Below are 72089 nucleotides of genomic sequence, written 5' to 3'. Positions count from 1 at the left end.
GTGCCTGGAAAATTCCATGGATGGAGGAACCTGGCTAGGTATAGTCCATAGGGTCACAAATATTTGAACATAACTGAACAAGTGCACACACAGCCTTCATTTTAGAATGGGTTCACTTGGTATAAATCACTTTGATTCCTATATGTTGCTTAAGGACAGCACATTTAGTCAATGCTAAATCTCTATAGTTTTTAGAGTGAAGATATATTTTTTTATTTTTAAATATGTTCTAATGTTACTTGAGTGATATTGATAATCTCTTGAAAGCACCTGGGTTCTTGGGGAAGGTATACTTCATTAATGTTAGTATATGCTTACCGTGGAAATCAGTTTTTTGGTGATAAGATTAAGTATTTCAAGAATAATTTGTGCTACCCTGAGTCAGTGTAAGTAGAAAAGATCTCTATGAAGAGCCCACTTTAAAGTCAGTACATAATGTTCAGTAATATCACTCAGTGATAACTAAATTTTAAAGTATTCAGGGTATATGTTAAAGAATTTCATGAGAAAATGTTTTGAAAAATATGTTTATGGTTTAGTGACAAACCACACTGAAATATTTTTATTTGTGACAGAATGTTGCAAAACCTTCTAATTTCCAAGGAGTTCTTTGTTGGGCATTCTTCATATGATGCAAATCCTGGGCTTTATTATGATATGGGCAATCAAGATTCCCTGAGTAGGGTAATATGAATTGTTGCACTTATAACTGTTCCATGTGGTTATTGACCACACTCTCTTTAAAGATCCAAAGTGTTGGAGCCCTTTGCATAGTGTAACTGCACACTTGAAATTTCAATAAGAATGTTATAATATTCTAACTGGCTGAAGAGCCACTTTCATGAAGACATATGAAGGTATTCCATAGTCAAATTTTCTAATTTTTTTCTGATAATTTTGGCAAGGCTTTGCCTTACACTTTGCCTTATATGTTTATTCAAAGCTTTCTTTAAAGTTTCTGTAACTTGGAATAATTTATTTTCTCAAATAGGCTGTTAGCATTCCTTTTTTTCAGAGTCCTGTAGATAAAACAAGCTTGGGGACTGGGCTCTAAGAAAGGACAGAGTTGAAAACAAATGGAGATAACTTGAGATGATTGTGTAAATATTGAGAGTTTATTGGGATCATGTTGGTCATGACCTTGTGCTTAAAATATAGAATTATAACAGATATTATCCCTCCTTAATCTTCTTGATCTTAAGACTCTTCTGGTCTGTAGCCTTCCCATGGAATCAACATTGGTTGCCATTGAAATGTTGTGTTGATTGGGTAGACTAGTCAGTTGTTTAGGATTGTAGGATTGTAAAATTAGATGGGAGAAAATGATTTAAATGTATCAGTGAAGCTGAAAGTAATGATGGAAGCTGATTACTAATGATCTTGAATAGATTTAAGTATGTCTTCCATATTTTCAGCATAGATGCCTGGCAATAATATGCTTAGATAAGGTTCCCAAGAGGGAGACTTTTTCACATGACGAGGTCTGTCCACATGTCTTGTAGTGCTGTTTAATATGTTAGAGAATAACTTCAGATTCTTCTAATACAGAGCAGTGATGGGATTGCAGATGTATTCAAAGACTCAGTCAGTGAGAGGCCATAAAATAACTACATAAACTGTGTTTTTATATCTCAATAAGCCTGATGTTAAAAAAAAAAGCCAAGTCATTTACAGTTAAACATAAAAATCAATAAATTTTCAAAATTAAAAAGATTCTTTGTTTTTGGTGGTGGTGATAGAATATTTCATATTCTTCTTCCAGTTTTACTGCAGGAAGCAAATGAATGATTTCCCTCTGGTTGTATGTACCAGACAATCAGATAAACCAATGAAATGACTGTGGACAAATGCAATTGATTTATTCTATCCAGTCACTGAGAAGAAAATGTGATATACAATGATTACTCTGGAATCAACCAACATAACTTTGAATCTCTCTGTCACACAGCAGCTGAATCATCTTGGAAATGTCATTTTATCAATTTAGGCATCAAATTCCATGGACTGTGTAGTCCATGTGGTCTCAAAGAGTCGGACACAACTGAGTGACTTTCACTTTCACATGAGAAAATATGAATACTTAGCTTGTAGGCTTGTTGATGGGACTAATACATACAAATATCAATATTCAATATATTATTGCACATAAAGTAGTGCCTGAGAGACAGCAAGAACAAAGGAGTCCTCCACTATCATTATGCTGATGAGAAGAGGAATAAGAGAGCTTGTAGGTTTTGATCAGTGCCTCTTTTTTGTTGTTGCTGTTCAGTTGCTAAATCGTATCTGACTCTTTGCGACCCCATGAATGGCAGCATGCCAGGCTTCCCTGTCCTTCACTACCTCCCATAGTTTTCTCAAATTCATGTCCATTGAGTTGGTGATGCTACCTAACCACCTCATCCTTTGCCACCCTCTTCTCTTTTTGCCTTCAATCTTTCCCAGCATCAGTGTCTTTTCCAATGAGTCAGCTCTTTTGTATTCCTAACCATTTCATACGGGTTATGATTCAGACCCTATTTGGCTCCTGGTTCATTCCTCAGTTTGCTTTTATTATCTCAGTTCCTTGACATTGCTGTCATATGTCCCTCTGACACCTGTGACTTCCCTTTTGGGACCTCATCAGGGACTTTCCTTGGATTTATCCCACTTCTCAGTTTTTTCAGTGTCATATGTTCACTTCCACTGTGTGGGACACCCTGCTCTCAGCATATCCAACAGGAAGAGAATTAATGAGAACAGGTGAGGACAAGCAATTTTCTCCTTTGAGGCCATGGCAGCCATGTCAGAGCTTTCTTAACAAGAGCACAGGTTGTTGGTTCAATGAACTTGTACTGAAAGAGGACTTTGGGCTCCAATATTGTATATACTCTGTTAGTGGCAATCTGGACACTCAGTATATTAATTAAGCAGATGTAGTCCTGATGTGCAAGTAAAACCATAGTAAAGAAAAGCAAGCTCCATATCTATATTGGTTCCATCACAGCTCTGCTGAGTGGTCTCAGGCAGCCTCTCTTAGAAAATTTCAACTGATCTTAAACCTTAAGTTTCCTCATCTATAAAATGGGGAACAATATCACTTTTCCATCATAAAGTTATTCTAAGAATAAAATGAATTAGCTCATGAAAGTTAAAACAGGACCTGCTATTTGTGTTACTATTACTATTAAATATATGACCTAGAGGAGATCCAACCAGTCCATCCTAAAGGAAATCAATCCTGAATATTCATTTGAAGGACTGCTGCTAAAGCTGAAACTCCAATATTTAGGCCATCTGATACAAAGAGCTGACTCGTTTGAAAAGACCCTGATGCTGGGAGGGATTGGGGGCAGGAGGAGAAGGGGACAACAGAGGATGAGATGGTTGGATGGCATCACCGACTCGATGGACATGACTCTGAGTAACCTCCACGAACTGGTGATGGACAGGGAGGCCTGGAGTGCTGCAGTCCGTGGGATCACAAAGAGTCAGACAGGACTGAGTGACTGAACTGAACTGAAAGAGGTGGAATGGGCTTCCTATGTGGCTCTAGTGGCAAGGAACCTCCCTGCCAATGCAGAAGACATAAGAGATGAAGGTTCATTCCCTGGGTCAGGAAGATCCCCTTGAGGAAGGCATGGCATCTCACTCCAATATTCTTGCCTGGAGAGTTCCATGTACAGGGGAGCTTGGTGGGGTACAGTCCATAGGATCACAAAAGAGTTGGACACTACTATAAGCAAGGTGAAAAGACAGCCTTCTGAATGGGAGAAAATAATAGCAGATGAAGCAACTGACAAACAACTAATCTCAAAAATATACAAGCAACTTATGCAGCTCAATTCCAGAAAAATAAATGACCCAATCAAAAAATGGGCCAAAGAACTAAATAGACATTTCTCCGAAGGAGACATACAGATGGCTAAACACATGAAAAGATGCTCAATATCACTCATTATCAGAGAAATGCAAATCAAAACCACAATGAGGTACCATTTCACACCTGTCAGATGGCTGCAATCCAAAAGTCTACAAGCAATAAATGCTGAGAGGGTGTGGAGAAAAGGGAACCCTCCTACACTGTTGGTGGGAATGCAAACTAGTACAGCCACTATGGAGAACAGTGAGGAGATTCCTTAAAAAAACTACAAATAGAACTGCCTTATGACCCAGCAATCCCACTGCTGGGCATACACACCGAGGAAACCAGAATTGAAAGAGACACGTGTATTCCAATGTTCATCGCAGCACTGTTTATAATAGCCAGGACATGGAAGCAACCTAGATGTCCATCAGCAGATGAATGTATAAGAAAGCTATGGTATATATACACAATGGAGTATTACTCGGCCATTAAAAAGAATACATTTGAATTAGTTCTAATGAGGTGGATGAAATTGGAGCTGATTATACAGAGTGAAGTAAGCCAGAAAGAAAAACACCAATACAGTATACTAACACACATATATGGAATTTAGAAAGATGGTAATGATAACCCTGTATGCGAGACAGCAAAAGAGACACAGATGTTTAGAATGGACTTTTGGACTCTGTGGGAGAGGGGGAGGGTGGGATGATTTGGGAGAATGGCATTGAAACATGTATACTATCATGTAAAAAACGAATTGCCAGTCTATGTCCGATGCAGGATACAGGATATTTGGGGCTGGTGCATGGGGATGATCCAGAGAGATGATATGAAGGGAGGTGGGAGGGGGGTTCAGGATGGGGAACTCATGTACATCTGTGGCTGATTCATGTCAATGTATGGCAAAACCAATATAGTATTATAAAGCAAAATAAAATAAAAATTAAAATTAAAAAAAAAGAAAGTGAGCAGAGAGCATAGAGAGTGGTGGGATGGGGGGAAAGGGGGCAGTATGAAGAGGGAAATGTTGTTGCTGTTTAGCTGGTCAGTCGTGACAGACTCTGTGGCCCCATGGACTGTGGCCTGCCAGGCTCCTCTGTCCAGGGGATTTCCCAGGCCACACTACTGAAGTGTGTTTCCATTTCCTTCTCCAGGAGATCTTACTGACCAGGGATCAAACCCACATCTCCTGCACTGGCAGCAGATTCTCTACCACTGAGCCACCAGGGAAGCCCAAGAGGGAGGTGATTATGTTTACTGATGACTGATTTACATTGTTGTCCAGAAGAAACCATTAAAACATTGTAAAGCAATTTTCCTCCAATCAAAAAATAAAATAACCTTGAAAATAATATTAACTTGTTAACTACCTCTTCCTTTTTAGGGTTCATGTGGAAAGGGTCACAGCAACCCACAGGTAAACAGTGAAGACACTGACACTCCAGGCCTGAAGGATATGGCAGGATGATGGAGATTGATGGGCCCCTGATGAGGCCCCAGCCACAGGTACACACCTGCTATGCCCACTTCTAGCCTCTGAGCATCAGCTTCAGCTTTAGTGCAGATGATCCACTGCCTCAAAGCCAAGCCACAGAAGCTATCAAGCTATGAACTCCTACTTCATGATATGGGGGCAAGTGTTCATTCTCTTCCAATGGAAGTCAAAGCATGGAATTGGTGTTAAGTCAGTTCAGTTCAGCTGCTCAGTTGTGTGCGACTCTTTGTGACTCCATGAACTGCTGCACACCAGGCCTCCCTGTCCATCACCAACTTCATGTCCATTGAGTTGGTGATGCCATCCAACCATCTCAACCTTTATTGTCCCCTTCTCCCACTTTCAATTTTTCCTAGCATGAGGGTCTTTTCAAATGAGTCAGCTCTTTGCATCAGGTGGCCAAAGTATTGGAGTTTCAGCTTCGACATCAGTTCTTCCAATGAATATTCAGGACTTATCTCCTTTAGGGTGGACTGATTGGATCTCCTTGCACTCCAAGGGACTCTCAAGAATCTCCTCCAACACCACAGTTAAAAAGCATCAATTCTTCAGCACTCAGCTTCCTTTATAGTACAACTGTCACATCCATACATGAGGACTTCGTGAGCCAAGTTCAAATCTGGGCCTAAATTTCGTCTCAGCTAAGAGAAGTGTGACATTCCTCCCTGTTGGGGTTGACATTCCAGAGGTGCCCACACAGAGTGGCATGGCTTACTCTCAGCACCCAGCCTGGCACGATGCCTATTCCATACCCTTTCTGCCAGTAGGGTGTGAGCACTTTCACTCCAGGATGTGATTTTCAGCCTTTGAAATGTTTGTGAAAATTATATAATAACATGGGAACTTTATGTTATAAACTGAAATGGAAGAAAACATGAAATTCATCTTAAAATACTATTTCTTTTTGCCTCATTGAAACTTTTACCCTTCCTCCAAGTGCTTATTTTCATCATGAAGCAGATAAGTGTGTTTTAAGATATATCACCTTTTAATAGAGCAGTTGTTTACAATTGCATTTTGGATCAAATGTAAGCTCTTTCATGTAAAGTCTTCATTTTTCTACCTCAGCCCCTGATATTAATTCATTGCCTGGCACATAGCAATTATCCAAGTTCACTGAGTGAATGAACCAAGAAGAATCTTTGCCATGAGGCTAATTTAAAAATTAAGGTACTTTCATTGTTTGTGTATTTCAAATACCATTTTTAGAGGCATGGATCTAGCTTTAGTTTTATAAGCCCTCAGTGGTGAGCTGTCTTGTTTTTAAGAACCCATACAAATTATACTAAATAACATCTATTTTTCTTTGGAGAAGTGTATTATAGCTCAGAATCATGGGTCTCTTTGTCACTATATCACCAATCCAAACACATTTAAGCTCCTTAGCCTAACGTGGAGCTTAATGTTTCTGCTTCCCAATCATTTTGTTGTCTGTCTGTTGCTCTCCTCGTAGGGTTATATTACCTCAGACAGTATTATCAGACACTTTCTCCCCAGAGCTTTGCAGAAAAAGGCTATTATATTCCTAACGTAGGATCAAATGTCTCTTTATACACAGATTTTAAAAATCACTGACTGTTTGGGTACTATATTACATCATGTGTGCAAGTCCAATTTGCGTGCAGTTTTCAGCTGCTCATCTCCTTTGGTGATATTGATTTCCAGAGTGATTCTGCTCATTGATTTCAGACTATTTTCCTGAGGTTTATTTTTGTTTGTTCTCTTCAGCATTTAGGGTGTATGTCAGAACTTCACGTTATTCTATACACCCTTTAAGAAGGTCTTACAACCACTTTGAAGTAGGTTTTTTTTTTTTTTTTTTTGCCTTTTGCAAACAGGCATGAACAAGTCACTGGAAAGAAAACCAAACCTCTCTGGAAGGAGTGAATTTTTGGCAAAAGGAAGATTAGGAAAATGTATCAGGGAAGCCTGGGTGGGGACAGTGATTACAAAGAAAACATATTTCCTCAAAAGCCCTTGGATAAATCTCAAACCTCAGTTTACAAACTGTAAAGGAGAAGGATAAGAAAAAGTTTTTCCTTCCCTTATTCACTACCTACCTTACAAAGTTATGTTCAACTGAGATAATCAATGTAAATATTTCACAAAGATGAGTCTAGCTCAAAAAAAGAAGCAGGGAGTGAGTTTGATATGTTTCCACTCAAATCTTGCTAAGAAAGTGTTCAGTTCAGTTCATTTCAGTCGTTCAGTCATGTCTGACTCTTTGCCACCCCATGAATCACAGCACGCCAGGCCTCCCTGTCCATCACAATCTCCCAGAGTTCACTCAGACTCACGTCCATCGAGTCCGTGAAGCCATCCAGCCATCTCATCCTCGGGCGTCCCCTTCTCCTCCTGCCCCCAATCCCTCCCAGCATCAGAGACTTTTCCAATGAGTCAACTCTTCGCATGAGGTGGCCAAAGTACTGGAGTTTCAGCTTTAGCATCATTCCTTCCAAAGAAATCCCAAGGTTGATCTCCTTCAGAATGGACAGGCTGGATCTCCTTGCAGTGCAAGGGACTCTCAAGAGTCTTCTCCAACACCACAGTTCAAAAGCATCAATTCTTTGGCACTCAGTTTTCTTCACAGTCCAACTCTCACATCCATACATGACCACAGGAAAAACCATAGCCTTGACTAGACGGACCTTAGTCAGCAAAGTAATGTCTCTGCTTTTGAATATACTATCTAGGTTGGTCATAACTTTTCTTCCAAGGAGGAAGCGTCTTTTAATTTCATGGCTGCAGTCACCATCTGCAGAGATTTTGGAGCCCCAAAAAATAAAGTCTGACACTGTTTCTACTGTTTCCCCATCTATTTCCCATGAAGTGATGGGACCAGATGCCACAATCTTCGTTTTCTGAATGTTGAGCTTTAAGCCAACTTTTTCACTCTCCTCTTTCACTTTCATCAAGAGGCTTTTTAGCTCCTCTTCACTTTCTGCCATAAGGGTGGTGTCATCTGATTATCTGAGGTTATTGATATTTCTCCTGGCAATCTTGATTCCAGCTTGTATTTCTTCCAGTCCAGCATTTCTCATGAAGTACTCTGCATATAAGTTAAATAAGCAGGGTGACAATATACGGCCTTGACATACTCCTTTTCCTATTTGGAACCAGTCTGTTGTTCCATGTCCAGTTCTAACTGGTGCTTCCTGACCTGCATACAGATTTCTCAAGAGGCAGGTCAGGTGTTCTGGTATTCCCATCTCTTTCAGAATTTTCCACAGTTTCTTGTGATCCACAGAGTCAAAGGCTTTGGCATAGTCAATAAAGCAGAAATATATGTTTTTCTGAAACTCTCTTGCTTTTTCCATGATCCAGCGGATGTTGGCAATTTGATCTCTGGTTCCTCTGCCTTTTCTAAAACCAGCTTGAACATCAGGAAGTTCACGGTTCATGTATTGCTGAAGCCTGGCTTGGAGAATTTTGAGCATTACTTTACTAGCATGTGAGATGAGTGCAATTGTGTGGTATTTTGAGCATTCTTTGGCATTGCCTTTCTTTGGAATTGGAATGAAAACTGACCTTTTCCAGTCCTGTGGCCACTGCTGAGTTTTCCAAATTTGCTGGCATATTTAGTGCAGCACTTTCACAGCATCATCTTTCAGGATTGGAAATAGCTCAACTGGAATTCCATCACCTCCACTAGTTTTGTTTGTAGTGATGCTTTCTAAGGCCCACTTGACTTCACATTCCAAGATGTCTGGCTCTAGATTAGTTATCACATCATCATGATTATCTGGGTCGTGAAGATCTTTTTTGTACAGTTCTTCCGTGTATTCTTGCCACCTCTTCTTAATATCTTCTGCTTCTGTTAGGTCCATACTGTTTCTGTCTTTTATTGAGCCCATCTTTGCATGAAATGTTCCCTTAGTATCTCTAATTTTCTGGAAGAGATCTCTAGTCTTTCCTATTCTGTTGTTTTCCTCTATTTCTTTGCACTGATCGCTGAAGAAGCCTTTCTTATCTCTCCTTGCTATTCTTTGGAACTCTGCATTCAGATGCTTATATCTTTCCTTTTCTCCTTTGCTTTTTGCCTCTCTTCTTTTCACAGCTATTTGTAAGGCCTCCCCAGACAACCATTTTGCTTTCTTGCATTTATTTTCAATGGTGATGGTCCTGATCCCTGTCTCCTGTACAATGTCACGAACCTCATTCCATAGTTCGTCAGGTACTCTATCTATCAGATCTAGGCCCTTAAATCTATTTTTCACTTCTACTGTATAATCATAAGGGATTTGATTTAGGTCATACCTGAATGGTCTAGCGGTTTTCCCTACTTTCTTCAATTTGAGTCTGAATTTGGCAATAAGGAGTTCATGATCTGAGCCACAGTCAGCTCCTGGTCTTGTTTTGGTTGACTGTATAGAGCTTCTCCATCTTTGGCTGCAAAGAATATAATCGATCTGATTTTTGGTGTTGACCATCTGGTGATGTCCATGTGTAGAGTCTTCTCTTGTGTTGTTGGAAGAGGGTGTTTGCTATGACCAGTGCATTTTCTTGGCAAAACTCTATTAGTCTTTGCCCTGCTTCATTCAGGATTCCAAGGCCAAATTTGCCTGTTACTCCAGGTGTTTCTTGACTTCCTACTTTTGCATTCCAGTCCCCTATAATGAAAAGGACATATTTTTTGGGTGTTAGATCTAAAAGGTCTTGTAGGTCTTCATAGAACCGTTCAACTTCAGCCTCTTCAGCATCACTGTTTGGGGCATAGACATGGATTATTGTGATATTTAATGATTTGCCTTGGAAACGAACAGAGATCATTCTGTAGTTTTTGAGATATCATCCAAGTACTGCATTTTGGACTCTTTTGTTGACCATGATGGCTACTCCACTTCTTCTGAGGGATTCCTGCCTGCAGTAGTAGATATAATGGTCATCTGAGTTAAATTCACCCATTCCAGTCCATTTTAGTTCACTGATTCCTAGAATGTCGACGTTCACCCTTGCCATCTCTTGTTTGACCACTTCCAATTTGCCTAGATTCATGGACCTGACTTTCCAGGTTCCTATGCAATATTGCTCTTTACAGCATTGGATCTTGCTTCTATCACCAGTCACATCCACAACTGGGTATTGTTTTTGCTTTGGCTCCATCCCTTCAGTCTTTCTGGAGTTATTTCTCCACTGATCTCCAGTACCATATTGGGCATCTAATGACCTGGGGAGTTCCTCTTTTGGTATCTTATCATTTTGCCTTTTCATACTGTTCATGAGGTTCTCAAGGCAAGAATACTGAAGTGGTTTGCCATTCCCTTCTCCTGTGGACCACATTCTGTCAGACCTCTCCACCATGACCCACCCATCTTGGGTTGCCCCACAGGCATGGCTTGGTTTCATTGAGTCAGACAAGGCTGTGGTCCTAGTGTGATTAGATTGACTAGTTTTCTGTGAGTATGGTTTCAGTGTGTCTGCCCTCTGATGCCCTCTTGCAACACCTACCATCTTACTTAGGTTTCTGTTACCTTGCATGTGGGGTATCTCTTCACGTCTGCTCCAGCAAAGCACAGCCGCTGATCCTTACCTTGGACGAGGGATATGTGCAATAATCACTAATGCTGATGGCCAGTAGAACTTTTTTTTTTTTTTTTACAGTTTCTTTTAACCAAAAGAACCAAGAATTCAAGCATGAGAGTTTTCTGTGTAATCAGTAAAAATGCATGAGATTCACAGAGTTAAATAAAGCTCCTCTTTGGTGTGTCCTACCTCCTACAAATTAAAATGATCTGTGAGGATTTAAAAGTACCAGATCAGACACCAGTTTGAATCTCAGCATCACTGCTTATATTGTTGTTCAGTTGCTAAGTCGTGTCCCACTCTCTGCAACTCCAACTATCTCCCAGTTTGCTCAAACTCACATCCATTGAGTCAGTGATGCTACCTAGCCATTTCTTCCTCTACCTCCCCCTTCTCCTCTTGCCCTCAGTCTTTCCCAGCATCAGCGTCTTTTCAAATGACTCAGCTCTTTGCATCAAGTGGCTAATTTATAGTAACCTAAAAACTCTTGGAAGAATTACTTACCTATAGTTTCCTTATTATAATATAATACAGGGTGCAGTGTCAGCATCTGTTCAAAGATGAAATGAGAAATGCAGCCCAAGGACTGAAAGCAGTATCTGCTTTCAATCAATGCACGCTATTATTAGTTTTCCTTTTAGATCCATTTACTGTGAGTATTCCTTTTATAGTTAACTATCTATCACTTGAAAAAAATTCTTCTTCTCTTTTCCAGGTTTGTGTGTTAAATGCTAGACGTAAAAAGATAAGTGAAATTGAATCCTTGTAATCATTAGCTAGGATGTGAACCTGTTCATTTGTACATCTCCCTGAATAACACTATCTGGTACCCATAATATTTTAATTAAATGAGTTAATGTCTTGTAGTGCTTTTGGCTGAGCAGCGGAGATGATTATATAAAAAAAAAATTGCAAAGTGCACTGTAATAAGTGTCATAATTTAGGAGTCTACTGTCTCAATTTCATTTCATTTCATCATAATGTTCCACTGTTGCTTACTTGAATTTCTTTGTTTTTATTTTCCTTTTTATGGCTTTACTGCTATTGGCTCTCAGGCTTTTCCAACATTTGCAGTCTTTCCCAATTTTGTACCATGTAAACATTTCATTAATTTTATATTTATTCACTCTGCCTGATGTTGAATAAAGATAATTTTATACAACCATTACTAACACCCACCTTCACTCTGTGACTGCCTCCTCCTCGCCTATTAAATGCTGCATTTATCATATGCTTTGATCTCTGGCCTTTGAGCAAGTTTGAATATTCACAATGATGATTTTACCAAGAGCAATTTCATAAGCATATTTTCTTATAACACACTTAGGAAGAACTATAGGAGACCTACATCAGCACGTGCCTGTTGTGTGAGTGTGTGAGTGTGTGTGAAAAAGAGAGAAATTCAGTCAAATTAAATCTGTCACATAATAAAATGGTTTAGAAATTATTTTCTAAAGCAGAATATACATTAGATCATGAATATAGACATTAAGTCTCAGATAAAATTATAATTGACTAATGTTTTTTGAGTACTTAGCGAGTCAGGTACTGCTCTAAGTTATGAGTAAAATCAGCCTTTGCAAGAGATGAGTCTAGAACTTTCTTTCATCTACAGATGAGGAATCTGAGGCACAGATCAGTTAAGTAACTTGAGCAGAGTCACAAAGCCAATGAACATATGGCAGAGTTTGAACTCCAATCCCCACACCCTGGCACTAGGGCTCCTTTTCTTCTGGAATGGGACTTTTTGTTTGTCATAACTTTGCCTGCCAGAGGCCTTTCCTCCTGTCTCTGTTACTAGCACTTTGATTTTGCCCTGGGCACCATCCTAGATCCCCTGAAGAAAGTCTCAGTAGAACTGTTTATCAAGCTTCTTGACCTCTCTTTACAAAGAGAGATGTGCATAACTTGAGAGCAAACTTTCTCCTTCAAACTTTTATCTTGACTGGAGGTCTACAAAGAATGAAATGACTGGAGTTCATTCAAGATAACACCCTGAAGAGACTCTATTAATTCCAGCTTTTAAAGCCTCTGGAGTTTCTCTGATTTTTGGTCATCCAAAGTCTGGTTCTTCATTTCGTCCGATTCTTGGAGATTGTTGAGTAAGGCCATGAATTTTGATCACATAAGTTATTCAGTGCCCAACGCTAGTGTGTACAGGCTTGTGAAAAGTCAGCTTAGTCCTTGACATCCACTCAGCATGCTCCTTTTTGTCTAAATTAGTCATGGTCTGTGCCTAGTACTTGTGATTAAAGAACCCTATGAATAGAATACAGTGAAGGATACAATGGATATTATAGACTGAATTGTGGTCCCCCAGTGTTTTTGAAGTTCTAACACCCAATGGGATGATATTTGAAGACAGTTTTTTAGAGGAGAAAAACCTCATTTAAGGTTGAAAGGGGTCATAAGTAAAGGGTCCTAATCTGATAGAATCAATATCCTTATAAGACAAAGAGACACCAGAGACCTCTCTCTCTGCATGAACACAGAGGAGGCTACTTCAGGACATATAAGAGGGCAGCTGTCTGCAAGCCAGAAAGATACATCTCACTAGAAGCTAACCCTGACAGCACCTTGGTCTTGGACTTCTAGCTTCCAGAACTATGAGAAAGCAAATTTCTGTTGTTTAAGCCCCTGGTACTTTGCTATGGCAGCCTCTCAGGGTAATACAGTGACCTTGAACCCTCCCTGGATTGGTGGGATATGCTGTGTCTTCTGGCTATCCAGAGATTAGTGTCTACCATGTAAGGCTATTTTGGTTATTCCTCTCAGAGTGCATCATTGTGTGCTAAGTGAAGAGGAGTCAGAGATGAACAAAGCAGATGCAATTTCTGCCCTCATGGAGATATACACAATATTATATATAAAATAGATATTAATAAGGACCTACTATATAGCAGGGGGAGCTTTACTCAATATTCTGTAGTGGCTTACATGGGAAAAGAATCTTTAAAAAGAGGGAATATATGAAACCGGAACCTATTGTACACAGTGAAGGAGTCAGAAAGGAAAACACCAATACAGTATCTTAACTCATATATGTGGAATTTAGAAGGATGGTAACGATGACCCTGTATGTGAGACAGCAAAAGAGACACAGATGTAAAGAACAGACTTTTGGACTCTGTGGGAGAAGGTGAGGGTGGGATGATTTGAGAGAATGATGTTGAAATATATATATTCAGTTCAGTTCAGTTCAGTCACTCAGTCGTGTCCAACTCTTTGAGACCCCATGAATCGCAGCACGCCAGGCCTCCCTGTCCATCACCATCTACCTGAGTTCACTTAGACTCATGTCCATCAAGTCAGTGATGCCATCCAGCCATCTCATCCTTGGTTGTCCCCTTCTCCTCCTGCCCCCAATCCCTCCCAGCATCACAGTCTTTTCCAATGAGTCATCTCTTCGCATGAGGTGGCCAAAGTACTGGAGCTTCAGCTTTAGCATCATTCCTTCCAAAGATCCCAGGGCAGATCTCTTTCAGAATGGACTGGTTAGATCTCCTTGCAGTCCAAGGGACTCTCAAGAGTCTTCTCCAACACCACAGTTCAAAAGCATCAATTCTTCGGCGTTCAGCCTTCTTCACAGTCCAACTCTCACATCCATACATGACCACTGGAAAAACCATAGTCTTGACTCAGTTCAGTCAGTTCAGTTCAGTCGCTCAGTCGTGTCCAACTCTTTGCGACCCCATGAATCGCAGCACGCCAGGCCTCCCTGTCCATCACCATCTCCTGGAGTTCACTCAGACTCACATCCATCAAGTCCGTGATGCCATCCAGCCATCTCATCCTTGGTCATCCTCTTCTCCTTCTGCCCCCAATCCCTCCCAGCATCAGAGTCTTTTCCAATGAGTCAACTCTTCACATGAGGTGGCCAAAGTACTGGAGCTTCAGCTTTAGCATCATTCCTTCCAAAGAAATCCCAGGACTGATCTCCTTCAGAATGGACTGGCTGGATCTCCTTGCAGTCCAAGGGACTCTCAAGAGTCTTCTCCAACACCACAGTTCAAAAGCATCCATTCTTTGGCGCTCAGCCTTCTTCACAGTCCAACTCTCACATCCATACATGACCACAGGAAAAAACATAGCCTTGACTAGACGGACCTTAGTCAGCAAAGTAATGTCTCTGCTTTTGAATATACTATGTAGGTTGGTCATAACTTTTCTTCCAAGGAGGAAGCATCTTCACATGTGAAATAGATCATCAGTCCAGGTTTTATGCATAATGGAGGGTGCTCAGGGCTGGTGCATTGGGATGGCCATGAGGGATGGGATGTGGAGGGAGGTGGGAGGGGGGTTCAGGATGGGGGATACATGTACACGCATGGCTGATTCATGTCAATGTATGGCAAAACCCACTACAATACTGTAAAGTAATTAGCCTCCAATTAAAATTAATTAATTAAAAAGAAGAGTGAATATATGTATAACTGATTCACTTTCCTTTACACCTGAAACTAACACAGTATTGTACATCAACTATATACTCCAATATTTTTTTTAATTCTGTAGTGTAAACTTCATAATTTAATAAAGTAGCAAAAAAAATTTATGAAGTAGCAAAGTGAAATTCTCAATTGCTGTCAATTCAGAATTCCTCTAACTTCTCTCTATGTGTTTTCCCTGCATGTGAACAGCTTCTTTCTTCCAGGATGTGTTTCTTTCCAGCACCATTTGTTATTTCTGGCTTCTTACTCTCTATTTGCCTCCCTCTTACTTGTTTTCATTTATCTTCAAACTTGCTTCCTCTGTTCACTTTCCCATTTCTACTTCCCCTCCTTTTTAGTTATAACATGATAACATAGGTGCAATGTATATTTCAAATGACTTTATTAAGAGGTATATCTATTCTTGTTCATTTAAAAGCTGATAAAGTCATTTAGGTAAAATTCTATCTGATAGAAAAGGGCAAGCCAAGTCATATTTGATTTTCATTCTTATTGACTAGTGAGCCATGAATTAGAAATAATGTTTCCTCCGTCCCATAACAACCTCAGAGCTTTACTCTGAAACCACTGATATTCCGTCATGAATTTAGAAAATTAAATTTAGTTGCTAATATTAAAAATTGTTTAATGCCTTACTTAAAAAAACCCTCAAAAACCTTGATTTCTAGATCTTCTTGAGGAACACACATCCTGCAGAGGCCCTTGTTGAAGGCCAATTAGCAGCTGCCTTGTGTGATATACAGTCTTCCCTTTGTCTTCACCTAACAGGTTTTATTAGATGGCCTGCCTGTGACTGCTTTTGTCCAGCTGCATCTCATAGTTGGCCCCATGAAGTATGTGACATCCTAATACTGATCTACCCAAAATGATATTTTGTATAGGATATAAAATGACTGTTAAAGAAAACCACTGCACTGAGTTAAATCTTCCAAGACTATTTGAATAGACTAAGAGTTATTTTAAATCAGAATCAGTTTGAATCAGTATTAATTAATCGCCTGCCAAATTTATGGCACTTTCCTGTTTTCTAAATGCCTCCAAAGAGTGTCAAACAATCCCTAACTAAGAGTCTGGGCCTAATGTTATCTTGTCTCAAAAAGGATTCTCTTCAGCATCTCAATCTTATAGCTAATTCTGCTCTTCTTTTCCATCCCAAGTTCCTAGAGCTAGGATCTTGCATTGTTTTTGGTGCCAAGACCACAGTTTGCAACTCCATTTAAGCAACAAGGCTCTCCCTTCCTGGCCTTCTGCCTTTACAACAATTCCAGGATTGATGGCCCACCTACTCTCACCAGTTCTTATAGGGACTAGATTCTTGCCTTTGAACTCATATACATACACTTCATATACTCTTCCTTGATGGAAATTTAGGCATCTTTAGTGTTCTATGTTCTTTCACAAGTGGAGATGTCACTGCATAGTGCCAGATGAAAGCAAAGTATAGTGTTGATTCTATTTTGTGTAAAGTTGTGTGGGAGCCTGTGGCTATGGTTTCATTGGAAAGGAGGTGTCTCTCTTTCCCCCAGGCTGGATCTTGAGACATTTGGATCTTGAGACAATGATACAGAAAGTCATCATACAGAAATGACCTTTATTTGTACAGAATCCACATGGTTTCATTAAATACATAATGTCCCAAATGTTAGATAGCTCCAGAAAGATACAAGGGTGGGTAGGCGGTCAGGTAGACCTCCAACTAGGCCTTTAGAAGGTCTGGCTTGCTTCCTGGGCCAACAAGATAAACGCCTTCCCTGGTGATTAGAATAGCAGAAGAAAGAAGCTCCAGGATACTTCCTCTTCTTTTTTTTTTTTTTAATGCAGTGACAAAGCTCAGAGTTAATGTGACAGTATATAAAGGTTTTCCTTATGTTCGACTGGTATGTTTTTATTCTTTTTTTACATTGATGAGCAAGAAGTTAGAGAAGAGGTAGAAATATTTTTAAGACTGCCTTTTCTTAGAGCTACAGGGATCAACCAAAATCAGTAACATAAGCCTAGGGCAATACTCCCTTTGACATTCATAACAAGTAAGTATATATATTGCGTTCATTTTACAGGTGAGGAAACTAAGGCTTTGAGACATTAAGCAAATTGCACAAGGGCATATGCTTAGCAGGACGACATACAAGACTTGAACTTGGCCTTTATTCCTTATTGATAAGAATCCTGAATAGGAACACCTGTCTGCCTAATATTTCATTTTCACTACTGTGGAAGGAACCAAGGTTCCTATCTCAACCTACTAAGAAAGCCTATTCTGCAAGTTTTTCTTCACTTATCAGTCATTCATACTGACAACTATGTCTCCATTCTGGTCATTTCAGCAAACTAATGTTGTTTGGATACAATATCAGACATTAGAAAGAAGATGACAGGAATGATTGTAATGTTTCTGTCCAATTTCTAGAGACCAGAATGAGAATATTCTTTGCTTAAAGTCATTAAATGTTTGCTTTGGGAGGTAGTGGAGAGATCGGATTGCACTTCCTTAATGATAGGAGTAATTGTCCTGGAACAGAGCAATGAGTTCATTTGCTCATTCAGAGCAAAGTTATATTTGTAAATGATAAAACATTTTATTTATTTTACTACTTGTGAAAGTAGTCCATAGAAAGGGACTACTTATAATCTGTAAGCAAAACTTCCCTGCAGCTTTTAGGTATATCTATGATAGGTCTTGCTGTTGTTTAGTTTCTAGGTTGTGTCTGACTCTTTTGCGACACCATAGACTGTAGCCCACCAGGCTCCTCTGTCCATGGGATTTCCCAGGCAAGAACAATAGAGTGTGTTGCCATTCCCTTCTCCAGGGGGATCTTCCTGACCCAGGGATCAAACCAATTTTTCCTGCATTGGCACTTTCTTTAGCACTGAGCCATCAGGGAAGCCCATGATAGATCTGCACTATAAGAAATGTTACAGTGAAATTCAAATTTAAAGGATGTTTTTTAAATCTGAATGTAAATCCCTGAGTGAATTTTGTCCATTTTGTTCACAGTTGTTACCAGCATTCAGAAAATAGTATGGTGCATTTTAGGCAATAAATGTTGAATAAGTGAGTAAAACTTCAGGAAACTATTAAGTCAGAGGGTGTTGGAGCATGAGTTGTTCACTAGAGCATGCAGATGAGTAATTAAGTCCTGTGATGGGATGTTATTATTCAGAATTTATTTGTCATTTTACTGCAGTTAGCATCAAGCGTACATCTGATTTAACCAAAATCAGTATTGGTTTCCAATGCAGTTAAGCCTCTTAGAGAATCCTCTTTCTACTCACGTTAGGTGTCCATTTCCGATATGGTCCTTCCTTTCATTTTACTTTATAATTTCCAAATGTAAAATATGTTTAGAAGAAAGCATTTCCAATTCGTTTTAAGTGTGGTATAGACAACATAATTTTTTATGCTTTTGATAGAGATGAACATATAAACGCAATACAAGAGAAACAAGAAAAAGAAATCCTCCTGGTTCATTTTCATATAACTAAGCCACCAAGCACGTGGTGGCCCCTCTGTTACTGCAGGGCAAGCAAATGCCTGTGCAGTCTGCATATCTGACCACTCTTGGGACTGAGTTTGTGAGAACTCTAACACATTTATTAATATTATTTAAAAATATTTAGTTCTATGTATTCGAGTGTCTCTCTGGACAATAACAGCTACTCAACTCAAATTGGTAGTGTTGAGCCTTAAAGGATTATCTACTAAATGCAGATGTCTTAATTACAGGTTCATTAAGTTTCAAGGGAGAACTTTGAGAAAGAACAAAAAGAGTCATCAGAATGTCAGGCTTTTTCATTTTATGGTAAATCTAACAGGAAGGATTTATCATGCTGAGATAGTAGAGGTGATCATACAAAGATTCAAAATAGAAAGAACAGAAATTCATTATGTAGCATATCTAAGTCCTTCAGAGATTTATAAACACTAGTGCATAACCTGCGGAAAGCTGAGCCACTGCTTTCAGTGTAGGTAGCCTGGTGCGTGCATGCTTGGCCGTTAAGTTGTGTCCAACTCTTCTGGGACCCCATGGATTGTAGCCCACCAGGCTCCTCTGTCCATGAGATTTTTCAAGTAAGAATAATGGAGTGGGTTGCCATTTCTTTTTCCAGGGAATCTTCCTGACCCAGAGACTGAACCTGCGTCTCCTGCATTGGCAAATTCTTTACCACTGAGGCACCTGGGGAGTCCAGTTAGCTGGGCTTAGTGGTATTCACCCACTAAATGAAGGAAACTAAAATTTATGAAAAAATAGTAGAAATTACATTATGGTCCTTATGCTATTTGGCTTACTTTGATGTCACATTCTGTGCAATTTCTAAATTTCCAAAATGGAGTATATAGATAATATGTAACTATTTATCTCGATAATATCATTTTATATAATATATGCATCTTCAATTAAGTCAGAGTTGTTTTTGGATCAACTGCTTTCCTATCTTCTATGACACAGATTATAACAGCAAACATCCAATAGGTGCTTAATAAATATAAATTTGTGGAATCAACAACCTTTTCCCACCAATCTATTATTAGTCTATTTTGTTTTTTATTTGAAAATCAACACTACTAATGTGGCAGAAAATTAAAAGTACTCCTTTGAGCTCCTTTAAATTTTTTCACTCTTGTATTCTCAGTTCTTCTGTACACATCAAGATTACATCTAAATATTCCTGATTCAAGAACATGGAGCAGCACTGTGTTCTTTTATTACTGAATGTCTATTTGGGAAGGGGAAAAGAGAAAACTGTCTGTTCAAGGTGAATCTTGTCCTATCACGTGTTATGAAAGTTTCTGAGTCTTTGCTAAGGCCCATGAATTCTTTGATAGCCTCCTCTTTGGTACCTGCTTCTAAGTTATCTAATTCTGGTATAGACTCAGAAACATCTTCCTGATGTTTTAAAAGTCTTTACTGGGTGCTGAAGTTTTTCCTATATGACACCAGTGATAAAGACCCCACCTGCCAAGGCAGGAGGCATAAGATACATAGGTGCAATCCCTGGGTTGGGAAGATCCCCTGGAGGAGGGCATGGCAACCCACTCCAGTATTTCTGCCTGGAGAATCCCAATGGACAGAGAAGCCTGATGGGCTATGGGTTTCATGGGGTCATAAAGAGTCAGACATCATTGAAGTGATTTAGCATGCAAGCACTCACTGGATGCAGGGTGGAGGACTTCAAAGAGGGCCTTCTCACCTGCTGGACAGGTCCTAAGGAAGGAGCTTCTCCAGAAAGAACTCACTGCATTATCTCTGGAGGTTGCTCCTGTGACCTTTTATGGTGACCAGTTTCTAAACCTCATCTAATTATCTCAGGCAGGTGGACATCAGCATCACTTGACAAGATAAGGTGGAAAACAAAAATTGACAATTAAGGGATTTAGGAACTTTCCTGCTCATTTCAGAACTATCAATAAGACAGAGAGGTGGTGGGGCTTAGTGGAGAAGGTGCTAGGTCTGGACCAAAACACTTAGGCTTGAGTTCTGCCCCTGCCCCTGATTGGTCCTGGTATTTTTGGATAAGTTCATTGATCTTCTTTAAGTATCACCTTTCTTATAAAAACCACTTTCCTTATAATAACCACAGAGTGTTATGGCCTCTAAGTGACATAGTCTATGCAAAGTTCTAGTACTATCTAGTATTCAAGGTATAAGATATCTTGTACACGAAGTCCTAGCTTGTATTCTCTTTTATGAACCAGCCGAACCACTGCCTGCTCAGTCAATTCTCACCCACCTAAGCATGATTCTTGCAATTTCTGAAAAACATGTCTTTTAATTACCAAAACAAGTTGAAGGTTTCCAATTTCCTGATAGCCCTAAACATGGCTTTCATTATGTTCACTGAAAACAAACCTTGCACAAGATGCACCTACAGTTTCGTGGGTGCTTTTAGTTGTTACATAAAACTTGAACAAAGGAGATGCATAAATAATGCCAGCATTCCTGCTCATCAGCTTCATCCTCAGAGACATTTACTATCTTCAAAACATTTCTTGGTATGTCAGAGCACTGCCTGCAGTTTCTCATCTTCCTGGAGAAATGACTACGTTCTATGTGTTTAATTGCTCTGTAAGACTTTCCTTTATCTCCTGGGAGGGGGAAAACAAGTCCAGCACGTGAGCCACACTGAACCCCTCCTTTGGGAACACAGTGCTGGGGGAAGGAAGTGTCTTTGAATACTTCACAGGCCCAGCAGGAAGCTCTCTAAAGAGAGTATTCTGTCTAGAAGACATCTAAAATGGCCTGTTAGCAAGATCTAAGAGAATGGCACTTCCCTCTAATTGTATTTAAAAATATGAAGACCGCAAAGGGAATTGGCTTTTCAAAACACAGCAGAGAACATTCTGTCTCTTACTTGCCCTAAAGTTTGATTTGGTTGTGTTGCAAAAAGAAAGAAAAAAAAAAAAAAAGAGAGAGAGAGAGAAAGAAGCAAACCTATTTTGGGGATGGAATGTTTCCTTTCCATTTTTTTTTTTTTCAAGATTGCTGAGTTATGTTATCCGTTCACAAATCTAACGCCATGAACCCATCTCACTGCTGTCTTGCTGAAATCCTTTTAATCCCCCATTCCTTAACGGGTACATTTGAAAAAGAGCAGTTTACTTTATCACCTCCCTGGTTTTTCTCACCACGTTCACCCTATTTGAAATCCTTTTCTATTTGTTTCCATCTATCAAGTTTTCAAAGATTTAAGTTCTTCCCAAACTACTCTGGGACTTCCCGGGTAGCTCAGCTGGTACAGAATCCGCCTGCAATGCAGGAGACCTGGGTTTGATCCCTGGGTTGGGAAGATCCCCTGGAGGAGAACATGGCAATCCACTCCAGTATTCTTGCCTGGAGACTCCCCATGGATAGAGGAGCCTGACTGGCTACCGTCTATGCGGTCACAAAGAATTGGATACTACTGAGTGACTAAGCACAGCACAGCTCAAACCTACTCTAAAAATCTCAAGCCAAGCTGGGCTCTTCTTCATCTGAAAGTTGATACTTGACTTACCTGTATTTCTCATTTCACAGCTATTTATCACATACTACATTAAAGTGTGAGGCTTCCCAGATGGCACAATAGTAAAGGATTTACCCGCCAGATGTAGGACATACAAGAGGTGCAGGATACCTGGGTGAGGAAGATCAGCTGGAGTAGGAAGTGGCAACCCAATCCAGTGTTCTTGCCTGGGAATCCCATGAACAGGGGAGCCTGGTGGGCTGCAGTCCACGTGGTTGCAAAGAGTCAGACATGACTGAACACACACACACACACACACATTAAGTGACAGGTCCAGATTCTTTGCAACACTATTAAATCTGCCACACAGTGTAATTTTATCTTCCAGTCTCAATGTTAGTTATCTAGGTCCTACTCTACCTTATACAAACAAAGTTTCTTAGCATTTGTTATTTTCTGATATTTACTTATTTGGTTTTACTTTATTTGGCACCAAGTAAATAGTTGCAACATGGGGGGATCTTTGACCTTTGTTGTGGTATGTGGAACCTTTATTGCAGCATGAGGGCTCTTAGTTTAGTTGTGGCCTGTGGAATCTAGTTCCCTGACCAGGAATCAAACCCAGGCTCTCCACACTGGGAGCACAAATGTTATTCACAGGATCACCAGGGAATTCTCAGCATTTGTCATATTTGAAATGAGTGGATATCACTCAATATTGTCCAAGTTTTGTTTATAAACCCCATTTTTATTGTCTATTTGGCAAAGGGTCAAGGAGGATTGGACACACATTCTGATTAGTTGCTTAATTAGTTTCTATGGTATCCATATAAAAGCTGATGTCTCTTAGAATCCTTGCATCTTTGGAAAGAAGTTTGGTCCTGCATTGATCATAGGCTCAAATCACAGGTCTGTGTGTTCTTCTAATGAAGATGTTGTATTTACCTCAAGACACATAAAGAGATATTAGAGAATCAGAAGGAATCGTGAATGTCAAGCTAGTTAAGACTTTGGGGCAATAAAAATCAAATCAGGGCTGTAAGCTTTTAATCAGTAGAACTAATTCATTGGTCTGAAAGAGAGTGCTCCATATTAGTGTATCTCAATATAGTTCTTGTTAACAGTATTTCTTTGTCTATCTGTATAAGTCATTAATGATTCTAAGATGGAGATTTGATAGAAACATTTAGCTATATAATTATTAAGTAAATCAGAATGAGGATAAATTCATAAGTTATATTGATTGAAAGCTTGCAACCTGGATTTTATTTTTATTATCCCAAAGCCGTAAGAGTTAATTAACTTGACATTCATGATTCCTTAGACTCTCTAACATCTCTAATTTTTAGGGTAAATTTAATATCTTCATTGAATGTGTCTGGAGACTACCAACTGACCCAACCCCTACACTGGGCTGGAAAGAGTCAGCAGGTGGCCCAGGAACTGGCAATGCCTCGTATGTGACTGCCTCTTACCTCCACACCTGGAGCCAACAGTGCACAGTCTAAGCACCCCCCTGTCTCCAACTTTACCTTCCTCCACCCAAATAAACCCTCATAGCTTAACTATCACTAACTTTCTGGAGGCAGTAGTTCTAACTTTATGGCCTCTTTCCTGGTTATAAGAGTATTTGAGATGCGCTGGACACCCAGTCTATCTCTTCCTCCACAGAGGTTCTCTTCCCAATGCAGTCTGGTGGATGGTAAGGCCACAGTTCACCATTACTGTCATTGCCTCTTCCCTGTTTTATTTTTCTCCACAGCACACATCACTAGATGAAAAAGTTATATTTCACTCATTATCTGTTTCCCCTGACTTGAATATAAATTCTATGGGGACAGGTGTGTGTGTGTACATGTATTTGTGTCTGTGTGTGGTGGGGGTTGGAGGTGGTCTGTGAAAATCTGTTTCTGAATCTCCAGTGTTTAGAATAGTGTCTGTACATAGTAGGCACTGAACAGATACTGAATGAATGAATGAATACATGTATCAACATTTCCCTGGAGAGTTTGTGGGCCGATAAAGTCAGGATTCAGCAGAGGAAGGCCTTTCTTGGTAATTCTTGAAGTCCATCTCATCAATTTTAAGATGCTCCTTAGTTATTTTTTTAAATGTCTGTGTTTGTTTCAAAAGTCAGTCCCAAATTTAAACTCTTTGGACAACCCTCACTTAGGGCTCTATGGCAAGAAACAAACCAAGAGAAGGGCAAGCTTTAATGTTTGTAAATGCTGATTGCAGTCTTTTTGAAAATAACTAGACATTTAACCATTTATCTGTCTATTCGGCCATATCTCTAGTCAAAAAACTTTTGCTGATCACATATTATGTACTGGAAAATGTGTTAGATGCTGCGTATATCATGGTGAGCAAAGCCAGAATAGTACTTATCCTCATGGAGAATTTACAGACTAGTGAAAATGATTTAAATCTCCAACCCTGATACAATGAAAACTGACCTTTTCCAGTCCTGTGGCCACTGCTGAGTTTTCCAAATTTGCTGGCATGTTGAGTAAGTACTTTCAAAGCATCATCTTTCAGCATTTGAAATAGTTCAACTGGAACTTCATCACCTCCACTAGCTTTGTTCGTAGTGACGCTTTCTAAGGCCCACTTGACTAGTACTTTGACCACCTCATGTGAAGAGTTGACTCACTGGAAAAGACCCTGATGCTGGGAGGGATTTGGGGCAGGAGGAGAAGGGGACGACAAAGGATGAGATGGCTGGATGGCATCACCGACTCTATGGACGTGAGTTTTAGTGAACTCTGAGAATTGGTGATGGACAAGGAGGCCTGGCGTGCTGCAATTCATGGGGTCGCAAAGAGTCAGACATGACTGAGTGACTGAACTGAACTGAACTGATACAATGACTCGGAAGATTGAATAAGGTTACTTATAGTATATTTTGCATTTTGATGGCAAAATAGTTTTGTGCTGTTGTATCATTATCCCTGTCATTCTCTAACCACCCTAGGTAATATCTAGCACAGACCTTTTGTTTATTGTATTTCTAAACCTAAAACACCTCATATTTTTCCTTTCACTTACTGAGTGAAAGAGTCATGTCTGATTCTTTGTGACCCCATGGATTATACTATCCATAGAATTTTCCAAGCGAGAATACTGGACTGGGAAGCTGTTCCTTCTCCAGGGGATCTTCTTGATTCAGGGATCAAACCCAGGTCTCTCGCATTGCAGAGAGATTCTTTACTATCTGAGCCACTAGGGAAACCTTGGTATACTCATTTACTAAGTAGTTATGTTTACTATTATTTTCTAATAAGCTACATATCTCTGTCATAAATTTATCAAATTATTTTATAATTATTTGCTTGTTTGTCAGTATTCTCTTGTTCAGTATTCAAAATAACATATATTCTTATTAATTATTAAAGCTCTAACACAGAAATCACTCTCTGATCCATAGGAAACTACATAAATGTTCATTGATTCATGGGTAAATCAATAAATGACTGAATGATGGAATTTCAGCAATATAGAATGATGGGTAAAGCTTGAAGTTAGATATGGTCATTCTCTAATAATTTTAATCATTTGCTTAGTCGCTCAGTTGTGTCCAACTCTTTGCAACCCCATGGACTGTAACCCTCCAGGCTCCTCTGTCCATGAGGATTCTCCAAGCAAGTATACTGGAGTAAGTTATCATGCCCTGCTCCAGGGGATCTTCACAACTCAGGGATCAAACCCAGGTCTCCTGCATTGCAGGCAGATTCTTTCCCACCTAAGCCACCAGAGAAGCCCAAGAATACTGGAGTGGGTAGCTTATCCCTTCTCCAGGGGATCTTCCCAAGCCAGGAATCGAGCTGGGGTCTCCTGCATTGCATGTGAATTCTTTACCAGCTGAATTACCAAGATATGGTCATTCTTCGACAATTTTAATTATATTTAGTAAATACACATTTAATATTTAATATGAATTTTTCCCAGTTTTCTTATAATTTCTATGCTTATGCATATATGAGAAATTTGAGCTTCTCTGTCCTAGGGCTGGTGGCTCCAATTGTAAGTAATAGTAAGAGAAAAATACACTAAACATCTAAAATGCTGCAATGTAATCTCTTAATATACTTTCAAATCTCTATTTCTGAATCTCATCTCCATTTCCAAAAAGGGTGATTGAATTTTCATTATACTAGTCCAAAAGACACTGCATTGTATGTTTAAGACTGACTCCCTCTATGTTTACCAAATTCCTTTTGTTAAGGTTTCTATTTTGTTTGGTTTAGGACCTAGTCAACTACATAATTTAACCAATATTTATAAAAGATTGAGATACAGCTGTCACCATGAGGGGCCATGATGAGAAAATGTATCAGATAAATTTCACATCAGAAATAATATTTATTTCAGAAACTTCCGACTTATTTAATATCTTACAACATGAATGTCAATTTCCATTGTCATTTTTTTCCACCTGAGAAGCTGCCTTTTTGTAGGTGAATTAGCTGTCACTATTCACATTTGTCAATTTTCATATAGTATAAGTAATATAGCTATTTTACACAGTATAGGTAATGTAGTTTGTTTAAGTGCTGTCAGATTCTTTAGCTACTCCATGGACTGTAGCTGGCCAGGCTTCTCTGTCCATGGGATCTCCCAGTAAAAAATACTGAAGTGGGTTGCCGTTTCCCTTCAGAGGACATTTTCCCAACCCTGGGATCCAATCCATGTATCTTGCATTGCAGATAGATTCTTTGCTACTGAACCATCAGGGAGGCCCAGGTAATGTAGTCTCAGAATCAGTCAGCTATTTCAGTCGCTCAGTAGTGTCTGACTCTTTGTGACACAATAGTGCAGCATGCCAGGCTTCCCTGTCCATCAAATTCCCAGAGCTTGCTCAAACTCATGTTTGAGTTTGTGATACAATTCAACCATCTCATCCTCTGTTATCCCCTTCTATTCCTGTCTTCAATCTTTCCCAGCATCAGGGGCTTTTCCAGTGAATCAATTCTTTGTATCAGGTGGCCTAAGTATTGGAGCTTCAGCTTCAGCATCAGCACTTCCAATGAATATTCAGGACTGATTCCCTTTGGGATGGACAGGTTGTATCTTCTTGCCGTCCAAGGGATTCTCAAGAGTATTCTCCAACACCACAGTTCGAAAACATCAATTCTTCAGCGCTCAGTTCTCTTTATAGTTCAACTCTCACATCCATACATGACTGCTGGAAAAAACACCTCTTTGACTAGATGGACCTTTGTCACCATAGTAATGTCTCTGCTTTTTAATACACTGCCTATGCTGGTCATAGATTTTCTTCCAAGGAGCAAGTGCTTTTTAATGTCATGGCTGCAGTCACCATCTGCAGTGATTTTGGAGCCCCAAAAAATAAAGTCTCTCACTGTTTCCATTGTTTCTCCAACTATTTGCCATGAAGTGATGGAACCAGATGCCATGATCTTAGTTTTCTGAATGTTGAAGTTTAAGCCAGCTTTTTCACTTTCTTTTTTTACTTCATCAAGAAGCTCTTTAGTTCTTCTTCACTTTCTGCCATAATGGTGGTGTCATCTGCATATCTGAGGTTATTGATATTTCTTCCGGAAATCTTGTTTCCAGCTTGTACTTAATCCAGCTTGGCAGTTTGCATGATGTACTCTGCATATAAGTTAAATAAGAGGGTGACAATATAAATCCTTGATGCACTTCTTTCCCAGTTTGGAACCAGTCTATTGTTCCATGTCCAGTTCTAACTGTTGCTTCTTGACCTGCATACAGATTTCTCAGAAGGCAGGTCAGGTGGTCTGGTTTCCCATCTCTTGAAGAATTTTCCACAGTTTTTTGTGTTCTACACAGTCCAAGGCTTTGGCATAGTCAATAAAGCAGAAGTAGATGTTTTTCTGGAACTCTCTTGCTATTTTGATGCTCCAACGGATGTAGGCAGTTTAATCTCTGGTTCCTCTGTTTTTCTAAATCCAGTTTGAACATCTGGAAGTTCTCAGTTCACCCACTGTTGAAGCGTCTCTTGGAGAATTTTGAACATTAGTTTGCTAGTGTGTGAGATGAGTGCAATTGTGTGATAGTTTGAACATTTTTTGGCATTGCCTTTCTTTTGGACTGAAGTGAAAACTGATCTTTTCAAGTCCTGTGTCCACTACTGAGCTTTCCAAATTTGCTGGCATATTGAGTGCAGCACTTTCACAGCATCATCTTTTAGGACTCGAAATAGCTCAACTAGAATTCCATCACCTCCACTAGCTTCGTTTGTAGTGACACTTCCTAAGACACAGTTGTTAAGTCTCAGAATAATTAGAAAGTTACACAGAAAAGTGAACTTTATTGCTTTTTATACATCCTGCTCATGTACTTTTAATCTTTTTAATGGAAACTATTAAACATAAAAAAGTATATAAAATAGATAACATGGATAGTATGATAAATCCCCAAGAGCAAATAAACTTATTTTCATGATTATTAACTTTTGGCCGGTGTTTCTGTTCTGTACTGACACTAACTTCTCTGCCTCTTACTCCTGCTACATTGCATATTGTGAAGTAAATACATGATTTCATCCCTAATATTTGCATATAAAACTCTGAAATAAAAGCTTATTATTTTGACAAAAATCATGTTATACTAAAATTTTTAATAATTTATTAATTTTAATGATCATATTTTCAATTGTTTCATAAACATCATTATCTTTTTCTTTGTTTAAATCAGGATATCTGGTGGCTCAGACAGTAAAGAATCTGCCTGCAATGCAGGAGACCTGGGTTCAACCTTGGGTTGAGAAGATCCTCCGGAGAAAGGCATGGCAACCCTTTCTAGTATTTAGCCGGGAGAATTCCATGGACAGAGGAGCCTTGTGGGCTATGGTCCATGGTGTCGCAAAGAGTTGGACACAACCAAAAGACTAACAACTCATACTTCACTTCATAAACAAGTTACACACATTGAAGTTGATTACTGTGGTCCTTAATTTTCTTCTGTGTTATAGATTTTTTTTCCTGTAACTATTTTCCCTCGCAATCTATTGTTAAAGAAACCTTATCATTTGTTCTGTAGAATTTGAAAAGTCTGGATTTTGCTGACTGCATTGCTATAGTTACATATTTTGTATTTTCTTTCTTTTTTTTTTAATAAATTAGTGGCTGGATCTAATAGGATTTAGGTTCCACATTATTGGTTGTTTTTTTTTTTTTTAATGTCAGTTTTGTCTTCTGTTATGAAACATATAATGTCTGATTATCTCTATTTTTTGTGATGTCAGGAATTCTTGATGCTCGGTTTTCTAGATCAATTCATTTATTCATTTATTGTGAAAAGGGAACACTGTAAAATCTAACTTTTTTCATTTATTCACTGAAGTGTTTCTATAAAGAGAAATATCTTTTTTACTATTTGTTCACTAAGTGGAACAATTGGTATGGGGAAGTCAGCTTATGCTAACATTTATATGCCTAATTTGTTTACTTACCTATTTTCAATATAATAAGCTAGTTTATTAACATCTATCAGTAGCAACTATTTTGCTTTCTGTTTCTGGTATCTAAAAGAACTAATAAGTTTAAGCATATTTGGTATTCCCAATACATTTCAATTATTGTTACTATTAATCAAGATATCCCAATTTTGGCCAATGGGAAACTCTTCAAATTGCCTTTGAATCTCACAGATAGAGCCCTAGAAAACTTTGATGGATTCCTTGCTGTTTGATATAACAAAAGCATCTGGTGTATTTTACGTCTTGGTGTTGAAATTAGCCCTTACTCCAAAAAACTCTTGTTTCTTTCAATGGGAAATAATGTTCAAAAAATCTAATCTACACACTAGGGGTACTCATAATAATTAGTTTATATTTATTTCCAGCCTCTCCAGTGGACAGAGAAAAGGAGTTGAATGCGTGTATTTTGAAAGATAAACTAATCAAGAATAAGTATTTACAAATTAAAATGACACTATAGAATTTTTATTTAATCCCTCTATTTTACATCTGTTTCTCCTTTCTCCCACACGAATCTCGACAGCCACTCTGGGAAAGAGTGAATTTGAATATCACATGTTCATTTACTTTATCCCATGTTACATACATGATTTTCTCAGAATAAAATGCCAGTGTTGCCAGCAATAATATGATAATTGAAACAGCTAATTTTTAATACTTTGTTTGCCTTTAGGGTATGTCTCTTTAGAGATGACATCCAATTACTCAGTTTTAAAGGCAATTGGAAAAGGTGATTTCTGTGTGATTATGCTACAAACTAGAGAAATATTTGGATTTATTTGTTTTAGTTAATAATTTTAGGGATGGCTTTTCAAATTTAATTTTGTCTTATTTGTACTCATTAATATTTTGGAGTCAATTAAAAAATAAATAATGAAGCATAGCTGCTAACAAGATTCTTTCTAATCTATTTTCTGAATTGCTCTACAGCTAACCATAAAAACATGCTATAGTTTATCCTTTCATTTTTACTTATTTTTTAATTCTACCAACAAATTTATTTATTTTATTTTTATTTTTAATTTTTAAATATAAATTTATTTATTTTAATTGGAGGCTAATTACAATATTGTATTGGTTTTGCCATACATCAACATGAATCTGCCATGGGTATACACATGTTCCCCATCCTGAACCCTCCCTCCCACATCCCTCCCTGTATCATCCCTCTGGGTCATCCCAGTGCACCAGCCCCAAGCATCCTGTATCATGCATCAAACCTAGACTGGCAATTCGTTTCATATATGATATTATACATGTTTCAATGCCATTCCCCCAAATCATCCCACCTTCTCCCTCTCCCTTTCATTTTTAATGTTAGTATATATTTAAGATTTTATATATATATATATATATATATATATATATATATATGTTTAATCTCTTCTCAGAAATATATTATTTTAGTAGAATTTAGTAGTCTTCTTTGGTAATCTTCTTTCCCTAAGTTTTCTATTTTACCAGCTTTCTTGAATTGTTTCTGCATTTTAACAAGAAGGGCTGTATTTTTTTTTTTCCAATGGTAATTTTTATGGTAGTCCAGTACCCTTAAAATGCTCTTGCAAGTGAAAATGTTAACCTTCTAGTTGATTCTTTTCGACCCCTTGGGCTGTAGCTGCCAGGCTCCTCTATCCTTGGGATTTCCAGGCAAGAATACTAGAGTGGGTGGCCATTCCCTTGTCCAGGGATCTTCCCAACTCTAGGATTGAATCCAGGTCTCCCACACTGGGGGCAGATTCTTTGCTATCTGTGCCACCAGGAAAGCCCTTAGTTTCCTCCTTTTTTATTTAAAGTTTCACTTGGATAATCAAAATTAAGCTAAACTAGTAGCTTCCTTTTTCCATTTGAGCCTAATATCACTGTAGATATCATTCTTTTGCTTTTGGCTGTGGGTTTGTTTTTTTTTTTTTTTAAAGCTGCCCTCTGTTTTTATTAAGGGATTCAGGTAGATAAAAGAAATATTTACCTTCTACCTCTGTTTCCCCAGGTAGAACAAAAATATGTAACTTATTTTGCTATCTTTAATATAGCAGATTATTGGGAATTCACTGTAGAAGGGAAAAATCAATTTATGATTTAGTTTTCTCTTTTACAACATTTCCAATGTAAGGAAAACTATTTTATAATATGTTATAAACAGAATCAGAAAAGAAGAGAAGCTAAAGGAAAAGGAGAAAAATAAATATATATCTATTTGAATGCAGAGTTCCAAACAAATCAAGGAGAGATAAGAAAGATTACTCAGTGATCAATGCAAAGTAATAGAGGAAAACAATAGAATGAAAAAAGCTAGAGATCTCTTCAAGAAAATTAGAGATACCAAGGGAAAACTTCATGCAAAGATGAGCACAATAAAGAACAGAAATTGTATGGATCTAACAGAAGCAAAAGATATTAAGAAGAGGTGGCAAGAATACATAGGATCACTATAAGAAAAAGATCATTATGACCCAGTTGACCACGATGGTGTGATCACTCACCTAGAGCCAGATATCCTGGAATGTAAAGTCAAGTGGGCCTTAGGAAGGATCACTACGAAGCTAGTGGATGTGACGGAATTCCGGTTGAGCTATTTCAAATCTCAAAAGATGATGCTGTGAAAGTGCTGAACTCAATATGCCAGCAAATCTGGAAAACTCAGCAGTGGCCACAGGACTGGAAAAGGTCAGTCAGTTTTCATTCCAGTCCCAAAGAAAGGCAATGCCAAAGAAGGCTCAAACTACCGCACAATCGCACTCATCTCACACTAGTAAAGTAAAACTCTCCAAGCCAGGCTTCAGCAATACGTGAACTGTGAACTTCCAGATGTTCAAATTGTATTTAGAAAAGGCAGAGGAACCAGCAATCAAATTGCCAACATCTGTTGGATCATCGAAAAAGCAATAGAGTTCCAGAAAAGCGTCTACTACTATTTTATTGACTATGCCAAAGTCTTTCACTGTGTGGATCACAATAAACTGTGGAAAATTCTGAAAGAGATGGGAATACCAGACCACCTGACCTGCCTCCTGAGAAACCTGTATGCTGATCAGGAAGCAACAGTTAAAACTGGACGTGGAACAGACTGGTTCCAAATTGAGAAAGGAATACTGTCAAGGCTGTATATTGTCACCATCTTATTTAACACATGCAGAGTACATCATGTGAAATGTCAGGCTAGATGAAGCAAAAGCTGGAATTAAGACTGCCAGGAGAAATATCAATAACCTCAGATATGCAGATGACACCACCCTTATGGCAGAAAGCAATGAAGAACTAATGAGCCTCTTGGGGAAAGTGAAAGAGGAAACTGAAAAAGCTGACTTAAGGCTCAACATTCAGAAAATTAAGATCATGGCATCTGGTCCCATCACTTCATGGCAAATAGATGGGGAAACAATGGAAACAGTGAGATACTTTATTTTCTTGGACTCCAAAATCACTGCAGATGGTGATTGCAGCCATGAAATTAAAAGACACTTGCTTCTTGGAAGAAAAGCTATGAAGCACCTAGACAGCATTTTAAAAAACAGAGATATTACTTTGCCTACAAAGGTCCATCTAGTCAAAGCTATGGTTTTTCCAGTAGTCATGTCTGGATGTGAGAGTTGGGCTATAAAGAAAACTGAGTGGGGAAGAGTTGATTCTTTTGAACTGTGGTGTTGGAGAAGACTCTTGAGAGTCCCTTGGACTGCAAGGAGATCCGTTGGAAGGACTGATGCTGAAGCTGAAGCTCCAATATTTTTGCCACCTGATATGAAGAGCTGACTCATTTGAAAAGACCCTGATTCTGGGAATGATTGAAGGTGGAAAGGGAAGAGGATGACAGAGGATGAGATGGTTGGATGCCATCACCAAGGCAATGGACATGAGTTTGAGTAAGCTTGAGGTGTCGGTGTTGGTTAGGGAAGCCTGGCATGCTGCAGTTCACGGGGTCTCAAAGAGTCAGACATATTTGAGCAACTGAACTGAACTGAATTGATAATCAGAATAAAATAAATAGCTTGTAGATTCTTGGTGGTCAGAAGGTAAATCTTATTACAAATTTGATTTTGCCCTTCTTATTACAAATGTACAGGTAATTACCTTCTCCTACCTGTTAAAATCCTCTAAAGAGTTTTATACTTTTGGTATTTGTCAGATGACTTCCAGGTTTTTTTTGCCTTTGTTCTTGTGTTCTTAAAAGTTAATCTCATAATTAACAAGAAGCAATTATAAAGTACTTTATAACTCACAAGAGATACTGAATAATAACTGTGAACTCTGCATGCCTTTTATAACCTGTATCTTTCTATGCTGAATAAAATAAAATTACCCTGGAAACTAATGGATAGCTCCACTGTGATGAGTTTAATAATTTGAGCATTAGGGTGAGGGATCTCAAAGGAGGAAAGTATAAAAAGGATCTGAACTGATACACAGGGATAGGGATTGTGTACCATTCAACCAAGTTCCTTTAGGAATGGAGCATATTTACATTTTTATAGTTTATTGAATTATAGACTCTGTCCATCCAGTCAAGGCTATGGTTTTTCCAGAGGTCATGTATGGATGTGAGAGCTGGACTGTGAAGAAGGCTGAGCACCAAAGAATTGACGCTTTTGAACTGTGGTGTTGGAGAAGACTCTTGAGAGTCCCTTGGACTGCAAGGAGATCCAACCAGCCCATTCTGAAGGAGATCAGCCCTGGGATTTCTTTGGAAGGAATGATGCTAAAGCTGAAACTCAAGTACTTTAGTCACCTCATGCGAAATGTTGACTCATTGGAAAAGACTGTGATGCTGGGAGGGATTGGGGGCAGGAGGAGAAAGGGACGACAAAGGATGAAATGGGTGGATGGCATCACTGACTCGATGAACGTGAGTCTGAGTGAACTCCGGGAGATGGTGATGAACAGGGAGGCCTGGCATGCTGCGATTCATGGGGTCACAAAGAATCGGACACGACTGAGCGACTGAACTGAACTGAACTGAACTGAACATTTGTATGGTGGAAGAGATTTCTGCTGAATTCAGATATTGTGTGTGTGGTCTAGTCAGAGTCACCATCATTTGGTTCCTGCCATGTATAAAAACTAAAAAGCGGATATTAGACTTCTGATGGCAAATGCACAAAGTGCATTCTGTGATTCTTTTCTTTTCAGAATGAGAAATAATTCTTTTTGCTCTGTTTAGTTATGTAAACAACAGGTAACAGAGCATAAAAGATACCTATAGAAATAAAGAATATACTTTTCCCTTGTGCTTTCACCATGTATGCTATTTGAAGCATAATGTGTGTGGCACATGTGAGGCTTTGGTTAGAGGAAACATTTATGCAGAAAACATCTGCCTCTACCTCTGTCACTGTCTTACAAATTTGGGAAGGAGACGAAAAGTCCCTTTTTGGAAGACATTTTTTGTAACGCTTCAGTGTTTGCACTAACAATTTGGTTCTCATCTTCCACAAATTGTAACCAAAGAAATGTTTTGCCTGCTGCAGCTGAAAAGCAGAACGTTTTCATCTTGAATGTGAATGCCGTTGTGCTTCATTTCTGAACAGGGATTTGTGTTGCCAGTGTCCTGGTCAGCACCAAGAAGGAGCTGAATTCCTCAGGGCTTCTGTTATCTTGGGTTGCACCAGAATGGAAGGGGTTAGAGTCCTGAACTTTAGGGCATATCTGTGCCTTAACAGGAAGCTGAAATGCCCCAGGCTCCTTGACTAAGTCCTTCTGGGCTGGTTAAAGCAGGAATTTCCCAGACCTTACACTCTGTTCCTTTAGGTGATTTTTATTATTTTCTTTTTTTTTTTTTCCTAAAGACTGACATAAAGATACTGCTACCTACTCACTGTGCAGTCGAAATGAAGGTGATGTTTTCAGAGAACAACACACTCTGCAGCTGGGAAGTTCAGCAGCCCAGAGATGGAGCTCATCCCAGAGCAAGCTGGTACACAGGGAGGCAAAGGGCCGGACACTAGTGACCAGTTTTGGGGTTTACCCTCTGGAGACTCGAGTCATCATTTTTCATCTCCTTTCACATTATGGCCTTTGTCGATCATCCCACTGACTTGACTTTAGGTTATCTCCATAGGGCATTGCTCCAGCCAATGGCCTTCTTTGGTTGATGATGTCACACATCAAGCACCCTTCCTGGGACTTTTCTCTCTGGAGAGACAGACAGACAGGTTTGCCCCAGGTCTGCCACTGGATCTTCCCCCAGACACATCCTTTGGTCAATTGATTCTTACAGAGGCCTTCTTTCCACATCTAAAGTGGTCTTATGCACTCCCCAGCATACCATCTCATAACAATTTTTCAAATTACCATAATATTAACTTATTCATTTATTTAGTTAGCTATTTTGTAAATGTAAGCCCCATGTCCCAACACCAATTCCATGCTTTGTTAAAGGAAAGTCTACATTTAACTTATGCATTTCTGTGTCTCCATTGCTTAGATAATATGCACTCAATAAATATTTGTTGAATCGTATTTTCTGCCTTTTTGGAGCAAGTGTAGCTCTAAAAAAGTCATTTAAAAATTAGTTCAGTTCAGTTCAGTTGGTCAATTGTGTCCGACTGTGACCCCATGAATTGCAGCACACCAGGCCTCCCTTTCCATCACCAACCCCTGGAGTTCACCTAAACCCACGTCCATTGAGTTGGTGATGCCATCCAACCATCTCATCCTCTGTCGTCCCCTTCTCCTATTGCCCCAATTCCTCCAAGCATCAGGGTCTTTTCCAATGAGTCAATTCTTCACATGAGGTGGCCAAAGTATTGGAGTTTCAGCCTCAGCATCAGTCCTTCCAATGAACACCCAGGACTGGTCTTCTTTAGGATGAACTGGTTGGACCTCCTTGCAATCCAAGGGACTCTCAAGAGTCTTCTCCAACACCACAGGTCAAAAGCATCAATTCTTTGGCAGTCAACTTTCTTCACAGTCCAACTCTCACATTCATACATGACCACTGGAAAAACCATAGCCTTGACTAGATGGACTTTTGTTGGCAAAGTAATGTCTCTGCTTTTCAATATGCAATCTAGGTTGGTCATAACTTTCCTTCCAAGGAGTAAACATCTTTTAAATTCATGGCTACAATCACCATCTGCAGTGATTTTGGAGCCCCCCAAAATAAAGTCTGCCACTGTTTCCACTGTTTCCCTATCTATTTGCCATGAAGCGATGGGACCAGATGCCATGATCTTAGTTTTCTGAATGTTGAGCTTTAAGCCAACTTTTTCACTCTTTACTTTCACTTTCATCAAGAGGCTTTTTAGTTCCTCTTCACTTTCTGCCACAATGGTGGTGTCATCTGCATATCTGAGGTTAGTGATATTTCTCCCAGCAATCCTGATTCCCGGGGACTTTAGGTATTGATTTTAGTTGTCAGTATATGACTTATTTGAATATCATATGCTCTTTGGCATATTTCAAAGTAAAAATCAATGAGTCACACAGTAATTGATGCAGTTTGATAAATACAGATTGTAAGAACTCATACTTGCATTTTAAGTAGGCTTCAGTTTTGCAAGGTTGACTGTGTGGAACATAACAAACTGTGGAAAGCTCTTTAAGAGATGAAAATACCAGACCACCTTACCTGTCTCCTGAGAAACCTGTATGCCGGTCAAGAAGCAACAGTTAGAACCCTAAATGGAAAAACTGATTAGTTTGGTGTTGAGAAAGGAGAAAAATAGGGCTGTCTGCTGTCACCCTGTTTATTTAACCTATATGCTGAGCACATCATGAGACATACCAAGCTGGATGAGCTACAAGCTGTATTAACATAGGCAGGAGAAACATCCACAACCTCAGATATGTGGATGTGAAGTTGTTCAGTTGTCTGACTTTTTGCGACCTCATGAACTGTAGCCTGCCAGGTTCCTCTATCCATGGGATTTTCCAGGCTAGAGTACTGGAGTGGGTTGCCATTTTCTTTTCCAGAGGATCTTCCTGAACCAGGGATTAAACCTGGGTCTCCCACACTACAGGCAGACTCTTTACTATCTGAGCTACCAGGGAAGCCCCAGATATTCAGATGATACCACTCTTAAGGCAAAAAGAGAGGAACTAAAGAGTCTCTTGATGAAGGTGAAGGAGGAAAGTAAAAGAGCCAGCTTAAAACTAAACATTAAAAAAAGGAAAAAAAAAAAAAAAAAAAAAAAACACCAGAAAAAACTAAGATCTTGTCATCTGGCTCCAGTACTTCATTGCAAAAGGAAGAGGAAAAGTGGAAGTAGTGACAGATTTCTTTTTCTTGGGCTCTAAAATCACTGCTGATGCTGACTGCAGCCATGAAATCAGAAGAGATTGCTTCTTGAACAGGAAAGCTATGACAAACATAGACAGTGTGTTGAAAAGCAGAGTTATCACTCCGCCGACAGAGGTCCATATAGTCAAGACTGCAGTCTTCCCAGTGGTCACAAATAGCTGTGACAGCTGGTCTGTAAAGAAGACAGAGCACCAAAGAATTGATACCTTCTAACTGTGGTGCTGGAGAAGACTCCTGAGAGTCCCTTGGACAGCAAGGAGTTCAAATCGGTAAATCTTAAGGGAAATCAACCCTGAATACTTATTGGAAGGACTGATGCCGAAGCTGAAGCTCCAGTATTTTGGTCACCTGATGTGAACAGGCAACTCTTTGGAAAAGTCCCTGATGCTGGGACAGATTGAGGGCATAAGAAGAGGGCATCAGAGGATGAGATGGCTGGATAGAATCACCGATGCAATGGACATGAACTTGGGCAAACTTCAGGAGATGGTGAGGAACAGGGAGGCCTGGTGTGCTGCAGTCCATGGGATCGCAAGGAGTCAGACATGACATGAACACCAATAACAAGAACCCTCAGGGGGAGGAAACTTTGGGAGAAGTTTCTTGTGGATTCCTCAGATTTAATTCCCCCTATTCTGTGACTTTCTAGAATTGATTATTACACCCTTGAATAAGTTGGTAGAAACATAAGGGTTCATAAAATGTAAAGGGTTTCTTCCTTCATAAAGGGTTCTGGTTGGTTTTTTTTTTTTTTATGTTGATGTAAAAGTTGTTCTAAATTTTGAATTAGCAGGGTTGAGTGTTTAGTTGGCAAGTTGGATATGTGACCCAAGTGACCAGATGACACCTGACTGACTTATAGGAAGCTCAATTATACCCCACCTCATGAAGGAATGGCTATCTTGAGGCACATTTTCTTTTCAGCTCTATGTAATAATCCCCACTTTTCAAACATGCAGCCATGTTTCATCAGAATTGGTGACTAGAAGCAGCTGACTTAGCACCATATTAGACTCACAGGCCCCTAGGGTGAGTGCTATAGTCCCTTCCTTCTTGTGAGTACTGATATTGCATGAAAGTGTGAGTGATGCCATCCACCTGAGACCTACTCTCTTATGCTCCTGGACCAAGTGTTTGGGAAATGATAATGAGTTGGTTAGAGCATTTGCTTAAAAATGTGGATGTTGTTCTGCCCTTTGTCACTAGGAATAGATGAAAGTTTCATAAAAGACTAGCTACGAATATGCAACCAGATCTATGACCTGATCATGAATGATACCCACCTTCTCATCTAAGATATCTATTTGAATAATTAAATTCAAAAAAATTTTGTGAATATAACTGCCAGAAAAATCTAAATAAATTGACCTATAATTTTGGAGGACATGAAATTTTCCTTTTAACCACTAATTTTCCCTATCCCCAAAGTTTGGCAAATTAAATTAAAGCATACTTTTTATCAAGAAATGTGACCTGGAAATTAACACAGTATTTAAATTCTAAATATTTTTTGGCAAAGAAAATCTCCAAATTTTTAGTTAAGATTATACTTTTGAAAATTGGAAACTTTACTTCAAGTTCTGACTAAACCCCATGCTAGATATATGAATTTAGGAAAAATATTTAACTTATTTAATTTTACCTACTTCACCTTTAAAAAGAACTCCCCTCACTTCCAACGCTCTAAACCAGAGACCAAATCCAGAATATATTAATAGATGGGATCCCTCCACAACTTTCTCCCACCTTCCAGGACACTTCTAGAGCTGTATAATCAAACAGACAAAATCTGTATAACCAAAAGACAAAATCACATTGTCTTACTATATGGGACCTCTGAAAACAACCTCAAAATGACAAAAGCCATTGCTCTATCACATCTTGATTACAAACATCACTATGGGGACTTCACTTTGGGAACTGTGGCACAATGAATCATTGTTCTGTACACATGAGACTAACATAATATTCTAAATCAACTATATTGCAATAATTAAAATAATAATTGTACCTGGACTGTTAGACTTATACTTTGCTACAATGCATTGATCCTATTGGTTAATATGAAGGAAATTTATGGTTTCATGATTGATTCTATTTCAACAGGTGAGAAGGGATGGAAAGGGGACAGTTTGATGCAAAGACTGGGTCTTTGAATAAGGAAATAATTTAGCCAGAGAAGTAAATCATTAGTGGGAGAAATCCTTGGAGTTGGAAGGACCTATACAGACAAAATGATTGATGACACAGGATGAAACAAATACTGGCTGTTTATTTGTGTTTTCTCTGGGCATAATTTCTCAGCTTATTCTCAGAAGTCAATATGGGCTTGTAGGAAGTCTAGAAGATACTAGATGAACTAAGAAATTAATTTTCATTGGTCTCTATATCATGAGTGATTCAGTGAAGAGGTCCATCTGGCTTAAATTAGGCAATCTATTTCAGAGTACCTAAGAAGAGCACTGAAAAATACATTTTATAAACAGAAAAATATAAAACTGCTGCTACTTTGGAAATAAAAAGGACTAGTCATGCTTATGAAAAATCAGTAATTAAGAATGATTTGTTTAAAATTGATTGGCTGTTCATTGAGTTTGTGCCTTTCTGTATGGAAGCAAATCTGATAGCTCACCTTACCTCTATCATGCCAGTGTTCACATCACATACCACAGTCATAGGGTAAAAAAGGAACTTTTCAAATTGAAATAAACTGAAAAAACAGTTAACTCTACATAGTTCTAGTCTCCAGAATAAATTAAACTTTGAGATTTTCCTGAAAGCTACTGACTTCTTAATAAAGAATTTTATTCATGACTTTCACATTAATGATGTCAAAATGTGGAAAAGCCTTTGCAAATACAATATATATTTGAAAAAAACCTACTTTTTTCCTACCATCAAATGGCTAACTGTAAGCTGTAAGATAACTTTTGCTATTTTACAGGGATCTTTCTTTTGAACTTTCTTTTTTTTTTTCTCTTAAATTTGGTGTTCAACTTCCTCTAAAGGCTAGACTCCATGGTAAAACTTTTTCATAAGGATCTACTTTGCTCTTCTAAACAATCTTGCCTCTCTAACTCTTCCTTTACATGGAAATTGTAAAAAGATAATAAACATAATATTTCAATATTTTAAAATGTTCTCAAAGAATTATATACTCTAAGGCAACAAGGGTGTTAATATATGTTAGAGGAGAAACATGATTCATCCTAATGCAGGATGTTAATGAGGCTTGGTTGTATTATTCCTTTATACAAGTAGAAAATTAACTGTCAATATAATAAAAACAAGATAACTTTCATACCAGTTTGACAAACTTTACTATAGGACCTAAAATCAGAATACTTGCAGAAATGTACTGTTATTGATGGGTACACTTAATATAGGGATATTCATTCTCATTTATAACTGAAGTAATCTTAATCAAAATCCCAAGTAGATAATTTAGAAACTTGACAAATATATTTTAAGATTTATATAAAAGAATAATGTACAACAAATAGGTAAGTCAATGAAAAACTTAAACAAAGAATGAGGAATTGCACAACCAGATAAAAAAATTTACCCAAAAATCTATCACAATAACATTCTATAACAGTATTCTCTAACAGAATATTCTATAACAGACTGATTTGAAGCAGAAACAGAAAAAACAGAAAAGTAGAGCAGAATACTAATCTTGGAAACAGAACTACATAAAAATTGGAAATCCATTAATGGTAAAACTAATGCTACAAAAATTGAATAAAGTTTGGGAAACTGGCTCAGATATGAAGAATATCAAAGTGAGGTTCTTATTTCGTACTATATATAAAGAGGTTTACATGTAAAAAGTAAAAGTATAAAGCTAATGGAAGAAAATTTGTGAGAGTATCTTTATATACTTAGGTAAGGAAATGGCAACCCACTCCAGTACTCTTGCCTGGAGTGTCCCATGGAGGGAGGAGCCTGGTAGGCTACAGCCCATGGGATCACAAAGAGTTGGACACGACTGAGCGACTTCACTTTCACTTTCACATAGTATCTTTATGTATACTTAAGTATTTTTATGACTTAAGAGTGAGGAGTTATTTTTTTAGAAGATCCAAATGGCATGAATCACAAGGTAAAACATTGATTTGTTAATATTAAGATGAAAGCTTTCAATGAAGGACTACACAAGCAAAATTAATAGATAGATAACTATGTAGGAGAAAGGCAGTGCCAAAGAATGCTCAAACTACCACACAATTGCACTCATTTGAAATGTTAGTAAAGTAATGCTTAAAATTCTCCAAGCCAGGCTTCAGCAATGCATGAACTATGAACTTCCAGACATTCAAGCTGGTTTTAGAAAAGGCAGAGGAACCAGAGATCTAATTGCCAACATCCGCTGGATCATGGCAAAGTGAGAGTTCCAAAAAAACATCTATTTCTGCTTTATTGACTATGCCAAAGCCTTTGACTGTATGGATCACAATAAACTGTGGAAAATTCTGAAAGAGATAGGAATACCAGACCACTTGACCTCTATATGCAGGTCAGGAAGCAACAGTCAGAAATGGACATAAAACAACACACTGGTTCCAAATAGGAAAAGGAATACATCAAGGTCGTATACTGTCACCCTGCTTATTTTACTTGTATGCAGAGTACATCATGAGAAACGCTGAGTTGGAGGAAGCACAAGCTGGAATCAAGATTGTCGGGAGAAATATCAATAACCTCAGATATGCAGATGATACCACCCTTATGCCACAAAGAAAAGAAGTAAAGAACCTCTTGAAGAAAGTGAAAGAAAAGAGTGAAAAAGTTGTCTTAAAGCTCAGCATTCAGAAAACTAAGATCATGGCATCTGGTCCAATCACTTCATGGGAAATAGATGGCGAAACAGTGGGAACAATGGCTGACTTTATTTTTTTTGGACTCCAAAATCACTGCAGATGGTGATTGCAGCCATGAAATTAAAAGATGCTTTCTCCTTGGAAAGAAAGTTATGACCAACCTAGACAGCATATTAAAAAGCAGAGACATTACTTTGCCAACAAATGTCCATCTAGTCAAGGCTATGATTTTTCCAGTGGTCATGTATGGATGTGACAGTTGGAATATAAAGAAGGCTGAGCTCTAAAGAGTTGATGCTTTTGAACTGTGGTGTTGGAGAAGACTCTTGAGAGTCCCTTGGACTGTAAAAAGATCCAACCAGTCCATCCTAAAGGAGATCAGTCCTGGGTGTTCATTGGAAGGACTGATGTTGAAGCTGAAACTCCAATACTTTGGCCACCTGATGCGAAGAGCTGACTCATTGGAAAAAGCCCTGATCCTGGGAAAGATTGAGGGCAGGAGAAGAAGGGACGACAGAGGATGAGATGGTTGGATGGCATCACTGACTCAATGGACATGGGTTTGGGTGAGCTCCAGGAGTTGGTGTAGGACAGGGAGGCCTGGCATGCTGCAGTTCATGGGGTCACAAAGAGTCAGACACAACTGAGTGACTGAACTGAACTGACCAATGTAGGAAAAAAATATTTGCATTCTTCAAAACCAAAATGGAATTTATCTGTTTTTTATAAGGAATCTTTCCAAAACCAAGTGATAATAAGGAAGTATAAGTATTAAATATAAGTGAAGTATTAGTTGCTCAGTCGTGCCCAACTCTTTGTGACCCCATGGACTGCAATCCACCAGGCTCCACTGTCCATGATATTTTCCAGGCAAGGATACGAAAGTGATTTGCCATTTCCTTCTCCAGGTGATCTTCCCAACCCAGGGTTTGAACCCAGGTCTCCTGCACTGCAGGCAGATTCTTTACTGATTGAGCTACAGTGGAAGCCCAATAAGGAAGTATATCTAATGGAAAAATTAAAGGAGTCAAACAGTAAGGAAATTTTAGCAGGCAAGTCGTGGATGGGGAAACATGTAGTTAAAAAGTGTTTGGAGATACTAAAACTCAGTAATAAACTTAAGAAACTCAAACTGAAATGAGATAACATGAACACCTATTGGATTCATAAAAATAAGAAGGTGGGAAACAGCAATTGTTGACAAGAACTGTAGCAAAGATAATTCTCATGCCCACCTTGTGGGAATGTAAGTTGGAATAAATCACATTTTGGGGGAAAAATTAGTTTTCAGAAATCAGTATGCTAATATTTGGTAGAAATAAGAATGCATGTAATCTAAGTCCCTGTGATAGGTCTTCTGGATATATAAGCCAATGAATTCACATACATATTTTAAGGAACATAAACAAGAATATTTGTTCTGCTTGTATTCAGTGTGGTGTAGAGGCAAACTACTTATTTTGAAGGTGTATTTCATGTGAGGAAAGTGTAAGTAAAATATGGCCACTGCATTTTTATAGTATGCTCTGCAGTAATTTGAATCAACACATCAGCATACCAAGTATGCATACGACATGGTTAGATTTCAAGTTTTAGTGAAAAAAGAAAGTGAAATTTACAGCACAGTACAATCAAAATGAAACAGGGCTCAGTGATATCTAATTCTTTGAGACTCCATGGACTGTAGCACTCCAGGCTCTTCTGTCCATAAAATTCTCTAGGCAAGAATACTGGAGTGGGTTGCCATGCCCTTCTCCAAGGATCTTTCCAACCCAGGAATTCAACCCAGGTCTCCCACATTTGTCAATATATTGACCTTTATCTTAGAAATAATCTTTGGGTATTTCATATATTCTGATGTCAGGTATACATGAAGCTCCTATAGAAAGACACCCCCACAATACAGTAGCTCAAATAAGAAAGAAATTTAATTCTATCTTACATAAAATTGAGAAAAATGAATGTGATCTAGGGCAGATAGGTGGTTCTGCTGTGTGGGATCTTTAGGACCCCGTGTCCCTTGAGGCACCCCAATTCTGAAGAGTGTTTTCCTTATCTATATGGTGGAGGCTATGTCAATAGAATCATATCCACAGTTTTATATTAAAAAACAAACATTTTGGGGGCTTTCCTGGTCGCTCAGTGATGAAAATCCACCTGCCAATGCAGGAGACACAGGTTTGGTGCCTGATTCAGGAGGATCCCACATGCCACCAAGCAACTTAGCCCATGTACCACCTGTATTAACTATAAATATTGAACCTGTGCTCTAGAGCCTTGGAACCACAGCTACTGAAGCCTGTGTGGCCTAGAGCCCTTGCTCTGCAGTAAGAGAAGCCACCACAATAAGAAGCCAGCAACTAGTGAGTATTCCCCACTTGCCACAGCTAGATGTTTATATCTTGATACCAGAGCAGTTTTCAAGAAGGTTAACTGGTTGTGTTCCCTGCTAAACCTGGAGTTCTACTAAAAGGAGGAAGGGGTAAATAAACAGGGGACAATGAAGAGTCTTTGTTAAGAGATAACCAGTTCCAATGAGCAGAGTAGAAAATGCAAGCTAAGTCTCTTCAGTCATATCCAATTCTTTGCAACTCTATGGACTGTAGCCCACGAGGCTCATCTGTCAATGAGATTCTCCAGGCAAGAATACTGAAGTGGGTTTCCATGCCTTCCTCCAGCGAATCTTCCCCACCCAAGGGTCAGGTCTTTTGTGTCTCCTGCATTGGGAAACCATTCTTTACCACTAATACCACCTTGAAAGCCCAAGTAGAAAATGGGATGGGGCCTTAACTGTGGCACAAAGACCTAAGGTTATGATTAAGGAGAGGTGCAAGAAATGTTGGGTGGGGTCAGGGGATGTAAATGCTGGGATCACCTTCTATATCCTCAAAATCAATCTCTTGCAATAAACCAAGAGAGCAGAATCAGGAAACTAAATAATCTAGTGAAGATAAGGCTCATCTTTCACTGAGCCCCATGGTAAGTTTGCAGAACCACCTTGGTCCAATTAATGATAATTTTTTTAGAGTGGGAAGAAATGTATCCAATATAAATGAATCTCCAAAAAAAAAAAAAAATTGAGGTATAACAAGAATTTCAGCTATATAATATAAATCAGCAGAGTTTGAAATGCAAATTATACCATTCCATGGAAAGCCAGAAATGCTCAGATTTTAAACTGTGCCTGACAGAGAGAGAGAGAGAGAGAGAGAGAGAGAGAGAGAGAGCTAGCATGTAGCCCTTGGTGTGTATGTTAGCACAGGGGCAATCTGCAGGAGATCACAATCTCCTTTAGCCTGCCTGCCAGAACACTATGGAATAAGGTAAAGGGTAGGACTGACATTCAGTTGGTCAATACCAGAACAACTGGGCTCTTCTCACCACCCTAGTTCCTTCTGATTGGCTGATATTCATTCATCAATGTGACTATACAGGTCATATCTGTACTGTGTTCAAAGAATTCTTTGTGACCCTATGGACTATAACACACCAGGCTCCTCTATCTGAGCTTTTTCAGGAAAGAATAATGGAGTGGTTGCCATTTCCACTTCCCGGAGCTCTTCCCTACCCAGGGGTGAAAACCAATCTCTTGCATTGCAGGCACCTTCTTTACCTGCTTCGGTTAGTTCAGTTCAGTTCAGTCACTCAGTCGTGTCCGACTCTTTGCACCCCTATGAATTGCAGCACGGCAGGCCTCCCTGTCCATCACCATCTCCCGGAGTTTACTCAAACTCATGTCCATCAAGTCGGTGATGCCATCCAGCCATCTCATCCTCTGTTGTCCCCTTCTCATCCTGCCCTCAATCCCTCCCAGCATCAGGGTCTTTTCCAATGAGTCAACTCTTCACATGAGGTGGCCAAAGTATTGGAGTTTCAGCCTCAGCATCAGTCCTTCCAATGAACACCCAGGACTGATCTCCTTAAAATGGACTGGTTGGATCTCCTTGCAGTCCAAGGGACTCTCAAGCGTCTTCTTCAACACCACAGTTCAAAAGCATCAATTCTTTGGCACTCAGCTTTCTTCACAGTCCAACTCTCACATACATACATGACCGCTAGAAAAACCATAGCCTTGACTAGATGGACCTTTGTTGGAGTAATGTCTCTGTTTTTTAATATGCTGTCTAGGTTGGTCATAACTTTCCTTCCAAGGAATAGCGTCTTTTCATTTCATGGCTGCAATCACCATCTGCAGTGATTTTGGACCCCAAAGAAGTAAAGTCTGACACTGTTTCCACTGTTTCCCCATCTATTTCCCATGAAGTGATGGGACCAGATGCCATGATCTTAGTTTTCTGAATGTTGAGCTTTAAGCCAACTTTTTCACTCTCCTCTTTCACTTTCATCAAGAGGCTTTTTAGTTCCTCTTCCGTTTCTGCCATAAGAGTCGTGTCATCTGCATATCTGAGGTTATTGATATTTCTCCTGGCAATCTTGATTCCAGCTTGTGCTTCATCCAGCCCAGCGTTTCTCATGATGTACTCTGCAAATACGTTAAATAAGCAGGGTGACAATATACAGCTTTGATGTACTCCTTTTCTTATTTGGAACCAGTCTGTTGTTCCATGTCCAGTTCTAACTGTTGCTTCCTGACCTGCATATAAGTTTCTCAAGAGGTAGGACAGGTGGTCTGGTATTCCTATGTCTTTCACAGTTTTTGTGATCCACACAGTCAAAGGCTTTGGCATAGTCAATAAAACAGAAATAGACGTTTCTCTGGAACTCTCTTGCTTTTACGATGATCCAGCGGATGTTGGCAATTTGATCTCTGGTTCCTCTGCCTTTTCTAAAACCAGCTTGAAACCTGCTTAGCCATCAGGAAAGTCCATACAGGCCATTAAACATTATCAATGTTACGCCTGCTTTCAGGGGCTATTCAAAATTTTCTTGAAAGATGTTCAGACCACAAAGGGCCAAGGAAGAAGGTTTGTGTAAAAAAAAAAAAAAAATCAGTAGTTTTTTCTTCTCCAGTCTGTAATAATTCGGCATTTGAAATAGATAAAATGGAAAAGAAAAAGATAACACCCAGATTGATTTGTCAACTTCTTTTTAAGTGTGAAGGGTCTGCAGAAAGCATACATTTTGCCATTTTGGTTCATATGCTATTCTGAATTTATTGGCCTTCTCAGAATTTTGATGAAAAATTTCTGATTTCCTATACATTCCAAATGTCATATATCTACTTTGCCTACAGATTACAAAATATTGTGACAGATTATCAAGGAAGCTGTGAACTTTCTACTCTGCAGGAATTTAGAAGTAGGATTTTCTCTGAGCTGGAATGGCAAAGGCAGATGTCTGTAAGTGTGGTATGGAGTAGTGTTATCTTTTGGTTTGTGTAGCTTTTTAAATAAATAATTACTTTGTAACGAGGAAATGAGATCAGGAAAAAGAAACTTGCAACATAGCCTGATGAGTCAGTGGGTGATAAAGTACATTGGAACTTCTACATCCAGCCTTTTATGTTTTCTTCAGAACAGTTGCACTTCATTCAGAAACGAGGTATCACATAAAAGAGGAAATTCAGCCAGCAGTGTTTGTCTTTAAGAGAGGCAATAAAGAAGAAAGGTTAAAAGTGTAGACCCTGGACCCAGACTTAGCCTAGGTTTGAATCCTAGCTCTGCCTCCAACTAACTGTGGTGTTATGGATAAATTACATAAACTCTGGACTTCAGTTTCATCACCTATAAAATAATACAACTTACCTTATATGGTTGTTATGGGGATTAATAACTCTTGCTTATAGTAAACAATGAATGTTAGCTATGATATTTTTACATCCCTTTAATCCTAAGCCATTTACACCCACTCACTCTTCTACCCATATTCTTAAGCAATCTCCAAGCTTGGCTTCTGACCTTATTTGATAGCTTCCTTTTTGGTATTTTCCTTACTGGGCTATTTGATATTCAGGACTGCCTGCTTGAGCTCCTCCCATTAACATTCAGGAAGATTTTCTTCTAATATTTCAAGCTTTGCATTGAAAAACATGTTACTCTTGTGACCTGTAACCTAATGTCCACATCTGCTGGGGTCTAGCCCCGGTGGATCCAGGGAATTCGAAGCAGGGACGGCGTTGGCAAGGAAAAAACTTATTTATTTATTAATATAAGATTAGATTAGGAAGAAATAGTGTAGTAGAAAAATTAAGTGGAGAAAAGAGGCTGAATAACTTGGTTTACGTGGAAAGCCAATAAATTTCCAGACAAGGAGCTTGCACCATCTACGTTAGGCCACCAGTGTCCATTTAAATATCGTGGAGGGTGCCCTGCCTTGGGCTCCCTCTCTTATGGATCTTAGAAGCTGGGGCAAGTAAGTATACATGGCGAGCCTCTATGCCCCAGATGGGAATTCAGCCTGAAATTAGAGTAAAGAGGAGACACGGAGGAAACCAGTCCTTCCAATGACTGGCCCACCTCTATTGTCTAGAAAGGCCTTACCTTTTTGATTGTATATAGAGATCAATGGGTAATACAAAATTATGCAGCGTTAGCAGCCCAGACTCTTATCAAAACCAGGCTTTTCTCTCTGCATACCTAGTTGTATACACAACTCTTAGGTGATTTACATGATCTTCCCACCAAAAGGGCCAATTAACAGTTTACAGCCTTTCTTCTGATAAGGGTTTGTCAACCAGAAGACTTATTTGTGTTGATCTACCCAAAGTCTGGTGCCACTCTCAGAAAATGCTAAATAAAGTTACATTCTTACATAGCAAAGATACAGCAATTTATAACAAGTAAAAGGAGTATAGTGATTTATAATAAAAGAAAAGTAATTAACAAAAAAGTCTAGTGTTGCTAACATCAAAACTAATATATATCCTTTTCCATATCCCATTTAGATTGATTAACATCCTCCCAGGTGCCTAAAAGATAAAGAATATGGAGGCCTGGTAGCAATCATTGAGTCAACAGTGAAATCCGTCACCAATATGATTTTTGGCCTTTAGAAAAGGCTCTGTACCTTTAAGATGTTTTTAAGTTTTGTGCCTCTTGCGGTTGGGGGGCTGTAAGCAATTCACAAGCTGTAAGAGGTCCGGGGGAACCTGTTAGGCAAGCGAGAGAGTTATCAGAGGGGGTTTAACTGAAACATCACTTTCAAATGCAGAAGACTAAAGCCCTGAGTTGACTTTTTCCAGAGTGTGTCAGAAGAGTGGAAAAGCAGAGTACAAAAGCCGGCAGATTTTTGTTTTTGGGGGTACATGCTCAGGAAATACCAAGGGGACACCCTGAGATCTGATTCGTCTTGCCCATCAGATCTCTGCTGCATGACCTTGTCACGGGTGGGATTCCTCACGCTGGCTTCCGGCACACATCATAACTTTGACCTTTCCATAAAATTCAATGGGTGCTTTTGCTACTTGAAGAAATAAATTCCCTTAAATGGTGTGGAAGAGACAGTGCTATGAGCCTGCCAAATTCAATTTCATTTGTCTCTTTCCAAGAGGACAGTAGGGTAACAGGCAGGAATGCCAGGGGTCTCCAAATGGAGGAAATAGCCTGCAAGTGTCAGACATTTTAATCTCTCTTAAGTGGCAGGAGGAAACAAACTATTGATATTTTTTCCTTCTCTATACAAATTTAAAAGAAGTTTCTCTTAAAATTCTGTGTTGCCATAATGACACCTGGTTTCACCTGAAGTTAACTATTCTCAAACCTAGAGATAACCAATGCCTTTTTCTTATGGAAATGTTTACCTTAAGCTATGCTAATGTACTATGCATTTACCCCAAACTCTGTCTTCAAGTTGGTTCCGCCTTTTGGCTCAGAACCTACTTAATAAACCAGTATGTTATACTTAGATATTGTTCTTCTAATCTGTGTAAATAAAATTATTTGTATGGTGACCTGCCCTTCTTCAAGATTTAAGTTAATCATTTTAGGGCCCAAGATAAACCATTGGGTGCCAAGATTATCCAAAATGCATTTTATGGGTGAAGGGCCTGGTGGCATTCTGAGTTTTGAGACATTCCTTTCTTACACTATAATGAGAATATCTCAGAATTTACTTAAATCGCCTTATGAATAGTATGTTTTTTTTCAGTGAGTTTTTTTAAGAGCATGAAATTATTTCCACTAAGCTTTGATTTTCTTTAACAACCATTACATGAAAATGAGTTACTTACAAATAAACTAGAAACTACTTGTATCAGAAACCAGCTATTTGTAAATATTATGTAAAATGAAACATACTACAGCAGGAAAGCAACACAGAGCCAATATTTAGGCACTTGCAAATATAGAAACAGTGGCTGAATTTATTTTTGGGGCTCCAAAATCACTGCAGATGGTGATTGCAGCCATGAAATTAAATGATACTTACTCCTTGGAAGAAAAGTTATGACCAACCTAGATAGCATATTAAAAATCAGAGAGATTACTTTGCCAACAAAGGTCCGTCTAGTCAAGGCTATGGTTTTTCCAGTGGTCATGTATGGATTTGAGAGTTGAACTGTGAAGAAAGCTGAGCACCGAAGAATTGATGCTTTTGAACTGTGGTGTTAGAGAAGACTTTTGAGAGTCCCTTGGACTGCAAGGAGGTCCAACCAGTCCATCCTAAAGGAGATCAGTCCTGGGTGTTCATTGGAAGGACTGATGCTGAAGCTAAAACTCCAATACTTTGTCCACCTCATGCGAAGAGCTGACATATTGGAAAAGACCCTGATGCTGGGAGGGATTGAGGGCAGGAGGAGAAGGGGACGACAGAGGATGAGATGGCTGGATGGCATCACCAACTCGATGGACATGAGTTTGGGTAAACTCCAGGAGTTGCTGACGGACAGGGAGGCCTGGCATCGCAAGAGTCACAAAGAGTAGGACATTACTGAGCGACAGGACTGAACTGAAATACACAAATATATGCTAGGAAGTGATTTTCAATAAAAATGTGCAGTGCAGGTATTTACAGTTTGAGGAAAACTGCTATTCAACTGAACCAGTTAATTGCCATAGTGAATAATATGAAAATTTTTGCTTCCTGGATATCAATGGGATATTTTCATATAATGAGCTTCCTAGTAGAAGGCATGATTTCTTAGTAGTCTTCGACTGACAAAGTGACTATTTAAATTTTCAAATCAAAAAACATTTTAAAAAAAGCCTCTTTCTCTCTTTCCCCTTACCACATTTATTCAGGAGTCTCAGCACCAGAGATTTATTCTATTCCTTTCAAGGTCTGGGAACCCCTTGTAAAGATTCAGGTATCCCTGGTACTAATCAATAATTATTCATTAGTGTCCCAACACTGACCATGTCATTAACTGCATTCATCTAACTAGACTCTTCCGGAGAAGGCGATGGCACCCCACTCCAGTACTCTTGCCTGGAAAATCTCATGGACGGAGGAGCCTGGTAAGCTACAGTCCATGGGGTTGCGAAGAGTCAGACACGACTGAAGCAACTTAGTAGCAGCAGCAGCAGCAGCTGCAGCAGCAACTAGACTCTTCATGTCATGTTGAGAAACACTCGTTCACAGGTCTCTTAGATTTCTGCATGTCTTGAAAATAAAGGTGGCTGGCTTTGTTCTGGACAATCTTTTCAGAGAAGCTTGTATAGTAAATTGCTTCGGGAGATAATGTTTCTCATGCTTTCAGTCCAGTATATTAAAGATGATGTGTTTCATCAGAACAAAGGTCAGGAAGGTTTCCTTGTAGCTCAATGGCAAAGACAGGTTTCTTCAACTTGGAGCTTCTCAACAAAACCCCATTGTGTACAGCATCCACCCAGGTTACTTTATATCATCTTCATGTGACTTGAGGGTCAAAAGGATCTGATGCAACCATTACACTTATGCCACTTGCTATGCCGTAATGAAGTCTGTTGTTTCCAACCCAGTAACTCATATTTTCTATCAGCATCCACGAAACTGAGTCAGGCTAACTTGTTAACTTCCAAGTATGATAATACCACAAACTTTCACAGTCTTGTCAGGCCATAAAGAAGATACATTGTGATGGGAGGTGAAGCAAGGAATAGTTTTAAAATATAGGGCAGTCTAATGAGATAGGCTTTCAGTGGTTTCCCTGGATGCAGAAAAGGCATAGAAAGTGAGAGATATTGAAATCTCAAGGGCAAGAATTTGAAGCAGCAATGTTTATTCATAAAAGGATGGAGGGAGAGTGCATGGAAGGATGACCAATTTTATTTATTTAAGTTAGTAATCAAATGTCTTTTAATTCCTTACCAGGCACTTATTATGTTCTGACACCCTGATATTAGAATATGAAAATATAAACGTTCTATTACCAGTTTATGTCCCTGGAAAGGCCTGAAATAAGTTATACTAGAATAAGCAAATATTTTTTGTCCTTGTTGTTAATGAATAGAATATTGAAATATTGGGTTGGCCAAAGGTTTACTTGGGTCCCCACATAAGCTATTAAAGAAAAACTCAAATGAACTTCTTGACCAATCCAATAAAACAATGCCATTAAAAAAAAAAAAAATGAAGAGTGATTCAAGTTGAACTTCCAAGTGAATAAATATTAATCAAAATGCTTGAGTGTTCTAAGCATTCCCCACCCTTTCACTTTAATCAGCTAGAGCATTTCCTTTGAAATCTGAGTCAGATTCTATGCTGCACTGCTTGGAAGTCCTCCAGTTGATCCCCAAATCCCTCAGAAATACACCCAGATTTACCCACAGTGACTTAGAAGGCCCACCACAACCTGGTTCTTTGTTGTCTCTGACTTCATCCACAACCACTTTCCTCCTCACTCTCTCCTTTCCAGCTACCTGGGTGCCTTGTTCTTCATCGAACATGACAAGATTTCTTTCATCTGGGAGTATTTGCTCTTGGTGTTTCCTCTACCCTGGCCACATCTCCCCTAGATATTCCCCTGCCTCCCAGGTTTCTTGTTAAATTGTACCTTTTGAGCAAGGCCTTCCCTGAGTGCCATGCTGCTGCTGCTAAGTCGCTTCAGTCGTGTCTGACTCTGTGCGAGCCCATAGACGGCAGCCCACTAGGCTCCACTGTCCCTGGGATTCTCCAGACAAGAGTACTGGAGTGGGTTGCCACTGCCTTCTCCAATGCAAGAAAGTGAAAGTGAAGTTGCTCAGTCGTGTCCAACTCTTCGTGACCCCATGGACTGCAGCCTACCAGGCTCCTCCACCCATAGGATTTTCCAGGCAAAAGTACTGGAGTGAGTTGTCATTGCCTCCTCCACTCTGAGCACCATATATATTAATAAAATAGCACTATTTCCTTAGCTTGACTTTCTGTCCTTTTTATGATCTTTCATTGTTTTCATCACACAAAACACCACAAGGCATGATATGTGTACTCATCAATGTACAATATGTAAGTATACAAACATCCTCATCCACTTCTACATCACTGCCTCAGCCATACCAATGGGAATCTAAAAACCTGCTTCATACACACATGTGATTAAGTTACATTTATCAGAAAGCAGTCAATCATTATGTCCTCATTTACATTTTGGTGTAAAAATTAGCTCTCAACAAGGGGTCTTATATTTGACAGATAAAAGTGAATGAGGTCACTCAGCCGTGTCAGACTCTTTGCAACCCCATGGACTATATGTAGCCTGCCAGGCTCCTTCACCCATGGGATTTTCCAGGTAAAAATACTGGAGTGGGTTGCCATTTTCTTCTCCAGGGGATCTTCCCAACCCAGGGATCAAACCCTGGTCTCTTGCACTGCAGGCAGACTTTTTACCATCTGAGCCACCAGGGAAGCCTCCATTTGACAGATAAAGCTGTTCAAATAAAGCTCTTTGAAATTTAAAGGACACAATTATAATCTCATTAGGATAGAGATTATCTTGGATTCTCCTAAGAAAATCAAGGTGCATAGTCATTCTGTTTATACGTGATACAGTGTGAGAAATTCCGGGAAATAGCTTCTCTCAAAATTGGCCCACTTTACCAATATTTGCCCTTCTGCCCACAGAAAACCTTTCCTTTAAGACTTATCACATACTTCCTTCCTTTCATGAAAACTTCCTGGATACTCTTACACTCTCAGGCCCCAGCAGAGATAGTCATTGTCTCTTCCAGAGTTTTTGTACATACCTTTGTTCATGTGTGATCCCTCATGACCCAGGCCAGGGCTTAACACCCATTAGACATTCAGTAAATCTCCATTGGATGAATGAATTCAGGACTTGAGGCTCACTGGGACCTGCATGTCTTTGCATAGGATGGGACATATTTATCCAGGAGTGGGCCCTGGGTTTGATTTCAAATCACAGCCACCACTCAGGCTGATAAAGAGCTGGGAGTCAGAGATCTTCTGATGCATCACATGATCCTGATTTTATTATGGTATATAATGATTCTGAGATTTATGTCTGAGATAGTGACTACATAACACAATTCCAAGGGAAAGGAGAAGTGTTTGGGGTTTTTATTTCTTGGTTGTTATGTGTTTTTGTGTGTGGGAGCGGGGGGCAACTTTACTACTCCTTTCTAGCAGCCAGTTGAGTTGCCTGCTTTACTTCCCTCTGGAACATGGCAATTAACCACTGCCTGAAGCCCTCCAGTCAAGCCTCTAGGAACTCTTTTAACACCAATACTTCTTCAATTTTCTCTGTTAAGTGAGTCTTCACAGTTCATTAACTGAGTACCAATCTTCTTGTAGCTGTTTTTGCAGGTTTTTCTTAAACCTGCAACATTTTCACCTTTGGGTATTGGAAATTCATCATAAAATTTTTGGTTCCTATTTTGTTGATGTCTTCACTTCTAGAAAATTTTCCTTAATCAGGACCTCATTAATTTCCAGAAGGCTTCTTTCCATTTCTAGTAAAAGGAAAATTCTTCACAAAAGAAATCAGTCCACAAAAACTCATTTGACAGAAAAAAGATTCTGAAAAGTAGAAAATCTATAGAGAGAGGTAAAACATACCAAAGCACATATCATCAAATAACTGCTGCATATGTTGAAGTAGGCACATTATTTTTATGATTTTAATGAAGTACTCATATACTCTTTATAAATTTTTTCAATCAATGATTTCAGACAATTTTATACAGTTCATGCTTTCTGTCTTTACAAATTCTTCCAGAAATACTATATATATTGTGGATTTGTTCACTCTGGTTTCACTCACTCTGGTTTCACACTAAAGAGTTTATCTAAGAGAGTACTATTGAATATACTTGATAAGCACTTTGTAGCTTATAAATAGCTGATAACTATTCCATGGAGACCCTATATTTTAAAGCCTTTTCACCTCATTTGAGACTAGGGATGTTCAAGTCAGCCATCACTGGCCTGCAAGACTATAGAGTACATTTGCCTTTAAATTCAGGGCATGTGACATATTTCTTCTGGAAATGTCTTCAAAGTCTTAACTCATACTAGAACTAGCTAGCCCAGCCATAACACAATACATGTCTTGAAGGCAGTAAGGCAAACTCAAATGTGTCTCAGCTGAGGTATCATTTCTAGTCTCCAACTCTAGGATATCCATAGGAATGGGTAGACTCGCCACTTGAAGCCCCTACGTGGCTGAAAACTTCCAGGGTTTAACCAAAAAGGAAGGAAAATCAACCTCACTTTTATCTTATTCCCCCCCTTTTTTTTTAATTTCTCTGTATCATCATGAGTGGCCTCCCCTGCCATCTTATTTTTCTCTTCCACATCTCCTCCGAGGACCTCTCTTTGCCATTTGTGTGTCAGACTAAATCTCTCCCACCCAATCCTCAATTTCCTCATTGCTCATGTCATTAAAAAAAAAAATTCTCTTTTGAGACTATATTCAAAGGTAGTTTTTAAACCACATAAGCATAGTTATCTTTCAGTTAATAATAGTTCATTTATTATCACTTTGTGTGATTTAGGCCAGTGGTTCTCAAACTTGAACATGCATCAGAGAGAGCCACTTGGAGGCTTGTTAAAACTCGGAGGTTCTACTTTAGGAGAGCCAGGATGTGGCATGAAAGTTTGTATGTCATACAGGTTCCAGCCAGTACTGATGCTGTTAGTCCAGGGATCACATTTTGAGAACCACTGGTTTAGGCAGTGCCGTGAAGAACCATCATTACAGTTGGTTTGGAGGGATAGAAGTGCTATCTTCAACTTCTATTTAGGTTTCTGGTTTATTGCATAATTATCAAGATGTCCAACTTGGGGAATCTGAAGGCTTGGCTAGTCTGGAATAATATTAAGCCAGGGTCTAATTTGGTCTATGAACAATGCAGTGAAGACTAGTATGTTAGTTGGAAATGTATTTTTTAATACTTTGAAGTGAGAACTATTAATACTTGGCCATTGCAAAGGATTGTCTTTCTCTATTTTCAGGTACCTACTGTGTGCTTGGAACGGTGGCTGCATGGGCACAGGAGGGCCTAGAGGACCTATTCCATGTTCAAGGTCAGGAGGGGCAGCGGTGAGGAGATGCCCCTCATCCAAGGTAAGGAGCAGTGGCTGCGTTTTGCTGGAGCAGCTGTGAAGAGATACCCCACATCCAGGGTGAAAGAAACCCAAGTAAGATGGTAGGTGTTGCAAGAGGGCATGAAAGGGCAGACACACAAAACCATAATCACAGAAAACTAGTCAATCTAAACACACTAGGACCACAGCCTTGACTAACTCAATGAAACTAAGCCATGCCCATGGGGCCACCCAAGACGGGTGGGTCATGGTGGAGAGGTCTGACAGAATGTGGTCCACAGGAGAAGGGAATGGCAAACCACTTCAGTATTCTTGCCTTGAGAACCCCATGAACAGTATGAAAAGGCAAAATGATAGAATACTGAAAGAGGAACTCCCCAGGTCAGTAGGTGCCCAATATGCTACTGGAGATCAGTGGAGAAATAACTCCAGAAAGACTGAAGGGATGGAGCCAAAGCAAAAACAACACCCAGTTGTGGATGTGACTGGTGATAGAAGCAAGATCCGATGCTGTAAAGAGCAATATTGCATAGGAACCTGGAATGTCAGGTCCATGAATCAAGGCAAATTGGAAGTGGTCAAACAGGAGATGGCAAGGGTGAACGTCGACATTCTAGGAATCAGCGAACTAAAACGGACTGGAATGGGTGAATTTAACTCAGGTGACCATTATAACTATTACATTGGGAAGGAATCCCTCAGAAGAAATGGAGTAGCCATCATGGTCAACAAAAGAGTCCGAAATGCAGTACTTGGATGCAATCTCAAAATCTACAGAATGATCTCTGTTCATTTCCAAGGCAAATCATTAAATATCACAATAATCCAAGTCTATGCCCCAAACAGTGATGCTGAAGAGGCTGAAGTTGAATAATTCTATGAAGACCTACAAGACCTTTTAGAACTAATACCCCAAAAAGATTTCTGCTTTATTGACTATGTCAAAGCCTTTGACTGTGTGGATCACAACAAACTGTGGAAAATTCAGAAAAAGATAGGAATACCAGACCACCTGACCTGGCTCTTGAGAAACCTGTATGCAGGTCAGGAAGCAACACTTAGAACTGGACATGGAACAATAGATTGGTTCCAAATAGGAAAAGGAGTACGTCAAGGCTGTATATTGTCCCCCTGCTTGTTTAACTTCTATGCAGAGTACATCATGAGAAACACTGGGCTGGAAGAAGCACAAGCTGGAATCAAGATTGCCGGGAGAAATATCAATAACCTCAGATATGCAGATGACACCACCCTTATGGCAGAAAGTGAAGAGGAACTAAAACGCCTCTTGATGAAAGTGAAAGAGTAGAGTAAAAAAGTTGGCTTCAAGCTCAATACTCAGAAAACTAAGATCATGGCATCTGGTCCCATCACTTCACGGCAAATAGATGGGGAAACAGTGGAAACAGTGTCAGACTTTACTTTTGGGGGGGCTCGAAAATCACTGCAGATGGTGACTGCAGCCATGAAATTAAAAGATGCTTACTTCTTAGAAGAAAAGTTATGACCAACCTAGATAGCATTTTCAAAAGGAGAGACATTACTTTTCCAACAAAGGTCCATCTAGTCAAGGCTATGGTTTTTCCAGTGGTCATGTATGGATGTGAGAGTTGGACTGTGAAGAAAGCTGAGTGCCAAAAATTGATGCTTTTGAACTGTCGTGTTGGAAAAGACTCTTGAGATTCCCTTGGACTGCAAAGAGATCCAACCAGTCCATTCTGAAAGAGATCAGCCCTGGGATTTCTTTGGAAGGAATGATGCTAAAGCTGAAACTCCAGTACTTTGGCCACCTCATGCGAAGAGTTGACTCACTGGAAAAGTCTCTGATGCTGGGAGGGATTGGGGGCAGGAGGAGAAGGGGATGACACAGGATGAGGTGGCTGGATGGCATCACCGACTTCATGGACGTGAGTCTGAGTGAATCTGGGATTTGGTGATGGACAGGGAGGCCTGGCATGCTGCGATTCCTGGGGTTGCAGAGAGTTGCACACGACTGAACGACTGAACTGAATGGAACTGACTGTGTGCTTGCTACTTAAATTTAAGAATCTATAGAATACTGTTTAGAAAAGCAGGGATTGTGATATTTGGACAATAGCAAAACAAAAGAGAAAATAAACAAAAATTCAGATAGCTTGTCTTTTTTTAAAGAAAGGAGTGTAGGGGAAGTATAGGCTCTGTGTTTTTTCTGTAAATTCAGCTTTTCAGCAACATCACCCCTCATTGGAAACCATAGCCTGTGGGCTCATCATTATATCCTTTATAGTCTGGTTTCTCAATCAAACCCCATTTTTCTGTCCCTTTCTCTTTCTCTCTGTTATTTATGTATTTCTATGGTGACTCAGTATTCAGTAACTTAATATTTTACTGTAATTTCAGAAATCTGGATGAGGCTTTAGAATTAGGTCTCCCAACTTTTAAACTGTCATGTGCCACAAGGGACATCAACACCCATCAAATACCAACTGATAAATGCAAACTGAGCTACTTGTTGTAAAATAATAAAAGTAAGTGTTAGTTCACTCAGTCCTGCCTGGCTCTTTGCGACCCCATGGACTGCAGCCCACCAGGCTTCTCTGTCCATGAGGTTTTCCAGGCAAGGACACAGGAGTGGTTTCCCATTTCCTTCTCCAAAATAATAAAAAGGAAGTACTTAAAATATTTGGAGAATCATGGAGGAATGTATATTTCTAATGTTCTCTGACAGTGCAAGATTGAAATTTTATCTCTTTTATTAAATCCTAATTTTTAAAATATAGTTTAGTTTGGAATGGATTCCAGTACTTGATGGCTCAATTAATTTACTGACTAGGGCCAGTAGGATAGAATGAACTCTAGTTTCTTATTTTTAAAAAGAAATTTCTTTCTAGTAACACCAAGAACTAAATATGATACTGTAAAAAGGACCTGCTAACTAAAGCTTATATCTGGTTACTTCTTAGTTCCCCTTTGGGTTGTTTAAGGGGCATCCATGTCAATGTTACCTTTCTGAGTGGATAAATATGGTGCTAATCTGTACAGCTTTCAGTTTAGCAAGCTAAAATGACCTCAGTCAATGATTTAAATGATATGCTCCCCCTCATCAGTCTGCTTAATATCACCCACTTTCCAACTACCTAAATTCCCTCAAGTTTTCAAATTATCCTTTCATTTTTAAAGGACTCATGAGTTCAAGATTTTAAAAGAATGGCAGCTCAACCACCATCATCTATCCCAAACTGCGATTATTAAATATAGCCACTCTTGTACTCAGATGGCTAGCACAGAGAAAAAGAGGGAGGCAGTGAGAGGAAATTGGATGTGTTAAGAATCTTATCCATTAGTCATACCTTTTTTTTTTTTTTTTTGCCTTGTTCTTATCACCACATGAGGCCTTTGCATGCTCATTTTTTAAGACAATGACTAAACAAAAATTGAGGTCCAGCATGTTACTGTTAAGGAAAGGTAAGTTTTAATAAGCTGAATTACACCAAAATTTTAATTTTTTCTGTTTATCTTGTAAATTTGCCAAGGTCATGGCTACAAGTAAAGCTTAGAATTTGTGTAATCATCTAGATAATCAACTTGAAAAATTTTCCAATTAGTTCTGTGGGAGACTTGAAAATTATTTTTAATCCAAAACTACTATCCCACTGCTGTGTAACCAGGCTAGGGGATCCATACAAAAGGTTCCATAGTTATTATCTCCTGTTGAGGACAGGCATAAATGCTGCACCTATCTCTTCTCATAGTTTGTCATAATTTATAAAGTGCTGCTAAGGTGATGAGACATGCATAAATTAAGCATAGCAATACAAGTTTGCATCAAAGAAATAAATAAAATGCCTTTAAAAAATTAAAAAAGGATTAAATTTTTGGGTCTATGAAAAGGATATGGGGCATTCCCTACTTTACTTTCATATACATACTTGTATGAGGCCTAGAAATTGCTATAACATCATTCGTTTCATTTTGTGATCCTATTTAATATAAATAAATAAGCAATCAAATTTCTTTTACCATGTAACATGTTTGCAATCATGTTGAAGTTAAGTGTCTATATCCCCTCTCAATTCTTACTGAAGAATTCAGGAGCAACAGTATTGTTGTGTGTACATTTCTTTCTTGAAGAGATTTATTACTATGACTATCTATTTTTAGCATTTCTTTTTTTTAATTAAATTTTTATTTTTACTTTATTTTACTTTACAATACTGTATTGGTTTTGCCATACATTGACATGAATACACCACGGGTGTACATGCGTTCCTAAATATGAACCCCCGTCCCACCTCCCTCCCCATAACATCTCTCTGGGTCATCCCCATGCACCAGACCCAAGCATCCTGTATCCTGCATTGGACATAGACTAGCGATTTGTTTCTTACATGATAGTATACATGTTTCAATGCCATTCTCCCAAATCATTCCACCCTCTCCCTCTCCCAGAGTCCAAAAGTCTGCTATACACATCTGTGTCTCTTTTGCTGTCTCACATACAGGGTCATCATTGCCATCTTTCTAAATTCCATATATATGTGTTAGTATACTGTATTGGTGTTTTTCTTTCTGGCTTACTTCACTCTGCATAATCGGCTCCAGTTTCATCCATCTCATTAGAACTGATTCAAATGTATTCTTTTTAATGGCTGAGTAATAGTCCATTGTGTATATGTACCACAGGTTTCTTATCCATTCATCTGCTGATGGACATATAGGTTGCTTCCATGTCCTGGCTATTATAAACAGTGCTGCGATGAACATTGGGGTACACATGTCTCTTTCAATTCTGGTTTCCTGGGTGTGTATGCCCAGCAGTGGGATTGCTGGGTCATAAGGCAGTTCTATTTGCAATTTTTAAAGGAATCTCCACACAGTTCTCCAAAGTGGCTGTACTAGTTTGCATTCCCACCAACAGTGTAGGAGGGTTCCCTTTTCTCCACACCCTATCCAGCATTTATCGCTTGCTGACTTTTGCATTGTAGACATTCTGACTGGCATGAAGTGGTACCTCATTGTGGTTTTGATTTGCATTTCTCTAATAATGAGTGATGCTGAGCATCTTTTCATGTGTTTGTTAGCCATCTGTATGTCTTCTTTAGAGAAATGTCTATTTAGTTCTTTGGCCCATTTTTTTGATTGGGTCATTTATTTTTCTGGAATTGAGCTGCATAAGTTGCTTGTATATTTTTGAGATTAGTTGTTTGTCAGTTGCTTCATTTGCTATTATTTTCTCCCATTCAGAAGGCTGTCTTCACCTTGCTTATATTTTCCTTTGTTGTGCAGAAGCTTTTAATTTTAATTAGATCCCATTTGTTTATTTTTGCTTTTATTTCCAGAATTCTGGGGGGTGGATTATAGAGGATCCTGCTGTGATTTATGTCAGAGAATGTTTTGCCTATGTTCTCCTCTATGAGTTTTATAGTTTCTAGTCTTACATTTAGATCTTTCATCCATTTTGAGTTTATTTTTGCGTGTGGTATTGGAAAGTGATTTAGTTTCATTCTTTTACAAGCGGTTGACCAGTTTTGCCAGCACCACTTGTTAAAGAGATTGTCTTTACTCCATTGTCTATTCTTGCCTCCTTTGTCAAAGATAAGGTGTCCATATGTGTGTGGATTTATCTCTGGGCTTTCTATTTTGTTCCATTGATCTATATTTCTGTCTTTGTGGCAGTATCATACTGTCTTGATGACTGTGGCTTTGTAGTAGAGCCTGACGTAATGGACAACGTGGAAGAAATGGACAAATTCTTAGAAAAGTACAACTTTCCAAAACTGAACCAGGAAGAAATAGAAAATCTTAACAGACCCATCACAAGCATGGAAATTGAAACTGTAATCAGAAATCTTCCAGCAAACAAAAGCCCAGGTCCAGATGGCTTCACAGCTGAATTCTACCAAAAATTTCGAGAAGAGCTAACACCTATCCTACTCAAACTCTTCCAGAAAATTGCATAGGAAGGTAAACGTCCAAATCATTCTATGAGGCCACCATCACCCTAATACCAAAACCTGACAAAGATACTACAAAAAAAGAAAACTACAGGCCAATATCACTGATGAACATAGATGCAAAAATCCTCAACAAAATTCTAGCAACCAGAATCCAACAACACATTAAAAAGATCATACACCATGAACAAGTGGGCTTTATCCCAGGGATGCAAGGATGCTTCAATATCTGCAAATAAATCCATGCACCACATTAACAAATTGAAAAATAAAAGCCATATGATTATCTCAATAGATGCAGAGAAGGCCTTTGACAAAATTCAACATCCATTTATGATAAAAACTCTCCAGAAAGCAGGAAGAGAAGGAACATACCTCAACATAATAAAAGCTATATATGACAAACCCACAGCAAACATTATCCTCAATGGTGAAAAATTGAAAGCATTTCCCCTAAAGTCAGGAACAAGACAAGGGTGCCCACTTTCACCGCTACTATTCAACATAGTTCTGGAAGTTTTGGCCACAGCAATCAGAGCAGACAAAGAAATAAAAGGAATCCAAATTGGAAAAGAAGAAGTAAAACTTTCACTGTTTGCAGATGACATGATCCTCTACATAGAAAACCCTAAAGACTCCATCAGAAAATTACGAGAGCTAATCAATGAATAGAGTAAAGTTTCAGGATACAACATCAACCCACAGAAATCCCTTGCATTCCTATACACTAATAATGAGAAAGTATAAAACAAAATTAAAGAAACAATTGCATTCACCATTGCAACGAAAAGAATAAAATACTTAGGAATATGTCTTCCTAAAGAAACTAAAGACCTATATATAGAAAACTATAAAACACTGATGAAAGAAATCAAAGAGGACACTAATAGATGGAGAAATATCCTATGTTCATGGATAGAAAGAATCAATATAGTAAAAATGAGTATACTACCCAAAGCAATCTACAAATTCAATGCAATCCCTATCAAGCTACCAGCGGTATTTTTCACAGAACTAGAACAAATAATTTCAAGATTTATATGGAAATACAAAAAACCTCGAATAGCCAAAGCAATCTTGAGAAAGAAGATTAGCATTTCTTTTAAAAGAGCAAATAGAAGTTAGAAGGAAATTGTAGGAAAGCTTGCTTCCACTTCACCTTCTTTCTCTTAAATAAACAAAAGCATAAAATCATTATTCTGTGATTTAAAAAAAAAAGTTTTCTATTTTTAGTTTTCCAATTTTCAGTTTTGATTCGTGACACTCACCTTCAACATGACTGCAAACATGTTACATGGTAAAAGAAATTTGTTTGCTTATTTATTTATATTAAATAGGATCACAAAATGAAACTTGAATGATTTTATAGTAATTTCTAGGCCTGATACAAGTATGTATATGAAAGTAAAGTAGGGAATGCCCCATATCTTTTTCATGGACCTAAAAATTTAATCTTTTTAATTTTTTAAAAGGCATTTTATTTATTCCTTTGAAGCAAACTTGTATTGCTATGCTTAATTTATGCATTTCTCATCACCTTAGCAGCACTTTTATAAAATATGACAAACTATGAGAAGAGATAGGTACAGCATTTATGCCTGTCCTCAACAGGAGATAATAACTATGGAACCTTTGGTATGGATCCCCTAGCCTGATTACACAGCAGTGGGATGGTAGTTTTGGATGAAAAATAATTTTCAACTCTCCCCACAGAACTAATTGGAAATTTTTTCAAGTTGATAATCTAGAAGATTACACAAATTCTCAGCTTACTAATATACTTGGCTGTACAGCAGAAACTAACACATTATAAATCATTTATACCCTAGAATTTTTTTTTTAAAGAGTTGAGCATGCATCAATGAAGGAAAACTGAAATTTTAAGTGCACTGCTATGTATTTTCTCTCTGAGATAACACACCATAAGCACATAATGAGTGTCTGCTAAAGTGAGTGAATCTCCAGACTTAGTTTCTAACCACTAAAAACTGTAGGATGCAGGGAAAAAGCAAAGAGAGTTGGTTGAAAGAGGAAAATGGCATTTCATACAGATAAGAACATATCGCATACTCCCATTTAGGAAATGGTCTTCTACCCTTCAAATCCCTTCTCTTTCAACCACTCATTACAGTAAATGATGTCTCTTTGTGAAGATTAGATTTGTTGAAGACAGCATTGACCAGATGGTAGGACTGAGGCCATAATGATGGTGAGTTTTCATCGAATTAATTCTTCACTTATTGTAGCCCCACACATCTGCCCTTTAGGATCTAAAAATGTAAAACCATTCCTCTTTGACCTTCTTGAATAACAACACTTCAGTTGATACTTAAGTAATGATTCTTACCAGGGTTTGTTCTTGATGAGAGTCTGGATCTTTAAGTTGCTGTCATGACCCAACTTTAATTGTCAAACACAGGAGCCAATTCAATAGACAATTTTACCTGTTTTCTAACTTCATAAAGGATGGCTCAAGGTCATCCTCATTTAAATTATCATTTTTGGCAGATGTCTTCCAAAATTAAATTAGTTTAGAATATCAAATATAATTGAGGATTTTTTTTGTGACAATATTTTAAAGATATGTTCACAGAGACTCTATTAAGCTTGTTTATCTTGTGTGTAATCTTTAACTAACTTTGTTGAACTTCCATATATATATATATGGAAGCAATACTTCCATACTCTGTGTCTCTAGAACTTTGGAAGGAGGATTCTTCATTCAAGCTTTATGTCCTGGAGTAGAGGAAGACACGTATTCAAACAAAAATCCTAGTTCTATCCACAGGGATATTTACATCCATCTTTATGAAGACAGTTGTCTATTTTTTCAAGAAAGATTTTCATGTAAGCAACCAAAATTATAAGAGAATATAAACTTGCAATTCTTCAGTTTGGCATTTGAAGTATCTTTTAATTAAGAGTTCAAAAACAATGTGTTGCTAGTGAATATAAACTCAAGCTGTTAATTATAGTAAGTTTTGTAAACAAATTAAAAACAAAGTAAACTATGTGAAATCCCACCTGTAAAACAAGAAATGGTCCATAGAATTTTGTCTTACTGTGATACTCACCATTATAATTTAAAGCACCCCATTTTTAGTGCTATTTTGACTTTGGCAATAGCAAGGTTACAATAAAATGAGATCTCATTCAATTAATTGAAAACATATTGCAGTCCAACATATTGTATTAATCTTAAAGAAATAAATATGTAAACAAAAGAGGATACAGAATAAAAGACATTTATAAGAGGTTATTTGATCATTCTGCCATGTTATTATCCATGGAAAGAGTATTGTTGCTCAAAAGTATGAGTATTCGTAGTCCAAGGAATATCTATCACCAGAACAGGAGACTATGCCTCTAAATTTCTTTGAGGAGGACAGTGCTAGATGGTCTGCTTCTGGGTGTTTAGATTGTACACTCATCAAGCAACCTTCAAATTTTGACTATCCATATAGCTGTTCCACAGAGATAGACTATGCTAACCATTAAATGTAGACATTTAGTCTACTTGAAAGAAGTGTTTTTTTTTTAATTATAAATGAATATAATATAATTCTGATTATGCACATCCTTTCCCTTGAGCTTGTTTAGCTTGAATTTATCCCAGAGAGACTTATTAATTCTCAGTTCTTGGTAAAATAGAATTTTTGGTCATTCAAAACTGAGAATGAAATCTTGGACATAATGATCTGCCTTTGGAGGTAGCTTCCCAGATATTAAAAGACTAAGTTATATTAGTGGTAGAAAGGGTGGAAAATGGTGTACATAGTGGGAAATACTTGAGGTGTAAACTCAGGTATCACTATCTGGCATTTTATAGACCACAGCAGTATAGTATATTTGTGGGGGGAAGACATAAAATTTGATATCTCTATAATCCTGGGAAGAAAAGGTAATGTATTAGTTAAATAGCCAAATCTTCTAGCAATGCAGTGCTGTTCAACATTGCATTCACAGTGTAATCACCAAAGGGGCCAGTGCTTAAGAGGTAGGAGCGTCATCAGTGAAGGACTGACATGGACCTAACTAGATGCCAGTTCTAGGGCTCCCAGAGGAACAGAAAGGGGAGAAAAGCCAAAGCTGAGATTCTGAAGGATGAAGTGGAGAACGACAATAGATGGGATAAGTTAGAATTTGAACTAATGACCAGTGTCATAAGGCTCAGTGAAGCATATTACTGAGTGAAGGATATTATTCAGAGTGGACTGGGAAAGACTCAAGAGCCTTATACTCTGGAGGTTCTCATCCATCTTCAGCAGAAACTATGACCTTCTTTTTTTAAAATATTATTTTTAATTGAAGGATAGTTGCTTACAGTATTGTGTTGGTTTCTGCTATATATCAGCATGAATCAGCCATAGGCATTCATACGTCCCCTTCCTCCTGAACCTCCCTCCTGCCTTCCACCTGAAACTATGACCTTCTAATGTGCAACTGTATCCAGTCACAAGTCACTTGGGGCATCAGGTGTGTGATGGCAAATTTCAATGCCAATATGAGTGGGCCATAGAGTATCTAGAAATTCGGTCAGCCTTTATTCTAGGTGTGTCTGTGAGTTTGGTTGGGGATGAGGTTAACATTTCAATTAGTACTCTGAGTAAAACAGATTGCCCTCACTAATGTAGGTGAACCTCATTCAACTAATTGAAAACATATAAGATCTTCCTGCCAAGCTGTGGGGTCAGGACTTCAGGAAGAGACTTGATGGTGGCATGCCTTGGTGGGCTTGAAATACAGGACATGGATCCAAAGAGGATTATTCTTGAGTTCTAAGATCCAGTGGAATTTGTCTTGCTAAATTTTGGACTTGCTTAGGACCCATTACCCCTCCTTTACCTTCTTACTTCTCTCTTTTGAAATGGGAAAGTGATAGCTTACAGTGAACAATGTCAGATTTGTGATCTCCGAAGAAGATTTAGCTTTGGTACCAGGTTCAAGACTTGATCACTCAAGAGCTTTTGTGTAGCAGAGTTTTACAGAAGTGAAAAAGGGACAAATAAAGCTTCTGACACAGACATTAGAAGGGGGACGGAAAGTGCCCCTGTTGCTAGTCTAATCAAGGCTTTATATACTTTTATCAGACCCACTCCAACAGCATACACCTTAAATTAACAAGTTTGGAACTAACTATGGAAAGGTATTACCAGATCCACTCCCACAATATAGGTCTTAAGATAACAAGATTAATCAAAAGATTCTTGTTTAGGAGAAACATGTCCTTGAGCAAGATACATTGTTATACTGACTAAGACAAAGCAATGTAGGAAAAAAAAAATTGTCCTGTTCTCCTCCTTGTGAACCCCAGACACCTGTCTCCTTCTTGAGGTCCCTAGACCCCTTCCTCCTCAAGGTCCCTGGACTCCTTATCAACCTACCTAAGGATGAACTCTCTCAAAAGTATAGATATTCTGATGTCTGTCCCACTATTGTATTTTGGAAGAACATAACTTATCTGGTTTCACAGGTTCATAGCTGAAGGGGAGTTTTGCCTGAAGGTAAATAACACCTAGAGTTTCACCCTTATCCAATTTAGACGATATATTTAGATGATACTTTGGACTTAAACTTTAGAGTTAAAGTTGGAACAAGTTAAGACTCTGGGACAAGTTAATTTGGACAGGGCAGAGGTGGAATGCTTTGGACTAAATTGTGTTCTCTCAAAATGTGTGTGTTAAAGCCTCAATTCCCAATTTGGAATTAGTTCCCATATAAGAAGAGCCCTTAAGCACTTTCTCTCTCTCTGCCATGTGAGGACACAGTGAAAAGTTGACCAGCAAAGAGCCATCATCAGATTCAACCCTGCTGGAATCCTGATTTTGGACTTCCAGCCTCTATAACTATGGGTAAATAAATTTCTGCTGTTACATTACTCAGTTAATGGTATTATTTTCATGGCAACCTGAGATAAGACAAGGATACATTGTCCAGTAGACAGCTGGACAGAAAATATTGAAACTCAGAGAAGAGAAAGAGCATAATGATGTAATCAGGGAAAGATGAGAGATATTATATAATGGTATATCAGTGCACATGTAGTCAGAAAAGTGAGAGAGGAAAAGTTTTCAGGTAGGTAATTGGTTCAAGGGAAAGTTTTCAGCCAGGAGAAAGCTTCAGATGCACTTGAAGAAAGTAGGCCAAATAGCTAGCTAAAGGGGAGAATTTTTAGGGAAAGACATAAAGGACTTAAAGTTAGTTTAGAGTCACTGTGTAATGATTCATGTATGAAGATGATGCATGCATTTCTGAGGCACTGTGCATTACCTGGTTTTTACCTGTGGACAGAAATTTCCACTGATCCTGTGCTCTTCCATATTACATTTTGAAGGTAATATGGTTGGACCAGTAAAATTTTTCCAAATCCCAAGGTACTCTGATCCAATTGCAAGTTTTGAACATGCCTGACATAGATGAAGGACAGAGTCTGTTGCTATATATATAAGGGTATTAACTAGTAGAAACAGCTACCAAAACTGTGTCCTTGGTTTTATTAATAAAACTATTTAACTCAGAGATCACCAAAGTGGGTTCACATACTCCTCAGGAGTATACAATAGGAAGGCCAGCGCCAGAAAAATAGCCATGCTTCTATTTCTGTTCATTTAATCTCACATTTTGGTGAATATTATGCAATATGAATAGCATTAGCAATTCAGTTCAGTTCAGTTCAGTCGCTCAATCATGTCCAACGCTTTGCGACCCCATGAACTGCAGCATGCCAGGCCTCCCTGTCCATCACCAATTCCCAGAGTTTATCCAAACTCATGTCCATTGAGTTGGTGATGCCATCCAACCATCTCATCCTCTGTCGTCCCCTTCTCCTCCTGCCTCCAATCTTTCACAGCATCAGGGTCTTTTCAAATAAGTCAGTTCTTCGTATCAGGTGGCCAAAGAACTGGAGTTTCAGCTTCAACATCAGTCCTTCCATTGAACACCCAGGACTGATCTCCTTTAGGATGGACAGGTTGGATCTCCTTGCAGTCCAAGGGACTCTCCAACACCACAGTTCAAAAGCATCAATTCTTCTGCACTCAGCTTTCTTTATAGTCCAACTCTCACATCCATACATGACTACTGGAAAAATCATAGCCTTGACTAGACTGACCTTTGTTGACAAAGTAATGTTTCTGCTTTTTAATATGCTGTCTAGGCTGTCTAGGTTCCTTCCAAGGAGTAAGCATCTTTTAATTTCATGGCTGCAGTCACCATCTGCAGTGATTTTGGAGCCCCCAAAATAAAGGCAGCCACTATTTCCCCACCTATTTGTCTTGAAGCGATGAGACCGGATGCCATGATCTCAGTTTTCTGAATGCTGAGCTTTAACTCAGTTTTTTCACTCTCTTCTTTCACTTTCAAGAGGCTCTTTAGTTCTTCTTCACTTTCTGCCATAAGGGTGGTGTCATCTGCATATCTGAGGTTATTGATATTTCTCCCAGCAATCTTGATTCCAGCTTGTGCTTCCTCCAGCCCAGCATTTCTCATGATGTACTCTGCATATAAGTTAAATAAGCAGGGTGACAATATACAGCCTTGACGTGCTCCTTTTCTTATTTGGAACCAGTCTGTTGTTCCATGTTCAGTTCTAACTGTTGCTTCCTGACTTGCATACAGGTTTCTTTAGAGGCAGGTGAAGTGGTTTAATATTCCCATCTCTTTCAGATGCGATGGTGCAGGAATGACCGAGAGGAGCTACCCCACACCCAAACTCAGGAGCAGCAGCCGAGAGGAACATTAGCAATTATGTGCATATAATTATAAATAAATATATACTTATCAGCCTATGTTTAAGATACTTACTAACAGGCCTGTACAACATAAAAGTTTGAAAGCCATTGCTTTAATCAACTGTATTATTCTGCAGGTGAAAGACTTGAATAATTTGAATGATCTTGAGTGGCATTTCTCAGGAGCTGAAGAGAGCTGAAGAGTTGAATGATAAAGTCAGACTGTTTCTCAGAGAGCTCATTCTGAAGACTCACTGAAGACAGATCTGAGAGGACAATGAAAAGCAGGGTAAGCACTTAATTCCTCTCTCCAACTGATAGATAATGAGAGTTTGACCTGGAGAGGGGCTCAATAAAGACTGAGAGAAAAAGGACTGAATGAACAAGTAATTAACAGCCAAAGTATGCTGGGTGTGTTGACAGATTGAATGAGAAGTGTGAATGGAGGGCTCTAAGGTTTTTGACCAGATAAAGTTATCTGCAATAGGAAATGCAATTAGGAAATGTTAAGAGGTAATATATAATTTGTGCAGTTATAATGAGAAGCTCATGTGTTTGGTAGGTGAAGCTACACAGAGAAGAGCTGGGATCTGAGGGTCAGAGGAGAGGTCTGGATTGATGTATGAATTTGAAAGTCAGAAAAGGTAGAAGGAAACAGTCTAGGAATTAAAAAGAGTGAGGATATAAAGTGAAAAACCAATAGCAACAGGAACAAGCACACTGGAAATATTAAGATTATTTGTATGCCAGAGAGGCAAAGGCAAGGCACTTTTATTTATCTTAAAATGTTGTGGTTTGAATTTCTTAAGTGAATGGTTGAGGTAGAAAATGAAGATTCACAAGTGGCGATATTTTTCAATCTTTGAAATCATCTGCTATGCAACATGGCATCATTGAGATGTGAAAGTAAACTTTCAATATGAAAAATTAATGGAGTGATAATTTGATTTGTATTTTACAAAGAATAATAACTTTAGAGTTGATTGCTGAAATTAAATTAATTATATGTGAATCTATCTTTTTTATAGAAAATATTGGCCATGCTTTGTTAAGATAAATGAAAAATAGCTTAATCTAAATTTTATTTTACCATATTCTGAGAAAAATATTATGTATTGAAAAATCAACAAATATGTTATTTCATCTCAATTAATTAAAAAACATATAATTCTTTCACATTTTGACTCTTCTAATAGTCTTTTCCTTCATTCTGAATGTTTTCCCTGAACATTTCATCTTGGTGAACTCAACCTGCAACAGCCAATTAACAATTTATTCAGAAAGCT

The sequence above is a fragment of the Capricornis sumatraensis genome, chromosome 13 (assembly GCF_032405125.1).
Source record: "Capricornis sumatraensis isolate serow.1 chromosome 13, serow.2, whole genome shotgun sequence".
In the NCBI taxonomy this organism is placed as follows: Eukaryota; Metazoa; Chordata; class Mammalia; order Artiodactyla; family Bovidae; genus Capricornis; species Capricornis sumatraensis.
Note: the sequence above shows the minus strand (reverse complement) of the source record.